General features: G+C 31.4%; 3 protein-coding genes and 1 long non-coding RNA gene across 5 annotated transcripts; 1 reads left to right on the forward strand and 3 right to left on the reverse strand.

Moving 5' to 3' along the window:
• Nucleotides 1–14,926: 14,926 nt before the first annotated feature.
• Nucleotides 14,927–17,857, reverse strand: LOC112719552 (uncharacterized). 2 transcript variants are annotated; one of them, XR_011869482.1, is made up of 4 exons: nucleotides 17,734–17,857; nucleotides 17,486–17,581; nucleotides 15,182–15,265; nucleotides 14,927–15,105 (listed from the first exon to the last, which is right to left on the reverse strand). It is a non-coding gene; the product is annotated as an uncharacterized lncRNA (long non-coding RNA). The 2 variants fall into 2 exon arrangements; XR_003161855.3 differs by lacking the exon at nucleotides 17,734–17,857 and having other exon boundaries at nucleotides 17,486–17,713.
• A 438-nt stretch (nucleotides 17,858–18,295) lies between these two features.
• On the reverse strand, nucleotides 18,296–22,027 carry LOC112747216 (BTB/POZ domain-containing protein At5g48800). Its single transcript, XM_025795190.3, has 4 exons — nucleotides 21,597–22,027; nucleotides 20,612–20,678; nucleotides 19,352–20,518; nucleotides 18,296–18,957 (listed from the first exon to the last, which is right to left on the reverse strand). The coding sequence occupies exons 1-4, from the start codon at nucleotides 21,671–21,673 to the stop codon at nucleotides 18,424–18,426; spliced, it is 1,845 nt and encodes a 614-aa protein (XP_025650975.1). The 5' UTR covers nucleotides 21,674–22,027; the 3' UTR covers nucleotides 18,296–18,423.
• A 24,024-nt stretch (nucleotides 22,028–46,051) lies between these two features.
• Nucleotides 46,052–50,290, forward strand: LOC112747237 (uncharacterized). The gene is made up of 5 exons (XM_025795204.3): nucleotides 46,052–46,687; nucleotides 47,007–47,119; nucleotides 49,357–49,454; nucleotides 49,714–49,891; nucleotides 50,052–50,290. Exons 1-4 carry the CDS (start codon nucleotides 46,498–46,500, stop codon nucleotides 49,853–49,855), a joined length of 543 nt encoding a protein of 180 aa, XP_025650989.1. The 5' UTR covers nucleotides 46,052–46,497; the 3' UTR covers nucleotides 49,856–49,891; nucleotides 50,052–50,290.
• A 1,223-nt stretch (nucleotides 50,291–51,513) lies between these two features.
• On the reverse strand, nucleotides 51,514–54,636 carry LOC112747228 (cyclin-dependent kinase inhibitor 3). The gene is made up of 3 exons (XM_025795197.2): nucleotides 53,985–54,636; nucleotides 52,023–52,229; nucleotides 51,514–51,901 (listed from the first exon to the last, which is right to left on the reverse strand). Exons 1-3 carry the CDS (start codon nucleotides 54,362–54,364, stop codon nucleotides 51,832–51,834), a joined length of 657 nt encoding a protein of 218 aa, XP_025650982.1. The 5' UTR covers nucleotides 54,365–54,636; the 3' UTR covers nucleotides 51,514–51,831.
• Nucleotides 54,637–72,089: the final 17,453 nt, after the last annotated feature.

Below are 72,089 nucleotides of genomic sequence, written 5' to 3' on the forward strand. Positions count from 1 at the left end.
GGCAAGTACACTTAGGCACACCCAGTTAATGCACAACAGGTATTCAAATAGAATGCATATGATGCATGCCTGTCCTATGGCTGATGAGACTCATCTGTCGGTTATCCAGCCAACCCGACAAGTCTGAATAGAACTTAGACTGTCCCCCAACGTCCATCCTCAAGAGTCTATGCATAGTTTTTCACAAATAATTAATATTGCTCAATGGGGATAACGTTCCCGGAAATTTATATAGTGCCTGGTCACACTTACGTCGTAGGATCAATACAGTATCAAGTTTTCAACCCGGTACACGTGGTGGCAAGCCACAGCACTTTATCCAGGGAACCCCGTATCTCAGATCATTTAATCATTCAAGCCAAGTTTCTTACATAATCTTTCATCAGAATATCCAGTCAATTGTCATATATGACTTATCCGTAACATCTCATAATAAATTCATCACTTTTCAACTTTACTTTATCTTCAATCTATTCTTTTTCCCTAACTTCATCCGATTTTTGGGTTTAACACTATTATTTATGACCAATGGAATGAAAATAGAGGTTTAGAAGTTTGAAACACTGTTTTAAAACATTAAAAATTAAGTTTGCTGAAATAGGGTCCACGCGTGTGCATGGAAAAGTAAAATTGTAATTCGCGCATGCATCCCTTTGTCATGCGTACGCACTGGTGTAAACCCCATGTCACGTGTACGCGCGAGTCATGCGTACGCGTGGACATGCTCGTTTACCCCTTAGGCGCATGCATGGAACTCGTCGCATACGCATCGACAAGATTCCACTCCACGCATACGTGTGGGCGTACGTTCTTTAAAAAAATAAGGCAGATGCATGAACGAAGTAGCAGCAGTTTGTAAACAATTTTAAACCTTATTTTCATTCCATTCCATTCTTTTCCAATTCTAACAGTACCAACTCAAATACCAACATCAATACTCAATACATTCTACATTATTTCATCAATCTCCAATCCATAATGTTACACAATTTCTTTTTCATCAAACCACCAAGCTTTCCTGTATAATAATTATAACCATGCATTCAATAATTCAACAATATATCCTCCTATCAATCATATAGTAACCATTGCCACCATGTATCTCAATCACCAAACCAAACCAATTATATTCACCAATCAAATTACTAAACATTATATATACACCTGCATTTCAGCTTATCATATGGTTGTTTAGCCTATGTTTTCACAGAACATTATATATTAAATGCAAGAAACCTAAATCATACCTTGGCCGATTCTCACGTAGCGACCAAAATAATTCACTCACAACAAACACAGCTCGAAAGCCCAACAAAATTCTAATGCCCAGCCTCCACCAAAAATTCCAACGTCCACAATTTCAAGCTCCAATTATTTATTCACAACCTAATACACATTTATAACACATATATACCCATTTTAATTTCCAAAACATAAATTCAACAAATTAAATAGGATTTATACTGTCCTCACCTTACCCAAGCTTCACATAAGTAAGAGTGAACGCTTTTCTCAAGTTAATTGGATCTTAAAACATCAAAGAACAAAGAAATTCAATACCTCCACTCAAATTTCCAAAAATTAGGGAAGAAGAGGCTGAGAATAAAAGAACGAGTTACTTATGAAATTGTTCCGATAGAAACATAGAGCTCGACGCGGTGGTCGCGTGGTTGCAAACGGTGCGGCAATCTGAGCTCGGACGGAGGAGCTACGTGAGTCGGAAATCACTGTAGGGTTTTGACATTCTTCTCCTTCCATGAAGCTTTTAGCTTCGTTCCAGCAAAAATGAGGATAAAAGAAGAGCGTGGGTCCATTTAAAGGTTGGCCCAGTTGGGCCCACGGGTCCGGTTTGGGCCCGGTCTAATCGGTTCAGTCTGTTCAGTCCAATCTTGGACCGATTTCTTTGAAATTAGTGTCAAAATTCTTGTTTTGATGAGCTCTATCCTAATTTGATATTATTTTCACATTTCTAATCTTCTTTATTAAAAACTAATTTATTAACTAATTATCTACTAATTTAACCGGGGTTTACATCCTACCCACCTAATAATGAATTTTGTCCTCAAAATTCAAATTCAGTTACCTGAAAAGAGTTGTGGGTAGTCCTTTCATATATCTGATTCGAGTTTCCAAGTGTGTTCTTCGATACCAGCTCGACTCCAAGCTACTTTTACCAATGATACTTTCTTCCCGTGCAATCGTTTAACACTGGTGTCATCAATTCTCACCAAAATTACTGGAAGTGTTAGATCTTCTCTTACTTGAATTGGTTCTGGTTCCAAAACATGACTTATGTCAGGAGTATACTTCCAAAGTTGTGATCCATGAAACATGTCATGCAAATTCGAAAGGTACGGCGGTAAGGCAATTCTATAAGCCAGTGGCCCAATTCTTTTCAGGATTTCAAACGGTCCAATATAACGGGGATTCAGTTTCTTAGTCTTAATAGCTCTTCCCACTTCAGTGGTTGGTGTAACCTTCAGAAAGACATACTCCCCGTTTTCAAACTCCAAAGGCTTTCGCTTTAGATCAGCATAGCTCTTTTGACGGCTTTAGGCTATAAACATTCGGTTACGAATCTTCTTTATCTGCTTAATAGTTTCAACTATTATCTCAGGCTCTAAAAAACTTTTCTTTTTTTTTTCTAGTTTCATACCAACATAGGCGAAGATTGACATTTTCTGCCATACAAAGCCTCATACAGAGTCATTCTGATGCTCGCATGGTAGCTATTGTTACAAGTAAATTCCGTTAACGGCATATATATCAATTTCAGCTCGCCAGCTGGTCCAGAACACAAGCCTTTAGCATATCCTCCAAGATTTGGATAGTTCTCTCTGATTGTCCATCTGTCTGAAGGGGATATGCGGTACTTAAAACTCAACTGAGTTCTAAATTCACGTTGAAAAGTTCTCCAAAATCTTAATGTGAAATGAGGATCCCTGTCAGATATAATGGTAGAAGGCACGCCATGCAACCTAACAATCTCTTTGATGTACATCCGAGCCAATTCTTCCATTATGCAACTTATTCGAATGGGAAGAAAGTGAGCTGATTTTGTCAATCGATCCACGATCACCCAAATAGTGTTACAACCAGTACGAGTTCTAGGCAAACCTGTCACGAAATCTGTTGCACTACTTTTCCCATTTCTATTGTGGAATTTCTAAAGGCTGGAGGGTTCTTGATGGTCTCTATTGCTCGATCTTAATCTTCTGACACGTTAAATATTTAGATACATGGAATGCCACATCATTCTTCACTTATGACCACCAGAACATCGTTTTCGGATCTTGGTATATTTTGGTACTTCACGGGTGAATTGAAAACCCGCTCTTATAAGCTTCCTTCAAGATGCTTTGTCATAGGTCTCCGACAACTGGCACAATAATCCGGTTCTTAAACCTCCACAAACCATCCTTACCTTCTGACATTTTCCATTGTCTTCCCTGTTCAATTGCTAGTAATATCTTACACAATGCTTCACCATCTTGATGAGCCTTCAGAAGTTCTGATTTAAAATCACATGAAATTTTGCAAGTGACTCAAACATAGAATTCTAGATTCTTCCCAATCTCCCAAATTCAAACCTTGAAATGCCTTTAGTAATTCTTCTTCTCACAACATCATCCAAGCTGCATATAAAAACTTTCGATTCAAGGCGTCTGCCACAACGTTCGCTTTTTCTGGATGATAGTTCAATTTAGAATCATAATCTTTCAGAAACTCCATCCATCTCCTCCGATGCATATTCAACTCTTTTTACTCAAGAGATACTTCAAAGTCTTATGGTCCGAAAAGATATGAAACTTAGCGCCATAGAGATAATGCCTCCAGATTTTCAGATTAAGCACAACAGCAACAAGTTCCAAATTATGTGTCGGGTAGTTCATCTCATGCGTCCTTAATTGCCGTGAGGCGTATGCTACAACATTCCGGTGCTGCATCAGAACGCACCATAAACCCTTTAATGATGCATTACAGTACACTTCAAACGGTTCACTTAGCTTAAGCAACATGGGCGCAGAAGTCAACCTCTGCTTTAATGCTTGAAAACTCTCTTTGCACTTTGATATCCAGACAAAAGGCGTATTCTTCTTAGTCAACTTAGTTAAAGATAAGGCGAGCTATGAAAGTCCCTTAATGAATCTCCGACAATATCCTGCCAAGCTTAGGAAACTCCTCATCTCTGTCACTGAAGTTGGTCGCTCCTAATTTATCACTGCTTCCACCATGGCAGGATCCATAGTTATTCCCTGCCTACTCACCACATGACCAAGAAACTTCACATCACTCTTCCAAGATTCGCTTTTAGATAACTTAGCATACAACTTCCTGTCTCTCAGAATTTGTGACACAGTTCACAAATGATCAGCATGCTCTTCACCAGTCTTAGAATAAACAAAATATCATCAGTGAAGACAGTAACAAAATTATCCAGGTATGGCTGGAAAATCCTGTTCATATAATCTATGAATACTGCTGGAGCATTAGTCAATCCAAAAGGCATCACAATATACTCATAATGACCATAACGTGTCCTGAACGCAATTTTCGGAATATCTTCATCTCAATCCCTTGTCTATTTTTAAACCCAACATCACTCCAAACTGATTCACCTTTCCAGGTTAACTAAATGTTACTCCGTCTTAAAAACTAATAGCCTTCAACCAGTCATTGACTTGGACTTTACAATTATCAACACATGTCATATATTACGAATGAATATCACATATTAATGATATGCAAGGGAGTTCAAAATTCAACTGCTAATTTATGATTACCTTGGGTCTGAGAATCGGATTCAATTGCACCCTGGCGTTTCCTATGTGGACAGTCTCGAGTCATATGCCCCGACTTCCCGCACTTACAGCATTCACCTAGTCCGGCTCTATACGGCTCATCTGGAGCAATCTCCCCATAGCCTTCCTGTAGCATCGCCCATTTCATGAAGTAATTCTCTGCAAATTGACTCTTCTTAACCAATTTAGTGAAATTCGTTAACCTTTGTGGATACACATAGTTAAAGATGTCTCTCCTAAGTCCTTTCTCATACTGAGCACACTTCCACTCCTTATAGTCGGCTGGATTTTCTTGACAAACTCTTGAGAGGCGGCACAGGTTGTTGAATTCAAGGGTATAGTCAGCAACAGGCATATTCTTTTGCTTTAGCTGGATTAACTCCAACTCCTTTACAGTGTGAAGTGCATGCAAGAAATATTTCCCATAAAATTCTGTCTTGAATCTATTCCAAAAAATATCTGTAAGGTATGATATAACTCCTGCCACCACTTCTGAGCTTCTCCCTCCAACATATAGGTCACTATTTCTACTGGCTGTACTTTAGGAACATGCTGAATGTACAAAAATCTCTCCACGTCTCGAAACCACCGATCAGCCTCCAACACATTGGCATTTCCATTAAATTGAGATGGACCATTCTGAAGGAAATCAGTAAGGGTCATAGACCTGTAATATTAACCTAAATTGCTTGTAAAAGCATCCAAGCTTCCATCTCGAGGTCTTTGCATCAGTTCGGTTCTAAGATTTTCCCTCTGGGCACCTCGTTCAGATCCGTGAGATGACATTTGGTCCCTATTCACACCAAACAATTGATATTAAGGTGATCAATCTCAATATTTCAAGTTTAATGTTTTAAGGTTCCAAATGCATGCTCACAAATACGTATGCTACACATACTAGTCTGATATCCTAAGTAGCACATAATCACACACAGAGTATGCTCAGAAGCATAATCAGTTTGTCTCTCAGGCTCTACAGGAATGAACTGCTCTGTTACCACAATGTAACACCCTACCACACAGAGCATTACACCTAGGATGTAATACAGAGGTGGTGAGGAGCTATGACTTCTAAAATAAAATATGTACATATAATAGTAGAAAGAATATAATAAACTAGGAGCCTTAAAAAATGGGTAAAACAAAAATCGTGAAATAAAAACGTAACGCTCTGGAAACGGAGTGACTTGTGTGTGAAGAAAACTGTAATTATCAATCATAAAATAATAAAAGTAGGAATATAGAGCCAAAGATACAAAATAACATGCTCCTAACTCAGTCTGCAAAGTCAAGGCTGGCCGGAGAATATTTACATATATATATATATATATATAAAAACCAAATGTACATAAGCAAAACCCTGCCTCTCCATAAACCTCTAAGAGGATCAAAAAGACTAGGTTATGCAGAGAGAAAGCTAGTACATACATATACATCATTGTGCAACAAAAAAATCCAGTAACCACTTCGCTTCAGGAGCTCAGACGCCTAACAAGACGTCTCTCGACCTGCATCTGAAAAATAACAACATAGTATGGAACAAGAACTAGAGGTTCTTTGTAAGGTAAAGGTGTCACACACATAGTATATAAGGCCCTGGGAACGCCAGAGGCAATCCTAGAACGCCGACACTCAGATTATAGAGCTTAAAGTATTAAATAGAAGCCATAAAAGATGGTTTTCTCAGAGTATCTAAGCCTAACTTAACTTAATCTTAAATCTAAGTCCTATACTACCATTCCTCCATACCTCCATCTCCGTCAGCATTTCATAGACAAATAAACAGATAAAGGCATACACAAGAAGGTTACAAATACTGCAAGTAACAAATACACATTTAGCATGGCAAGTACACTTAGGCACACCTAGTTAATGCACAACAGGTATTCAAATAGAATGCATATGATGCATGCCTGTTCTATGGCTGATGAGGCTCATCTGTCGGTTATCCAACCAACCCGACAAGTCTGAATAGAACTTAGACTGTCCCCCAACGTGCATCACCAAGAGTCTATGCATAGCTTTTCTCAAATAATCAATATTGCTCAATGGGGGTAACATTCCCGGAAATTTATATAGTGCCCGGTCAGACTTACGTCGTAGGGTCAACAGAGTATCGAGTTTTTAAACCGGTACACGTGGTGGCAAGCCACGGCACTTTATCCAGGGAACCTCGTATCTCAGATCATTTAGTCATTCAAGCCAAGTTTCTTACATAATCTTTCATCAGAATATCCAGTCAATTGTCATATATGACTTATCCGTAACATCTCAAAATAAATTCATCCCTTTTCAACTTTACTTCACCTTCAAGCTATTCTTATTCCCTAACTTCATCTAATTTTCGGGTTTAACACTATTATTTATGACCAATGGAATGAAAATAGAGGTTTAGAATTTTGAAACACTGTTTTAAAACATTAAAAATCAAGTTTGCTGAAATAGGGTCCATGCATACGCGTGGCTCACGCATGCGCGTGGAAAAGTAAAATTGCAATTCGCGCACCCGTCCCTTTGTCATGCGTACGCACTGGTGTAAACCGCATGTCACGCGTGCGCATGAGTCACGCGTACGCGTGGACATGCTCGTTTACCCCTTATGCGCACGCATGGAACTCGTCGCATACGCATCGCCAAGATTCCACTCCACGCGTACGCGTGGACGTACGTTCTTTAAAAAAAATAAGGCAGATGCATGAACAAAGTTGCAGCAGCAGAGTTGAAGAAGCCATGCAATAAAAACATGTTTATAGCACCATTTATAGATTCAATCTTCCAACATACATAACTCAATCATTTTAAATCATTTTTCTTCTGTTCTTCGAACGGCATAAACTTCACGAGTCCAATTTTCATTTAAAATAAGTTGAAATCAATATAGGATTCCAGAAGCCAAGTTATAGCCCGCCGAAGTTCAGCCCAAAACCAAAAGTTTGTAGACAATTTTAAACCTCATTTTCATTCCATTCCGTTCTTTTCCAATTCTAACAGTACCAACTCAAATACCAACATCAATACTCAATACATTCTGCATCATTTCCTCAATCTCCAATCCATAATGTTACACAATTTCTTTTTCGTCAAACCACCAAACTTTCCTGTATAATAATTATAACCATGCATTCAATAATTCAACAATATATCCTCCTATCAATTATATAGTAACCATTGCCATCATGTATCTCAATCACCAAACCAAACCAATTATATTCATCAATCAAATTACTAAACATTATATATACACCTGTATTTCAGCTTATCCTGTGGTCGTCTAGCCTATGTTTTCACAGAACATTATATATTAAATGCAAGAAACCTAAACCATACCATGGGTTTGAGTCTTGAGCGATTGATGGTATTGGAAAAGAGATGGATCCAATAAAGAAATCAGTCTGAAATTGCCTTAACTCTTCTTGTATTGTTCTGGTTATTCTCGAGGAACTCGAACCATCCTCTTCTTGGCAGAAAAAGTCCTTCAATAATTTCTGATAGCGTATAGATATCAGGGTTATTGCAAAAAGTAAGATGTTTGGCAAGATTGTTGAGACAAATATTTTCATCTATGAGCCACATCTTTGAGTATCCTACTATGTTGATGTTGCATCTTGTATAGAGAATTTTTTTGCTTGTAATGGAACTGTCTCCTCAAGACAAAAGAGCAATAGAGTTTCTGCTTCTTTTTATGAGGGATATTTCATATTTCTTGAGTCTCCAGTGTATTATAAAGTTTTTCTTGCCAGGATGGGATAGGGACAAACATAGTTAGAAGTTATTCAAGGAGTGATCCCGATAATTACCTATCACAAAAAAGGTGATACATGGCAAGAGCGAGAACAATTATGGCACAATCATATTAAGCGGAAAGTGCCCATATAAACCATAACATTTCTTCTGGAATTGATCCCTTGATGATGGGAATGATGCAGTAGGGAATCTTGATATCAAAATATCGAGGGTTGACTGTTATCTGTGTAACAAGGAGGAATTTATGTAGCCAATAAAACAGACATTGTCGAGTTAGAATTTTGACATCAGTGGGACTTATTGCCTTGGCTGAGAAAAGAAATGGCTCTGCTGGTCTTATATAAAAATGATTATTTTGAGGACAGTCTAGAAGAGAAAATGTTGGTGGATAGATGATGTTCATCATTAGGAGGTGGAGGATTTTTGGTGGAGGTTCTTTATTAGGACGAGAGAGAAAATCAGCTATTATGTTGTGGTTTCCCTTGATGTGTTTAGCTGTGAATTTGTAACGAGAAAATTAGTCTTTCCATCTCAAAAGTTGTGAATCTGGAAGTATCTTTCCTTTAGCATCCAACATTGATGGAAATGATGTATTGTCTATTTTCACGGTAAAATGGTAAGGACTTAAATGAAAACTGAACTTCTCTATTCCTCTTTTGACGGTAAAAATCACTTTGTATGTGGCATGTAGTGCTTTTCATATTCTTTGAATTGTCTACTAATATGTACTCTTTAGCATCCAACATTGATGGAAATGATGTATTGTCCATTTTCACGGTAAAATAGTAAGGACTTAAATGAAAATTAAACTTCTCTATTCCTCTTTTGACGGTAAAAATCACTTTGTATGTGGCATGTAGTGCTTTTTAGATTCTTTGAATTGTCTACTAGTATGTACACTGTCGTTCCATCAATCTTTTAAAATAAAACAGCTTCCCAATAATTATCACTAGCATCAGTTTGCAGAATGTGTTGTCTTTTGTTTTCTCTTTAATATGTAATAATTTGGATATTTAAATTTAATAAATTAAATTAATATAAAAGACATATTGTGCCCGTTGGGATGCCAGTTTATTCTATTATATAAAAATCGGATGTCTACACTTAATGATGGAGCTGACGTGGCATGCTCCGAAGAGTGTTTTTCGATTTAATTATTTTAACTCATTCAATACAATTTATTACCATAACTTAATTATATCAGCTAATTGATTTCATTAGATATTTTAAATATTAATATAATTTATTATAATATATATTACTTAATTAATTTTACTACATTAATTATAAGTTGTTATATTAGTTAATTAATTTATTCATTTATAAAGTCTGAAATAAAATAAATAATTTATTATTTATTCTAATTAAATTCATTAAATTTAATTATACATTATATACGAATTAATAATAATTTATAAATCATTTTATATTATATATATATTAACAAAATATTATATATGTCTTAATGTGTTAATTAAATATTATATACGCACAGAAAAATAAATACAAAGTTGATTTATATAATATTTATAATATTATATTAGCACGGTAATTTTTTTTTGTTTTGATATCATATAGTATTGATAATGATAATATTATTATATAGTATTATATAAACTTTCTAATATTAGTATAGAAAATTAGAAAATTATTCTTTATGGCAATCATTCTTAGTGGAATAGTGTGTCCCTTATAAAGTATTGATAATTGTTGCTTAATTTAAAGTAATTGTATGTTGGTATCTTAAATTTATTTTTTAATAATGACCTAAATAGATAAATCTAATTGAATTGAATGATTATATAAAATATTTTATATTATTAATATATTAAAATTAAATTCATTTTTCAGTATAGAATTTTATAGGTAAATTTTATACAAGATTAAGTTATTTTTTATTTTTTAATTTGTTTTATCTCTGTTACTTTATTTAATTTTAAGTAGCGTCATATTTATAATTACCGCTAGCATGATATTTTATAAAATATGAAAATCAATTTTTTGATAATTTAAATATCAATGTTTGAGTTAATTTTAATTTAACTTTTTTAAATTAATGTTATCTTTTATTTAGATCTTAATTAATTTAAAATACAAAAATACTAATATATTTACTGTCTCTTTAAATAATAATAACTTTAATTTATTTACTGTCTTTTTTTTCTTTTATATTTTGTTAAGCAAAGATAATATATGGATTTGGATGGAGTTAAAAAATACTCTATGCAATGCATGTTTGGCACTTATAAATTCATATGAAATAGAAGAGAAGAAAACAAAAAGCTAAAAAACACTTAGTTGAATGGTGTAAACAGATTCATTGAAGCCAAGTGTCCGTGGATTCTCATATCTCATCTCATTTTTTGAAATTCAAATACATTTTAAATGTATGAATTTTAATTATATTTATTTTTTTCCTCTTCAATAAATACTACAATCTCTTCCTGTTTTTGCTATAGGCTTGTCTTTTATTTAAAAAAATACACAAAAAAATATAAAAAGAAAAATCAAAGAAATTAAAACTGTTATTATATTTTAAAAAAATTAAATGCTCTTTTAATTAAATATCTATGTAATTCTTATCTAGATATATAAATTGTATTTTAATATATAATAACGAATAATGAGATATCTATCTATTCTATTTATTCTATTATATAAAAATCAAATTTTTGCACTTAATGATAAAGTTGACGTGGCATGTTTCTTAGAATGTTTCCTGATTTATTTCTTTTAACTCATTAAATACAATTCATTACGGTGGATTAATTATATCAACTAATTGAGATATTTAAGTATCACACAATTTAATATTATGTATATCAATTAATTGAATATAATTGTTAGAGTATAATTAGGATCAATTAGATCAATTAGCATTATTTAACATATCTAAATATTTATTATAGGATATTACGTCTTTATTATTTCGATTCTCTTAGCACCTATAAATACCCTTCTATATTGTATCATTTTAGACAACTTGAATACACATAAACCTTTTCTCTACTGCTCTCTCTTACCCTTTCTTATAATAATAAGTACAGTTTAATTTAGTTAGAAGTTTATTATTTTATAGTCTTCTATAAAATAATCTTTTTATCACTTTGGATATTTTAACTCTTTTTTTTTCTCTTTACATGTAATTTTGTTGTGCATTAACTTTGTTTATTTAATTATTTAATGATGAAATATACTCAAGTTAATTCTATCATATAATAGTTTATTTTCTCCTATATATTTTGATTTGTATAGTTACTATTGATCTTACTATTTTCGATCTTGCTATTTTTGTTTTCTTGAATTGTTCTTTATTTTTTTATGACTTGATAATTTAAAAAAAAAGCAAAGAACGGAAAAAAAGATGGCCAAAGACGAAGGTTAGAAGCCTAAAGCAGCAACATCATTCCTCAGCATTATTATTATTAATATGAACTTTATTATTTCTTTTCTTAACATTCTTTAATACAAGCTTCGTTTCTTTTTATTAATTATTATTAATACTTTTATTCTTTTCTTCTCTAATTATAAATCTCCTTATAATAATTTTTTGATCGGATATTTTTTTGGTCTAATAAATTTTTTCAAAAATAATTTATATTAGAAAAAAAAAGATAAAAGTAAAATTTAAGATTCAAATTTAAATAAGATGTGTAAAGAATAACTATTGAATTCATTTGGTTGATTTAAACACTTTGTATTATCGTCATTGAAAATTTCAAATACTATTATAAAATTCTAGATATTTTTATTTTATTGTTCTTAAATTACATATTATCCCGTGTATTTGAAGAGTTTCATCTTTTGAAAATAAACTGTGACATTATATACTTTTTAGATACAATAAATGAATAATAAAGTTAAAGTGAGTAACAAAATTGATTATAAATAAGATACAAATTTTTAGAATTTCTAGCACAATTAACAAATTTTTAGTTTCAAAATAATTGTTTACTCTATTTTTTATCTTTTATTTGATTTTTTATAACTTTTTCTTGATTTTTTTAATTAATTATGATTGTAATAACTCATCATAAATTTGTGTTTTGTAAAAAAAATTTATCAATCATAAAACACAGAATACTTAACCAAAAAATTTAAAAAATATTAATTAATCACAAAATAAAAAATTATGAAAATGGTGCTTTAATTATGTTGTAAAATACAAATTGGGACTATTTAAAATTAATTTTTTACCATTAATGTTAACTTCAATCATAATAAGGTAAAAAGTAAAAATTGTATATAATAATTTAATTTTATTATTTACACTACCAAAATTATTCTTTAATGTATTATATCCTATTTATTTTTATTCATTGATAATCTTTAGTTTTCTATTTTTAATAAAAATTTAAATTGATTAAATAGATTATTTTTCAATTAGTAATATAATTATTGTGATATTTACTTTGTTCAGTAATTTTTTTAATTTATTTAATCTGATTAATCATCTCTTTCTTATTTTATGCTAATTTAATTAATTAAAGTTAATAAATTTCAGTTATTTTAATTCTTGCAACTTTTTATTATAATAATATATGTCTATTAATGTATTAATATAATTTTAATATTTATATGTCACTAATAATAATAATATATAATATATCTAATTGTAAAAAATTTACTATTTTTTATACGATTAGATTAGACATATTTATATTCAATTTATTTAATTATTTAATTAAAATTAATTATATTAAAATATTATATTAATATTATGGTAGACTAATTATATTATTATTCATTAATTATATTAAGAGATTAAGATTATGATAGATTATTATTATTTTATTATTTTTTATTTTTTGACATTAATTCAGATGTTTAGCTTCTTTTATTATCATTTTTTATTCTCTTATTCTATGTGTTTATTCCCATAATTCTTGCTAAATTAAATAAAGTACTGTATATCTTTTTTTATTTTTCTTTTATATACACATAAAATTTATTAAATTATTTCTCTTCCATCTAATAATTTTGTTTCTCTTCTATTTATATTTCTTTCCTTTAATATTTTATTGGTTCTTATTTTTTAAATTTTATTTTAATTTATGTATTTGTTCTTACTTTACCCAATTTTTTTATTTATGTGTAATATACATTCTTATATATGTTATAGAAATATGATTTGATTCCATTAACTTACCAATTTTTTTTTGAAAAATCTAAAGCTAAAGCACAAAAATATATTTATAGATATTTTGCTTTAATTTTTTAACTAAAAAATATAATTTTTTGTCATATTAGTTGGAATTCAAAGTTAAATATGAATATTAATTTTTGAAATAGAATAAATATATTTTAAATTTTTTGCATCTAAAAATAATATTCTATCAATGTTAGAATTATTTAGATGGATAAGTAATAGTGAATATAGAATTATTTAGGATGGATAGAACTAAGTACATCTTTTTATTGAAAATACAAATTTAAAAATATTATATTCAATTCTCAATAGTCAACCTCTCATTGAACCATTATATTTTCAAAAGATTTTTGAAAAAATGAAATAATTTTAGGTGTATAAATTTTGTAAAAATTTAATTAATTTAAGATATTTATTATCGTTGATTAAAAAAGTAAATTGAAATGATAATTTAATATTTCTATACTCTTAAAATATTATTTATTTTATTTTTCATGCATTCTTTATCATCCAATGATCACATTAATATAATTTAATTCAATAAAATTATTTATTATCATTTGATTGAATAAGATTTTTATTTTAGCTGAAAATTTTAGGATTTCTCAACCTCAAGATCATCCATGTTAAATCATTAAAAAATATAACTAAGAGCGCGGAAACGTCTCTTCATTCGAGAGTATGATTAAGATAAGAGAGTTTGGCTCTTGTGGTTCTTTGATCTTCGTCAACCAAAAGGGCTGAATCACAATTTTACTCTGGGAAAAGAGCTATGAAGGTGAGTTTGATGTGTTGGAAACCAAAATTCTAAAGTCATTATTTATATTTGAGTGTGACACTCATTAAACCCTAAAATTCAAATAAAATAGTATCTATAATTTTAATCTCATTTATCCAAATCAAAAGTAATAATGACTTATTTAATTTAACATTTATGACAATAAATGAGATCACCGTTATATAAGTCATTTAATGTAAAATTACTTAATTTACAATTATAATTAATATATATATTATCATAAATATATTAAGAAATAATAATTTCCTAACAATCTTCTACTTGGGTTATAAATATATATTTTCCTGAGATAACCTCTTATAAATTTTACGCGTAAATCTGAATGTTATTTTTCTTATTACTTTAATAATCTGGTCTATCTCATATATTAGTTATGAAATTACCGAAACTTTTATCACATTAGTGTCACAACAAAATTACGATGATCCCATACTAAAATACTCAACCACATAAATCAAATTTGAATGAGAAAATTCAGAAATTACATGCAAAAATGATCTCATGCATGTCTATTTTTAACTTGAATAAAAATTCTATTTTATTCGGTGACAGACTCAGATGAAACTGCAACGGCAATATCCGGGCATAGCGAAGGTGACTAAGTGATGAGTCTGTAGAAGAAGAAGAGAAGAACTTAACCGACTCACAATGAGAGAGAGAAAGAGAGAGAGAGAGGGGGAAATTTACCTAGAGAAAAGAAACTCGGCAGGAGAATGGTGGCGACGGGCTCAACAACAACGGTAACGGGATGAGCCGCGATGATGACATAAGCTGTGAACAGTGATGTACCCAAAAAAATTTAGTAATAGGGACAAAAATATAATAAAATTTAGGTGCAATGAGTTGCTATACATACGAGAGAATTCGAACCCTCAATACTTATTTAAACGGACGACTAAGTTGATCACTTAATCAATCTAAATTGGTTTAAAGATATATTCAAAATTTAAAATTAGAACTATATAATACATATTGATATTTAAAATAACAAAAAAAATATTTATAAGGACCTTTTTTATTTTTAACATGATTAAATATTTTATATATATATTTTTAAATAATTATTTTACTTATTTGTCAAATCTACTTATTATAATTTTTATACTATAAATAAATTTTTTAACCAAAATAATTACAGTATATTAATACATAGATAATATATTTTTTTATCTTAAACAATTTTTAAAAAATCACTAATAATTTAAGTTGTATTTAATTAGAAAACTAAGTTTTAATTTAATTATTAATTAATTAACTAATATAATATAATTAATTATCACTAATTTTTGAGTGTATTTATTTATTTTTCATACTAAATCAAATTTAACAATATAATTATTATTATGTGTTAAGTTTAACAAAATATTTTTTAACATAAAATACAAAAGAACTATTTATATTTTATTTTGAGATAAATATAATATAATAAGTGGTATATATGTATATAAGTATTACTTTTTTAAAAAAAAAATTGTGGGGGCAAATGCTCCCTCTATATTAAACGTGGGTCCGTCTCTGGCTGTGAAGGAAGATGAGAGTTGTGAATAGGTAAGCGGCAATGGACTCAGCAACAACATGACAAGAGCTATGCGGTTTTTTTGTGAAGAAGTCGAGAAGAAAAAGATTTTAGCCGAGGATGATTGAGTTTATCTTGTATGGCTATAAAGTATAGACGGAAGCTATGAATCATGTGTGATGTGAGGCAAATTCTAATTCCTAAAAAGTATTTATATGTATATATTCGGGACGGGTACACTCTAAACCCGTCCATATCCTGTCTTGCTCCGACTCGGGTCAAGTTATTACCCTTTTCATCCGGGTATGGACGGGTCGGGTACCTGCGTATTCGAAAACTCTTGCCAAGTCTAACCACGTATTGATACTCTATTTATTAAGGGTTTATCGCTAAACAATGGATTGCTATATACACAAGGCGAGATTCTAAATCTAAATAGTTGTTTAAGCGGACGAGTGAGATGATCACTTAACAAAGTCAAATTGATTAAGACAAATACTAATTATTTTTAATATTTTAATATTAAAACTTTTGAGAATTTGATTTTAATTATAACTTTATAAAATATTTATAATAATAATTATATATATATATATATATATTTAATTTTTTAATAAAATTTTTAATATAATTTTATGTATTATCCCATAGTTACAAAAACATACACTAGTAATAAATAAAAATAGAGATGGAAGTAGAGTTTCAGCATTTCTTTAGAGGGAGGAGTGAGTTTTTCTTATAATAAATAGTGTTGATAGGCAGTAATAGATTGTAAATCGGCTCAATATTAATTATATTGGTGGAGGATAAATATATGCGATAAATATTTGCGCTTACAGAGTTACAGTCAATTGTTTATAGAAGTAAAAGCGCTATTTTTGGTGCAATATAAGATAAAATTCAAAAAAAAAGTCAGACTTAGAAAAAAATCTCATCATCCGAAGGTCGACATGTTTTGGGTTAAAGCAGTCGGAAAAATAATAACAATTTACACTCTCTGTGACTTTAAACTGTCAGAACTATTGCGAGACGAAATACATGAAATTCTTTACCGGGTTTGGTGGAGTCAAAGAGGGACTGCACAGAAAATAGACTGGTTGAATTAGGACAAGATGACTAAACCAAATAAAGAAAATGGGCTGGGACTCAAGGATATTATAGCTCAGAATTTGGCTATATTTAGAAATCAATTTTAACAAATAAGTACTAAACCGAATCCACTGTTAGCTACTATGCTCAAAAGTAAATACTATCGCTATTCCTCTCCTCTCACCGCAGATAAGGGCCAACAACTATCATGATGTTAGCAGAACATCTTAGAAGAGAGAAAGGTAGTAGAAAAGGGGTTGAGATAGAATATTGGTTCGGATACTGAAGTGAGAATATGGTAGGATCCCCCTCCTCCCGTTACTCATTTCATATCAGTCCAAACAGCACAACAACCACAGACATTTATTACTAATAGAAAGTAATACCTGAAATCAAGTACTAATAGATGAGACATTTCCTCCAGACATAGGAGCGAGAATCCTCGATATTCCACTGAATGAAGATGGTACTTAAAGATTAATCTGGTCATGAAATAAAAGTAAGCAATATGATCTTGCATTAGGGTACCGTATAACATATGAGGAGTGCACATCTCTGAAAACAGATTTGGAGTTTAAAAATTCCATCAAAAATTAAAATTTTTCTATGAAGATCGATGCACACGAGAGTTTACCTGTTATGCTGAATAATTCCAAATATGTTACCGTTATTAAACGTCATTATTCAATTTGGATTCGACTACTGTATTAAAACAGGGGGTTGAGTGTTGACCTGCTGACATTGCCGACTATGTTGACCTCGTCGAGGAGAAACGTTAAATATCAACAAAAAAATTCTCATTCTTTTAACACATGCATTTAAATAACTAGTGACTAGTATCTATGGGTTATGTTGGAATCGAACTCATGACTTAGTTCTGCTACAAACCAGGTGACTCAACTCAATTAAAATTATCATTGTATGTTGGATTTAAAGAATTTACAGGTTGTCAGATTTAGAAGGGATCAACTTCAATTGGAGATGGGAAGAAAAAGTAAAGCCCGTATAACAATACAAATTTCAAAACGCTACATATAGTTAAACAAAACTAATGCCTTAAAAATATTGAGTGTGCGGGTGTGTAATGTGATATAATATCTAGAATTTGAAGTTGTCCAATCCATTTAGAAAAATTAATGCAGCAACTACCTAAAAACTGAACCTGCAAGCAAAAGGTGGCCAAAAAGGGACAAAGATAAACAAAATGAAATGAATATGTCAACATAGCCATAACTTACATTTACATAAAATGAGCATAACTTGCATTAGCCCAATATCACAGTGAAAAATGAGCAAAGAGAAAAAAAAAAATTTACATTTTGATCTATTCATGGCTGGCACAGGTTCTCTCAATCACCTTTGAATCTGTTCTTTGAGAATTCCTTGAAGGAGAACTTGATCCTCTTGAAGAAATATGTCCAAAGAAGCTAAGCTTACCAATCTTTTTAGAGAATGAAGTCATAAATTTTCTAGATCCGGACTTGGCCATGTCCCTCTTCATGCAAACATGCTCCCTCTCAAGATCATTCAGTCTCATTCGCAGCCGCGCTAACTCAAGCTTTAGCTCGCGATTCTCTCGCCTCAACGACGCATAATTGTCTCGTGGAGACATAGCGGCGCTCAGAGCGCCACTACTAATTCGCCACGACTGGTGCATCGGCTTGGGGTCATCTTCCCCATAAGAACAGGACAAAGAATTTCTGAGTCTTAGTTGTTCAAAATACAGAACTTGCACAATTGATTGCAGAGGAAGCCGCTCGTTTTGAGCGGCGTGAGCTCCGGCTTCTTGAGAAAGTTTCTGAAAGTCAATCAGTTTGCATAGTTTCTTCTTGTCCATATCTGTCAAACCTTGATGCGCCTGAAAATTCATATCAAAGCTTTAGATGTAGCATAAATAATAATTTGATGATTTTTTATCATTATTCATCAATAATACATTATTACTCATGTATAGCTAATTAGCTTCTCTTCTTATAATTTTGTACTTTGGAAAATTTTCTGCAGATCTTGAAGCAAAGATAGCAAAAGAATTTATTATTTCTAACCAATTCTGACTATAAAAATTATAATATGAAAACTCACATGCAGTCTTCATGTAAAGTTGATAGTTGACAACTATTAGATAATAATTTAGTCACACTTGTTAAATCATTTAACGGTTCTCAAATATCAACTTCACATCAAGATAGCTGTACATGAGTTTTTACCTATTTCATAGTTATATATGATATGATGTTTATAACATAACATACTTTCAAGTAAATATCGATGGCCCGATATAATCCGTCATGGACCGTCCGAGCATGCGCCGGCAAGGTTTCTGCAATGACCATGAACTTAGGCAGCTTCAGGTTTGCATCAGGGGCGATTTCGGCCAGGTAGTTATCAACTAATTTCGCAACCTTAACCAACGCAGTTTGCGAAGGCGAACGTGGGCTATCAGATTCAAAAACCGAGGCGTCTTCTAGATCATCTTCACTATCATCTTGCTGACAAAAATTCACCAGAATCCTATGAACCGTGTCAACATCAAACAATGTGTCGCCGGCGTGCCGGAAAGACGGAATCAGGATATCATCAAGAGTGGCAATATCTAGCTGCGATCCGATCCTTCTTTCAAGATCGAGCCGCGAGGCGATCGCGCAATCGAGCATCACGGCGCTTCGAAGAAGGCCGAAGAGGAAGTTTATTGGAACTGCAAGCTTCTCAACAGGCAAAAGACTAACGATTGCTTCAACCACAAGCTTCTCGTGCTCGCTCGAATTCGCATCCACTTTAGTCTCCCTAGAAGGATTCCACAAGCTTGATTTCTTAGTCAACTCCTTCTGAGCATAATTCACTAGCGAAGCGCCGATACTCTCCGGCCGAACGCCGCGGCATTTCATCGCCGTTATGACTCTCTGAAACATGTCAATTCTAAGAACAGAGAGATCTTCGATCCACCAATCGCCGTCGCATTTCGCCTGCCGGCTCATATGTAACCTCCCTGAACTGCTGTACTCCAATCTTGAGAAGCTAGAAGCTATCTGTTCGGCGCAGGCTTTCGAGGCGATGGCGTCGATGCACCGGCTAACAATCTTCAGCTCATCCGCCAGAGGCAGCAGGCTTTCGCACTGCTGCAAGACTTGCACACAAATTTCAAGATTCTTGCAGACAATGCTGTCCAGATACTCCTCGGCTCGCGAGCCGAGGTTGTCCTTGGAGAAGTCCTCCGACATTTCTAGATAGTCCGAAACACAGCATAGCTGAGCAACGTTTGTGGAAGTGATCTCGAAGTTTATCCCGTAGCAGAATTTTGCTGCTAGCTCAAAGCATTCTGCTCCTCCTGGTAGATTAAGAAGCTCCACTCTTGAGATGTCGGAATCTCTGTGCTCCGCGACTAGCCTCCTTATCCGGCCGCTTCGCGAGACCAGAGGAAACTTCATACACGAGTAAAAGAAAATGCAACGATTATAGATGGAAATTTTGTAGAAGCATTATTGAAGTAATGAGTAAAGTTGGTAGACACTTACCTTGTGTAATGAAAATGTTCCTCCACCAACTTCTATAGTTATATCACTTGGTACATCCCGGAAAATCCTACAACAGATTAAATGTGTTAATTTTTCAAAATAAAAAGTATGAGCATGTCAAGTTCAAGAATGAGATTATCACTGTTGAGTGTAGGTTGAGGAAAATTTTTTAGCAACAAAATAAAATCATAGAAGCGTGTAGGGAATTTGATCTTTCATTTTCCATTCTTTTCTTTTCATAGGATACAAAGACACCTAATTAGTCAGTGTGAATTGCCACTTGCTGTGGACTTAAAAAGATAAGAATAAAGAATAAAGAAAATTATAAAATCATACATTTATATAACGAGAAATAGAACAAAATATTTTAACCATAGATACCATATGTCCATATACTATGCAAACTACAACAAAATTGAAATCACAAACTCTTTTCTCTAACTAGCACCAAACAAAGAACACAATTCACAGCAATAATTTAGATTGAATTGCAGGACAATTTAGATGTCCAGATCAGCAACTTTGCAGGGGAGTGAGTTCATTGAAAGCATAGTATATCATTCTTTTCGAACAGATCTTTGATCATGTTATTCAACCAACAAAAAGAACAGAAGAACCATGGAAGAAGAATTTGAACAACAACAACAACAAATTTTTTTAAGAAAAAGAAAAAATTTGAAGATTTTCAAGTGAATTAGCACAAGGCTAATCAATAAATCACACAATACAGCAAAGACTAAACAATTCTGTTTTTGAAAAAACCAGTAATCCCAGTTAGTTAAGAAAGTGCCACAAGTCACAACAAAAACAGAATTTGCATAAACAGAAACTCACCTTTTATAGCAACAAACTTATTAATATATTTTTCCCCTATGAAGGAAAACAAAAAACAGGTAAAACCGAGCAACCCTTTTAAGTAAAAGAAGAAGTCTTTTTATTTTATATCTGTTTTTTTCAAAAAAAAAATGAAAACAGTGAAACAAACCATTCACTGCATCTTTGCCTGGCACACTTTGCCAGAGGCAACTGCTGCTGGTGCTGCTGTTTGTCAGTACGGTCCATAGAGAAAAAAGAGTGATGAAGAGAATGTGAAGTGAAAGAGAGAAAAAGTGTTGCAGTGGTAGTTTTAGATTTAGTTTTAGTGGGTCTAAGGAAGTAGCAGAAGTGATTGTTGTGAAGTGAGGAAAGAGACTGAGTTGGAAGAAGTGTAGATGTTGCTGTTGTTGTGTGAGTTCTTCGGCCATTGTGGGTTTTTTTTTTTTTTTTTCTTGAAGATGTGGGTTCTCAATGCATAGATTGCTATTGTCCAAAGCAAATGGGTCCTGTGTTGTGGGACATGCTTTGCTTTTTAATAAGTTGTTATTATTGTTAGCTTCTCTCTCACTCATAAATGACTCAATGTAGTGGAGCAGTGACACAAATGAATGCAAATTCTACTGTTATTTAAGCAATAATTCTGTTTTTTGCATCCTCCCAATATATCATAAGATATAAAATCATGTATATGTTTTTACGGTAATATTAGAAAGACAAAAGAAACGGTCAGAATTTATTTTATTTAATATTTATTAATTATTGTAATAATTAATAAATATTAAATAAGATAAATTATAACTATTTTTTATTAATTTTTTTGTTATCAAATATTTTTGATATTTTTATTGTCTAACAATTTAGTAAGAGTAGTTCGTTTACAAACACTCTGTATTAACACAAGATTATTTAAAAAGAAGTTGCATTTAAAGAGTATAATACACGCAGTTTAGCTTTATAATTATACTAGTAACTATTTTTACAGTTTAAACTCATGATTTAAAAGTTACACGGAGATAACTCAACCATTATTTTAAAAAAAAATTTTATTGCCTAACAATTTAGTATGAGATAAAACTTTTTATGACTATTATTAGATCTTGAATTTGTTGATTGATCATTTTTTCTAAATAAAAGATAAAAAAAATTTAGTATAAAATAAAATAAAATAAACATATAAGTTGTTTAAATTTATATAAATTCTTGTGTAAGTAGATATATTAGATATGAAATTATTTATATATATTAATCTAATGAATTAAATTTTAAAAGATGATTTGGTTGTAACAATTAGGCTTCCAATGTGATTAGATATCTAAAGTGATAATATTTTTGAAGCAATGCATTAAAAAATAATCATCGTTGAATTTGTAATTTTTATCATGGGTGAGTTTTATTATTTTGATTTAAAAGTGATTAAATTTTCACTTTATTACTTTATCAACTTTTTTAATTTAAAAGAACTTGATCCAACACAACAAATTATCAGATGAAATTGTTAAAATAAATTGTAAAAACAGTAAAACTCTTAAAAATTAAGAGCTGTATAAAAAATAAAAAATAATGAACTAAAAACACTATAAAATTTCAATTCAAAATAATCTTTTAGTATAACTAATATGTTTTCTCAAAAGACACATAATAAAATTATTATTAATATAAATTTTTAAATTTGTTCTTTAAATAAATAAAAAAGAATTGTATTATAAATTTAAATTTTTTATATTTAAAAAAAATTTAATATGTGTCTTAAAAATAGAAGATAGCTAAATCCTTTTTTTTCTTACCAAGATTTCTTGCATTTGCTCTTTTGCCTAATTTTAACCCTTTATATATTTTTACAATTCTACACACAAAATAAATGGGTAAAAGCATTTCGGTAAATAAATATGCGTAAGATACTAAAATAGTGAGCATTAAAAATAAGTCATTAACCCAGCATTTACGGTTTCAATTCCTTAAATTATGTAAAGGGAGTCAATGATTGTGCGTGAATAAGGTACTCCTATTTCTATTGTTCGGTGCTTTCTTAATTATTTTATTTTATTTAATTTTCTATGGTTTCTTTAAGCAGTTAAAGAGGCGCGAAAGAAGGGAAAGGAAGGAGGGTTTTGTTCACAAAAAGTCAAAAAATGTAAACTCACTGAAACAGGAATGAAAGGAGGGAACAAAGTTGTTAAAACAGGTTCTTTGACAATTTTGTCCCCTTTCTCTTTTTGTCCCCTTTCACTCCTAACTTAATCATTTTAATTTAGGTTTTGCTAATATGTATTGGCTAATTCTATGGTGTCTATGAATTTTTGTCTAAATTTTGTCTAATTTATTTTTATTTTTTATAGTAAGTTTTAATTTTTTAAAAATTATTTATTTTTATATCTTTTAAATTAAATAATAATTTTTAACTCTTTTTAATAAATAGGTACCACCTTTTAAGCATCTATGTATTTACTAAGAATACATATTAAGATTAGTAATTGATTTTTTTTTATATATAAAATCCATACAAAACTTAAAATTTTAATATATCTATTATGTATTTATTAAAGTAAAAATTTTAAAAAATTTTACTAAAGTAATCTGTACATATAAAATGTTTAGTAACAAAAAGAGATGATAGCCAAAATAGTTAAAATTTATTTTATTTAATATTTATTAATTATAATAATAATTTTTTTATTTTTCATTGTATTTTTCAACCCGACAAGTTAAAGACTAATTCGTCGCAGATTTGAGCTCCATTAAAAGGTCTATTGTTGGTCCATGAGTTACTGCATAACAAAACGGGATTCAAACTCGCGACACTTACTTAAGCGGACGAGTGAATATCAAATAAGACAATTTCTGTCTTTTTTTTTTTATCTCGCTAATATTATTAATACATATTAACTAAACATGCCCTTTTAATATTCATACTTATAATATTGCTTTGCACCGTTAATTGAATCCTCTTGTCAAGCCATATACATATTGGTGGTCTCACCTTACTTTTAAAACCAGCAAATTAGATATCAATTACTTTTGTCACAGAATTTGTGGACTCCATTGAGAACCCTGTGGGTCTATATCACAAATATTTTAAATGAAAAATAATAGAGACTCAATTATTTTATATGATTCTGATATATTATTTTTTCTAATCAATACCTTAATTTTAATGTACGGTTAAGAAACCTTTCTAAATAAGACAGGATACAATATATCAGGTTACATGTTACATGTTTCATATGTGTAAAAGTTCCTTATTTTAATTTGTTTGTTAGAAGGTGCTTTCAATACTAAGCTCAAAAAGTCTAATAAATAAACTATTAAAAAAATTTCTAAATTATGAATTCAATAAATCCTCGTTTCACAAGTTTTAGGGTATGTTTGTTAGGATGATGAACGGAGAAAATGGCAAAGAAAAGAATGATAGCAGGATGATAGTAGGGCTACTTAATGGAGCACTAAAGGAATTATTTTATAAAAAATATTATATATACATACAAAATCAATCATTAAATTAACTACTAATTTTTAATATATATTTTATATTTTAACATATATTCTATTTAAATATGATGAAAATGATTTTTGCAAAAATTGGTAAATATCTTCGGTTATATTTGATTTTATAATAGAATAAAACACGATACTGATAATATATGATATAAAGAATAAAACACAGAAATTAATATTTTATATTTTATTTAATGATAAATTAAATATAATATAAAAAAATTATGAAAAGTCTAATTTATTTTTTCACACAAATATAAAAAAATATATAATAATAAAAACTATAAATATAAAAATTATAACGAAAACAAAAAAATATATATATCTCTTATTATTAGTATCTCTATACTGCTCTTATTAAAAATATAAAATATACTAATTTAATATCTTAAAATATAATATTGTGTTTATATTTCACTTATCAAATATAATTTTGTATTTTGTAGATTTTTATCTCAGTGTTTTATATTTATAAATAAATAGTAACGTTAATAAAGAATTAGGCCAAGAAAGGTCAAATAAAGAGATTGTGATTGATTTGCATTTATTTTGGAGTTTTTTGCAATTAAATGTGACGTGGGTAATAATGTTAAACTTCTAAGGCTGATACACCGAAGGAAATTTCTGATTGTACACCAATAAGGGCGTTGGGTTTATAAATAAGGTGGTGGCAAATATATAAAACTGGTTCGTTGGAGATTCACACACAAAATAAGAAACACAAATACATGATGAGATCCTTATAGCAAACGAGGAAGTGCATTGGCTTAGAAAAGAAGATAGTTTTGCTAATTAATAAAGTGGAGTTTCATGAAGTCTATGATTCAGATGGAAGTTTGTGGTCGATCAAGTAATTTGTGGGTCTCAAACTTCCAACAGCGGAGAGTAAAACCAGCTTGAGAGAGTGTTAAGTTAGACTAACCAAAGAGAGTGAAAATAGCATTGTGTAAAGATTTGAGTAAAAAAATTGGATAAAAAATATTTTTTAAAAAACTTTTTAAAAATTTTAAAAATATTTTTTAATTTTATTTTATTTTAATTTTTTTACAAAATATTTTATTTCTATCAATCCAACAATAATATTTAGGACAAATCCAACAATAATATTTAGGTTAAGTTATATTAAAGGTTATTTTTGTAAAATTATTGTTGAATTGGTTCTAAATTTTTTGAAAAATTAGCTATCAGAAATATATTTGATACAAATTAAAATTTTATAAAACAAAATTAACATAAAATAAAACTTCAATATATTTTTAAAATTTTTGACAAATTTAAAAAACAGAAAATATACTTTATATTACCCAAAATGATTACATATATTACAAAGTCAAAATCTTCTGTGAAGGTGTTGCAAGCAGAGAGATTATGGAAGGATATTGTGATGATTTATACTTTTACTAGAAGTGTTTGGAAGGTAAGGACTTGGTTCCACCCCAAGTTGAATTGTTCCCTAGGTTTGGTCTTATTGGTCGATCAACTTTAGTGACGAGTTGAGTAGATTGATAGCAGAAATAATATTTTTTTTTATAGAAAATATGTAGAAGAGGAAAAATAGACGAAGTAATTAAACAATCTTAAAGAAGTTGTTAAAAGTAGTATGACTTTATTATTGGTTGTTGCTGATAGGAATGGCAGAAATAATTTTGTGGAGTTGATATAATTGATGATTTGCTCTTCTAATTTTATGGTTCTTGATCTTCTAACTTTATGCTGTATATATTGAGCACTTCTTTTATAGATTATAATTTTTTTAAAGAGAAAAAAACTTTTGAATGTTATAGGCCTATGAAAAGATTAAATTGTTTTTTTCTAATTCTAAACTAAGATACAATTGCAATTTGAAAGGTCAAATTAAACTTTTTGGTTCTTTTTAGTTTTGGTCCCCTTCTATGCATTATTATGAGTAGTGTTATAAACATGATTCATCATGGGCTAAGAATATTGGTATCTGTTTATATTGTTTTATTATTTCAAAAGTATAAGGAGAGTATAATAATTAACAATAACATTATGCTAATTTTGAGCAGAACATGAACCAACGGGGTACATTCAGAGAAACCAACTTGAAATAATGCATTGCATATATATCTGCAAAAAAGGAATTCAAAGTTGTATGGCTTTGGATTCGCAAATTAGAAAATCGTGTTCGAAAAAATAAAACCAAAAAGAAAAAGCCTGCTAACCCTTTTTGCAAGCGCATTTGATTTCCTTTTCCACGTGAAAGAAAGCAAAACATAAAGGTTTTCAAAAGAAAAGGGAAAAGGAACACTAAAACACTACTTGCATTAAGATGTGGTTCTAGGCTTCTAGCCATCTAATTGTGATATGTGGTTACGTGGCTCATCAACTTATCTTTTAATATAAAAAAGGTGGAAATCTAAATCTTATTTTGAATATAAATATTATATCTATTGTCAATCATTTGTCTTTAACTATTACACTACGTCTCATATTTATTAAGAATTAAATCTCTAAATAATTTATAAATATAAAATATTTTTTATCTATAAGTTAATTTTTGAATTTCAATTAGATCTACTTAATTTCAGTTCTAATTTAATATTAAAACTGTTCTCATGTAAATGAACTTTTGAGGTATAATTCGTCTCTATCGTTGTTATAATACGACTTTTTTTTAATAGAGTAAAAATAATTCGGACGTCAAAAAATATAGTGAATGGATACTTACAAAAAACATTCCAACAAACAAGTCAATAAATGTTTAAGAGGTATAAAAATTCGATGATTATAGAATATTAAAAATAAAATGAAATTTATCATGTTCGTCCCTAAGATTAGTCATTAAGATGAAAATGATGGTTATTAAGTTGGTAACGAAGATGTTAGTTACAAGCAAAAAATTAATGATAATTAAAGCCAAATTATGACTAATAATACACAATAAAAATCGAATTATAAAGTGATGAATCAAAAACTTATATAATCTAATAGTGCTGGGTCATTTATTGTAAATACTAACGTTTTAGAGGATATTTTTTAACATAAAAATAATTAAAAGAACTGTTAAATATGTTTTTATCACTTTAATTAATTTTAGAATAATAACTAGACAAATTAATTTCTAAAAAAGTTTAAATTAGATGGTTTAATTTGGTCTTTCAATCAAATTTTATTACATATAATTACCCACCACCTAAAGTGGGACACCTCTTAGAGTAGTAATTGAATTTGAAGTGTGGTCTCATTTGATATCCTAGATGACCATAATCGCGTTGATATGATAATATATGTTGATGATGATATAATATGATATGATATCTTCCACCGCTATGGTTCCATTTCCTTTCATGTAGATGGAAACAACAAAGTATTGAGGGTCAATTAAGTCAAAGTGTTTAGCAGGCATGTGTATGTGGTAAACATGACTGTATGCATGGTGGGCAGGATCCCTAAAGTCATGGACATGTGAGAGAGAAGAGGGAAAACAAAGTAGTATCAGAGCCGATGATTAATCGGTCTGGTGGTTTTAAGGGGTATTCAAGGTGAAGCATCGAAAGTCTTCCTGGCAAAGGTGGTCCGGGCGGCGTGTCCCGCGGTGTTTTGCGGCGGTGTGATGGACGAATACTCGTAGTGGTGGAGGAGCTAGAGGGGAGTTGATGCTTGATGTGGAGGCTCACACTTGAGGGGGAGATTGTTAGTGTTGCAAGTGTGAGGAGTGTTGAAGTTAGTCCCACATCAAAGAAAGCATGGAAGAGTGAGGAGTTTATAAGATGAGAGACCCATTAACTTGACACCTTAAGGTTTTGAGTTAGATGTGGTGTCTTCTCATTTTATATTCTCTCGCTTGATTCCTCCTCGAAATCTCTCCGGTTGTCGAGAGCTCTTCACGTTCGGCCCAACACATTGGTAGTTAATTTTTATGTACCAACTTTTCATCGTCAACTCATTGTATTCGAACAAATGGGACAATTTCTCATACTCATTTATTTACCCACCTTTTTTGCAAAAAATACCTCCCCTCCAACACTCTTTTGCTACTCGCATTTTATCTATATCACATGAAGGATACATTGTTAAAATCAAATTAAGTTGAGTTACTTAAGTACTTAGTCTATTGATCTATATTTATGATAAATTAATCTTTAATCTGTTTGAAAAAATATCTATCAAAAAAATTATAGAATCAAATCTTATTATTTTTTATTAGCACCCACTTGAGAGGATAAAAAAAATTACAAAATTAAACTTAATCTAAACAATCATAAATACCTCCATCCTGATATATATATATATTATTATATAAACCTCATTTTCAGTAAAATTAAGTCCACTACAAAAATATTTATAAACTGCTATACTCTACTGTAATTTTTGGTGGATAACTCCAATTTTGGTTTAATAATACTTATTTAATTTATTTCGTTCAACTTGAATGCCATGAGGCTGATCTTGACAAGTTTTCATATAAAAAATAGGAATTTGCAAACATTGCTGTATGAAAAAAATTATAAACAACATAAACATGCTAAAAAAATACCATAGCACACACATATCAATTTGAACTTGCCTCCTTCCAAAAGGCAACGCTATCTTAGCTTATATCTCCTTTGCTTTTGATCATTTCTTCATTTCCAAATTTAGAATTATTATCCTTCCTATAAGAGCCTCTTGTTTTATTTATATCACTTCTTATATATATACACTTCTTTTTCTTTATTTTTTTCACATCGCACTTGGATATATGGCCAAATTACATATTAATAAGTATTCTAAGCATGTACATACCTAAATTACTTATTTTCACTCTAAAACAATATCTACATTATTTCCGTAGTGCTTACAATGCACCCTTGGAACATACACTTGGAACTAACAAATAACAACTCACTTTAACGCATTTTTAATTAAAAAAAATAAAATAAAATAAAGCAACAACATACAACACAACTATATTTATATCTCAACCAAAAGGAAGAAGCGAGAAAGGAATAAATGAAGTTAGATTATAAAAAAAAATACTCCATATGTAAATTCTAAAAATTAGCATATATATATATATATATATATATATATATATATATATATATATATATATTACATAAATTTTTTAATAAAATAATCAACTATAAAAATAATCGATGCAAATTTAATTTGTCATATTCGATTTTTTTTAATATCATAATGAAAACTATTTATAAAACACCAAATACATATTAATGATGATTTATCGAGACCTAATCTTTTATGTGCATGAAACATGATTAATTTCTAAAAGATCCTTTTCACAAATAAGTTCAATCATCTTTTAAGAGAAAAAAATGCAAATGTAGATATATCAATAGGTAGGCGAACTATTTTTTTTTTAATATTGGATTAGCTGAGTGAATTTTTTAAAAATGATGTAAATTATGTGTTATACATTGTTATGAGTTTTTAGTTTTTTACAAAATGTTAATCTTTTTATAATTAAAAAATATTATTTTTACAAAATATCAATGATGTCATTTTTTATAATTAAAAATTTATTTTTATTATAAAACGCCAATAATATTTTGTGCTGTTACTACAAACCGTGTAAACCACTAAAATAATTAAATATTTTTGTATTTCACGTTAAAACATCCATGTTTAAAAAAAGAAAATTAGCCACAGGGAGGCATAGCATTTGGTCAGATAAAAAAGCAAATATATAACAATTGTAAAATTAAATGCATGCGCATAAGCTGCTTTTCAAACTAAGTTGGAGAGAGGCTTTTAGGCAGCAGCAGAGTAAAACTATCAGACCAAAAAGAAAAAAGAGTATAATAACTAAAGTAATAATCATTCTTTGTTATGGGGAGATGTCAAATACTAGCTAAGAACAATCATCATATCAAATGAGTGATGCTACATTGTTAAAAAATGCTACAACTTTTACCGAAAATTAGGGATAGTGTTTTTTGGATAACATAAAATAGTGCTGCCACTTATATATATAGACATGACGATATGCACGATAAATGGCTCCAAAATCTGAAAATAATGCTTGGACGAAGTTAAATACCATACTTTGAGAATATCTGAAGATATATTGAAACAGCCTCTGAAAATAGTTCAAAAGCAAATTCATCTGTTGTGCTTATTGTCATAATAAAACGAACCATTGATTGATTTAAAGAAAGCATGCCTTAGAAAATATGGTCTAAACGGAAACGTTGACCACCATTGAAGTGTTTGGATGGGTTGAGAAGGAGTTGAATCAAGAATCCTTCCTGAATTTATAACTTTAAACATTTTTGCTGTTAAGTTTGTAAAATTTGTCTCATCTCGAGTTATGCTAAAGGAAAAAGAGATGACGTCACTATGTATTCTGATTTAGTGTTTTTTTTATGCAATGAATCTACATTTAGTCTTTGTTATATTATTAATAAAATTTTTACTATAATTAATCAGATTACAAATATTAATATTAATAAATTGCAACCCTAATTTATTTAGTATTCCAAAGGTTACACTAAATTCGTAACCACTAAACTTCTACCAAAATCAAGTCAATTCTAAGTGCTAACACAATTTAAAAAAAAAAAATTGCATAAATTTCATTTGAGTTTATATCTCCAAATCACCACTAAACTTCAACTAATCCTAGCTAAATCTCTAAGTGCTAAACCAACTTAAAAATTAAAAACTAATCTTAGTTCAAGCTATCAAAAAATTTCATTAACAAATTAAAAATGAATATTATAACTTTTTTTCAAACTTATCTCTCTTATCTTTTTTTCTCTTATGATTTTTATTGATTCCTCATATAATCAAACTTTTTCCCAAACCTTTACCCTTCAAATTTTAGATTCCAAAGTCTTCTTCTATCTCCTTCTACCTTCATCCCAAGCATTGTCTCATCACTATCACCGTTGTAACCCTCATGTTCACCCAAATACCTCCCTCTCTCTCCCCCCCCCCCCCTCTCTCTCTCTCTTTCCTACGTCCATCAACTATTACCGTTATGTTATTTTTCTATGTGTTCGTCGCTCACAGTCTCTGCCATAAATACAAACACACTTGCCTCCTTTTTTAAACTCCTGCCTTCTTCAATTTGTGTAATTCCTGTGTAATTTGATTTAAGATTTTAAGGTTTATTTTTTATTAAATTGTTCTAATTTAGATTTTTTTCTTTATAGTTTTAGTTTAGGGTTTAATAATTTTTTAAATTTTATATAATTTTATGTTATATAATTGGATTTATATAATTGTTTTGTGTTAATTTGTGCAATCTTCTTCACTAATCTATTCCTACCTCACGCAACTTGTACTTTCCTTGTCTCTCCTACTATAAGTGCATTTTTAATTTATTGATGTAGAAAATGAGTTTCTAAATTTAGATGTTTTATATGGTATATAATTTGAATTTTTCATTTGCTGTTGTTTTTAATTTGAGTTGGGTAGGTTAGAGATAATTTTATTTTCTATTGGTAAGAAAGAGGAACTCTTACTTTGCAAGGGCCAATTTCGCTAAGTACCAAATACCTGTCATTAATTTTGGTATATATATATATATATATATATATATATATATATATATATATATATATATATATATATATATATATATATCCATTTTAGTTCTCAAAATATTTTAGATCAGACACTTTAGTTCTCAATTAAAATTAATTACTCGATCGGTTCCTAACAATCAATTCTGTCAATCACTTAGGTCCTTGACTCCGTCAACTATAACGGAAGACAAAATAGTCCCTGACAACTCTGACAGGGGACAAAATGATCCTTGACAACTCTAACAAGGAACAAAATAATCTCTGACCCCTTTATTCGAAAACGATACTGTTCTTATCCAATTTTTATCATATCTTGCATAATCCTAACATTCATACTCTCCTTATTCTCCTTTACAGTCTTCTTTTCCATCTTTTTCTTCATTCTCTTTAACTCCAAGATTAAGCCATGGTGTAATTGCCACACGTGTCGCACCTACCTTAACATGTCATAGACCACACACTTTCTAAATCTCTGTGACTGGTACATCACCTCTTTTGCACTTCACCCACCAGAAGCATCTACTTCCATGTCTTCAATAACATCACCTCCAACCCCAACAACATCCACGACATCCTCAATACCAAGTTTCACAACTATTCCAAGGACACGCCTTTCTCCACTCTCCAGCAAGTAATATGGATTGTAGGATATTAGAACATCATGAGAAGATTCTCCTTCGATATCATATGCAAATTCTCACTTGAAATAGACATCGAGTGCTTCATTCCTTATTTCCCGGAGTTCAAGTTGGCAGACAGCTTCGACTTCGCATCCAAGCTATCAATACAACGAGCAATGTCGCCGTTGCCGCTCATATGAAAACTGAAGCGATTACTAAACATTAGTTCAGAGAAGAAGCTGAAGGAAGCGATCGGAGTGATGGATAATATGGTCATGGAGATGATAGGGCAGAGGAGGAAGGAGATAGCAACGACGACGATGAGTCTTAACGAATCAGACTTGCTGTCTAGATTCATGGGATCCATCGAAGACGACAAGTAGTTGAGAGACATAGTTATTAATTTCCTGAGTATGAATTGGTTGAGAACAAGTTGAGGACTTTTTTTTCTTGTGAACATTAAAGTTATAGAGTGTGCATTGTGTAGCTTGAAGTTATAGTGTTAGACTGTTAGTGTTATGTGAGATATGATGAAAATTGGGAGAGAACAATGTCGTTTTCGAATAAAGGAGATCAGGGACCATTTTGTCCCCTATTATAATTGTCAGGGACTATTTTGTCCTCTGTTAGAGTTGACGGAATAAAGGACCTAAGTAACTGACGGAGTTAATTGTTAGGACCAATCGAGTAATTAATTTTAGTTGAAGATTAAAGTGTCTAGTCTAAAATTCTTTGAGGATCAAAATGGGTATATACTCTTAATTTTGAAAACTTCTTAAATTTTTTGCAAGTAGCCTCTTTAAGAACAATGCTTTATTGTTTGCAAATTTTTTATTAGTTTTGAAATTATAAAAAAGTAAATTAGATAATTTTGAATTATTAACAATTTTTTATTTAGATTAGTTTATTTTTAGTAAATGTGATGAATTAGTTTATGTTAATTTGGTTTAATTAGAGATTAAGACTTGTTAGGTATATATAGAATAACTAGTTAGTTAGTTAGTTAGAGTGATTAGGTTAATTAGATTAAATTATTTAGGTAATTTAGTTAGTTAGGTTAATTAGTTAATTACATTATTTTAATTTTCACATTAGGTTAACTTTGGTTATTTTAGTTTCAATTGGGGTAAACAAGTCTCCTTTTTGAAAAAATTTGGCCCGATTCTAAAGTGGCTCAAGTCAGATTCAGAAAATAATATCACTTAGGAAGAATTCAACTGAGTCTAGGCCACGGCCCGAATCACCCGGCACGATCCGATGAGGGATGCCAAACAAAAGAATAACCAATCAATCTGTAGTGTCATTCCATTTTTAGTATTCTCATTCTCCAGACCTCTAACTAGGGTAGACCTCTTAGCCATCTTTTAGTCTCAATTCCTATCTTTTTCGTACTATCTACCATCACTAATCTCATTTAATCTTTTTCCCTGCGTCAGTTTTGGTTTGCTCTACTTCTGTTTCTCCATGCAGTCGCTACTTTGCTATACTTCTTCTATACTACACTACTTTTGTTCTTCTCGCGTCGATGTGTTGTATAGCGAAGTGTAAACTTTTTCGTGCTGTTCGAGACTCAATTCTGCCAACACCATCTCTTGCGAGGGTTAGTCCCATCACCACCACCATGCCTTACGAATCTCAATGATGCCACCACCAACAGTTCTTACAAAGTTCGGTCCCACAACCACCTCAACTCAGTCACACCTTTTTCTTTATTTTTAAGCTTATTTCAATTAAACTATTATTTTTTCAAAAAAAAATTAAGATTAGATTATAATTAAGTTCAATCATGCCACTACTTCAGATAATTTGTTTTAAGGGATAAGTACTATTTTGATCCACATCGTTTAGGATAAAAATCGAAATTATCCTTAATATTTTTGTTATTCAAAATTATCTTTAACGTTAAATTATTTTTAAAATTATCATTTTATTAAAAAAAATAAATTTTAGACCATTTTACCCTCATCTCTCTAATCTCTCTATCCTCGTATAAGTGCATGATGCTTATTCTTCGTGAATTTCGATAAAATATTCAATTTTTTCACACAGAATCCTCAATCAACACCACCTTGAACAGATAATCCTAATATTCATCAGCGCTATATGCTTTCATTTTTGCCTCAATCACAGAGCCAAAGAAAAAGAGAGAAAAATCAACAAAAAAAATCAACCACTCCTAAAAACTTCACATTTACATTAATCAATGGTGTCCCCAAAACACCTCCATCTTCTCCACTTCTCAAATTTTTCTTCACCATCAATACATTCAACAATAATAACAATAATTAATATATTTAATTTAAAAATAAAAAATAAAAATAAAGAACAAAATTATTTTGTTTGGTCTATATTGGTAGTAGATTAGATGATAGCTTAGATAATGAAAAATTGGTTTGGGTGTGTTTTACTCTTTTGTGATATATAGTTGGTTGTTTATGTTTCTACGACACTTTGGCCAATTGCTGATTTTGGTATTAGAGAGAGAGGGGGGAAAGAAGGGAGGGAGGGAGAGAGGGAGAGGAAATAAGTTGAGATTAATAATATATCTTTGCAACTCAGTTCAATTATCCAGTGTAACTCAGTTTAATCCATAAGACTCTCATAATTACCAAAAAATATCTTTGCATCAATATCGATTTATAACAATTCTTGAAAATAAAATGAGTTTACGGAAAGTGCCCCTACCTCAATTGTGACTCAATACGCAACAAAACTTCATTTTCTCTCGACCTGCAAGGGTGGCAGCCGCAACCTCAATTCCAAACCACTTTCGCAGCAACCACAGCAACTCTATTCGCAACATATAATAATCAAAACTTAATCTTATAATAATTAACGCCAAAAAATCTTAGCGTAAAATAACAGAATAGTGACTAAAGAGCTTTTCAAAATAAAAATGCTTACCAAAACTAAGAAGAAACGATTAAACCAAGTAGTGGCAGCCTCCAGCAGTGGCTCCGGCGGCTGAAGACCCCAACAACTTGCAAAACCCAAAGGTAGTGGCAGAACAGAGCCATTTTCCCCAAATCCTCCAATAGAAGCCTCCCTATTTTCTTTTCCATTCGCATTCCTCTCCACGACGGATTTTGGTGACGGCGACTCCACCCACAGCGACGGCGACGGTGTGAAGCAGTGCCCCTTCCTTCTCTTATTCACGGTGGCTCTGATAGCAATGACAAGGCATAGCGGCGGCGGTAAAGCCTAGTGGCAGCAGCGATGGGTCAGAGGCGCTCCTTGGTCGATGACGCGCGTGACGAGTCCAACGGCGGTGGGAACAGCCGCGAGGCTATGGTGACGCAGGCTCCTCTGTTGGCGAGTTCGCAGCAGACCTCTCTCTCTCTCTCTCTCTCTCTCTCTATCACAACTCTCCCTCTCTTCTCTGATCTCGCGTTGTGTGTGTGTTTGCGTTGAAGCTGGGGTTTGGGAAGAAAAAAGATGGCGGCTGCTGTTAGTATTAGGGGTTAGGGTTAGAGAAAATTAAGGTATATTGTATTGATTTGAAATCCAATTTAATCCCTTAAAATTATTTTAAAAATATTACTTAATTATCAATTAACTAATTAGCTTTTAATTAAGTATTTTAATTTAAAATTAGAGATAATATAATTTATTTTCTTTGTTTATAAAATTAAAGTATTAAATTCTAAAATCTCAATTATTGAAATTAAATCATATAAAATTCTTATTCTTTTAAACTACTAAAATTTATAATTTAAATATAGAAAATTGCTCAATAATTATAAAATTAAATAAAATTTCTAGCTTAATTATCAAAACTTGGTTTAGTTGCTTTTAATAGAAGAATTTTTGAAAATAAAATCTTTAATAAATAAATAAATTAAAATTAACTCATAATAAGATTTTCTAAAAATTTTGGGTCTTACACTTTCCACCTCAAGAGTACTGGCAGTAGCTGACATCCTCTCTTGAGCAGATGAGAATGAGCTAAGATAGTCACAACGTCCTTCTCCATCAGATTGTGGTTGAGCAAGAGACTGAGTGCTATGAACTTCTTCAGATGAGACAAGATATAGGGCGACTAAGAGGATTGTACGGAGTACACCTGAGGAGAAAGACACTCACCATGATGACTGAGGTGGTTCAGTTTCTTTTTCAATTCCTATTTTTCTTTTGCTATTATTATGTTATTTTTCTTTCCTATTTTCTGTTGCTTATTTTCTATCTTTTGCATGATTTTCAGTATTTTTAATCTTCTAGCTTTAGTTAGTTGTTTAGTTGTTTTTTATTTCTATCTTTTAAAAGATGTCTCATGTACCGCTCACTGAGTTTGAATCCAAAAAGAAAAGAAAAGAAAAGGTGTAATGCATGAGAAATTGAGTTATATTCGAGAGTTGTCTTATTTAATTAGATGTGGTGGTATTTATCTGTGACCTTGAATGCATAATAAGAACAGTGCATATTTGAATTTGAATCAAAGGACGTTGATATATGAGAGACATAAATTTAGATAAGTATTATGAATTCTCTAATTTAAGCAAAAAATTAATCCTTGAAGAAAAAAAACAACAAAAGAAAAATAAAATAAAAGGCAAGGCCCAAGACTCTGAGCATCAATGACTACGAAAGTTAAGAATGATCAAAAGATCAAAGAGTTATTTTCCTAGCTATATGCTTATGGTGTGACTGTGCAAGGAACTCTTGAGACAGAGTACTTAAAGTCAAAGCCAAGTGTAGGAAAGAGTATACCAAAGGCTCTAAGTACCGCTGACTGAAAAAGTTCAATAAAAAATATCAGAACTCAAAGCGTTTTCCAGTTAAGTGCTTGTAGTATTTCTGTGTCAAGCAAAACTTGAGATAAAATATTTAGAGTCACGGCTAGGCTCAAGGTGCAAATCACCAAAGAAAAGACAAGAAAATGATGTGTTCAAGGATTAATCAAAAGCTAAAAGAAAGAGAACTCATAATACTATCCGGATTCTAGTTTCGAAGGACATCAGCACTCTTGAGCTTCAAGGGATAGTGAGGTGCCGAGACAATTCATTATCACAGTGTTGTTAGCCCCACTCAGAAGATACATATGAGCTAAATTGAAAACTCAACTCTCGTGCAAACCCACATCTCAGGTTCATATTGTTTTCAGTTGCTTGAGGACAAGTGTAACACCCTTACTATTAGAATGTCACGCTTCTGGCTATGCCACTCTGATAGTGAGAAGTATTACGATAACTTCATATATTTAATAATAAAATATGAGTATTTAACTCGAAATCATATCGCTGTTTTCTTTTTAATAAAAACGGAAATACTTTTTAACTGAAAATAAATAAGTATATACATATATACAAAACCTCTTACTCAAGTAACTTACAAATATTATATACATACATGTTTTTATAGTCACGACTCCTATCTATCTTACAAGAAAGTAATAATAAAGGCGAGGAAAATTCTATAACATATATATACAAACAAAAATAATATATCAAGGGACTTAACAAAAACTCCGCAAGCTTCCTCGTCCGTCCTAAAAAGATAAAATTATAGGGGGTGAGAACATCGTTCTCGAAAGGGTTCTCAGTAGAGGGTTTAAGAATTGTCATAAGAAGATACGTTCAAAGAGAAGAATTGATTTCAAGATAGTGACTATCATTCATCTTATGAATCTTTTTTAAAATCCAATGGCTAATTATCCAAAGATCGTTTCAAAACCAATATTTAATTATTCAGAAATTCAAAACCTTTCTTTTCTTATAGAAAAATTTTAATCAATTTTCTAAACTGTATGAATGACCAACCTGTTCCAAGTATAGGTTCATTAAGTCTATGCTGAACCAGCTTAATTTTTCATACTTTACTAAAATCTCAATCAAAACCAATCACGGCCCCAACTCAAGCAACTCAATCAAATCAACAATCAAATAATCATATCATGAAAACAATCCTTAGCTTTACCACCACCAACATTAGGGATCTATCAGTTGCACATACAATACAAACAAGGAAAACACAAATAAGATGCAAATACAGCAAGTAAGCCAAATAGAAGATAAGCATAGTTAAACAAATAGGCAAACCAAAACAATGCACACCCAAGCAAAACATACAAACGCATATGATATATGCATGTCCTATGGCTGATGATATTATCTGTCGGTTATATAGCCAACTCGACATGTCCTAGTAGCTAATTATTGGACAGTCCCTCTGTATGCGCATTCCCAAGCTCAATAATATCCATGGAAAAAAATCCCAAGCTCATCCATGGGGGAGACAAACCCCAAGCTCAAATTCATATATACATGCATGTCCATGGAGAAACTCGAGGAGTTAAAGTGCCCGATCACATCTTACGTACAAAGGGTCAACAATTTGTCTCAATTTTGGAAGTCTCATATCCCATTGAATCTCAAATTTTTCATTCCTCATTATCACACCTCCTATTCCGTTCATCAACAAGTCAAACTTAGAACATAATTCATTCTTTTCTAAATAAATCAAACTTAAAACATATAATCTTTAAAACCAAATCTTTCTAAATAATCACTTCAAACGAAGCTTCCAATTTTTTCAATAAAAGTTTTGACAACATCTCCTCTAAAACTCGGACTCTGCCACCCTTCTCGGGTCCCATCCAAACATTCCACAAATCCTTCTCAGTCATTTCTAAATAGCAAATCATTTTCAATAATCAAACTGTTTTCAATATCAAATCCTTTTCAAATTTGTTTTAAACCAAATTCCAATATCAAATCAGGTTCACTATCAAACCAAATTTCAATATTAAATCTCTTCCAATCCAAACCAATTCCAATATTAAATCCTTTCAAAAATCAAATCATTTTCAAAATTAAACTAAATTCCAATATTAAATCTTTTCAAAAGTCAACTCATTTTTAATAACAAAACATTTCCAAATCTCAAGAAAACTAATTCGCCAACTGCCGATTTAACAAAATCAATAACTCTAAATATTCAACATTTTCAAATAGTCAATAATTTCACCAGACAAACAACTACAATCATCCAGGGCAACTCAATTGAATTCATAAGATTTACAAAATCATAAAAATATACTTTTCGCATTAATATCGACTTGTAACAATTCTTGAAAGTAAAATAAGTTTAAGGAAAGCGTCCCTACCTCAAATAATCGAAACCTATAAACCAACCACGTCAAAGAAACCCTTTTTTTCTCAGCTCGCACACAGCGACAACTGCATCTACAGCTTCGTTTACTTCTGCAACAATAAAAATAACTTTTATTTCAACCATGAAATTACTGGAACTTGACTCTAGAACGTTAACATCGTGAAATTCTCAATAATCTATAGCAGAATAATAGCGGTAAGGATATCAAGGCTAGAATAACTTACTACAGCTAAAGAGAAATAAGACAAGCAAGTGGCAGAAGCTCCGGGGACCTTTACTGATGCAGAGTAACTCGCGATAATCAAAATCCAAGAAAACAGAGGCTTCTGCTGCAGTTTTTGGTAACCACAACCGCGGTAGGGCAGCTTTGAACAGCAGTGGCGGTGAAGCACAAACGGTGGCGACACTCCTCCTCTCCCTTTATCCCGCGTGTCTCTCTCTTTCTTCGCCATCAGCGGCGTCAACAGATTTGGTGGCGACAAGACAGCTCGACGGCGACATCCATGGGAGCTCTGCACAAAGCTGATGACGACGGGAGGCACGAACGACGGTGATCCCTTCGCGAACCCTCTCTCTCTCTGTCGCATCTCTCTTCCCCGATGGTTCTACCTTCGATAGTAATGGCAACTAGCGCAGCGACAGCCCCTCTACCTTTGCGGTTCTTGCTTCCTGACGGCACGGCGATGCGATGGTGGCGGGCTTCCTCTCAGCGACAGCGGCAAGTTCGATGGTGACGCGGCTCCAACAGCAGCGATGGCTGGCTCCTTCCTCTCTTCCCTCTCCTTCTTCTCTATTCCCCTCTCACTTCTCTTTTCTTTCTCCGTTTTGCCCTCTTCTTTCTCCATTTTCTTTCTTTCTTTTTTTCTGAAGGGATGGGGCTGGGTTAGGGGAGTGGCAGTGAGGCGGTGGCTAAGTTAGGTTAGGGTTAGGGTGCGTTTTGAATTTTAGGGTTAGGGATTAATTTGGATTTGATTAATTTTAATGAAATTAGGGTATAGAGTATTAATTTGAAATCCAATTTAATTCTTTAAAATTACTTTAAAAATATTATTTGTTGTATCAAATTACTAATTATTTTTCAATCAAATACTCTAATTGAAAATATGAGATAATATAATTAGTTTCCTTTGTTCATAAAGCTTAAAATATTAAATTACAAAAATATTAATTATTTAAATTAAATCATTTAAAATTCTTATTATTTTACAACTGTTAAGCTTTATAAATTTAAATATAAAAAATTATTCAATTATTATAAAATTAGATAAAATTCTAATTTAAATAATCAAAACCTCATTATTTTCAAATTTTTAAAACTTTAAATTGTAAATAGAAAAATACTCAATATTTATAAAGTTAGACAAAACAATTAATTTATTTCAAATTTAATTTATCAAAACTTTCCTTAATTATCTTTAATAAAATAAATTCTGAAATTTAAGCTGTTAATGAATAAATAATTTGGAATTAGCTCATAATAAAACTTTCTAAAAATTCTAGGCCTTACAACAAGCAATAATTCAAGTTTGGTGTTATGATGCACGAGCATCTTTCTTATCTTTTCTTAGTGAATTGCATGCGGATTTGTTGAATTATTTTAAGATTTAGGTGTTTAAGCCACCATGAATACTACTTTGGGTTATTTTGCAATTTGGTTGATTACAGGTAGCATTCGAGAAAGTTTGGCAGAGTTCAGAGAGAGAAAAAGGCTTCAATATGCTGCCAAGGTGGCGTCAAATACCACCTCACCAGCGTTTGATGCCGGGACACAGAAAGCTCCCATTCTCCTCTCCCATGGTTGCGCCAATGCCATAACCCAGCGTTTGGCACCAGGGACCTCGTTTTGCATGAAAAGTTGCTGCCCAAGTGATGCCAAATGCCACCAACCCAGTGTTTGGTGCCAAAAGCGCGAATCAGAGTGGTCCCCACATGATTCAGCACCAAATCCTTTGCTTTAATTTGATTTTTAAATAAGTTTTGAATTAAGAAAAGATATTTTTAGGTTTTAGAATTTAAATTTTGTATCAATTAGGATTAGATATAAAAGGAGAAGATATTTTAGCCTAGGGCTTCTTCTTCTTCTTCTTCTCTCTTCTCCGCACTTTTACGCTTTTCTCTGCTAGGGTTTTTCCGCACCATGAGCAACTAAACTTTCATTGTTAAGGTTAGGAGCTCTATTATTTTAATGGATTAATATTATTGTCATTCTTCTCTTAATCAATGCATTGGTTTATTTTCAAAGATTGATTTCGTTCTTCATCTTAGGAATTAGAGTATATTGAAAAATAACTCTCTTTCTAATTGAATTCTTGTTGAATCTTGGAAAAGTTAAATCACTTGAATAACATCTTGAAATCAATTCCTCACAATTCTCTAATTACCTAGACTTAACGTGAAACATGACATATAATCATCTTATCTTTGAGTACCTAGGATTATGTGGCTCATAAACTAGTATTGGACTTAAACTTCTAATCTAGATTGAGTGACCAAGGAATTGGCAGTTGGTTTGGTTAGAAGAGATTAAATTACTAAGGAATTAGAGTTTAATCAATTAAGGTTTTCCATGAATTGAACCTTTACATGATTAAAGTGAGTGATAAGAACCATTAATCTAGAAATTTAACATCTCCAAAACCTTAGATGTTTTCTCATACTATTTTCACTAACCGTTCATTACTTGCCTTCTTAAATTCTCTTATTCATTGCTTTATGATACTTGGAACACAAAATACTCAGATTGGCTTATCTGACTATTATAATCATCCAATTATAGTTGCTCAATTCATTAATCCTTGTGGGATCGACACTCACTCACCTGAGTTATTAGTTAGCACGACCCAATGCACTTGCTGGTTAGTTTGTGATATTCGAAATTCACATCATGGTGACACTGAGGGCTGTTCCTAATGAGATGTGGTAATTAGGGATTTTTGTGAAATTAAGATAAAGAGATAGACTATAATCCCTTAGGCGAGTTGCCATGTTATGGTTCGTACGAACTCTAGGCTTGAACCTTGTGGGACTAGAGATTAGGATTGGCTAGCGGGTTCTTTATTGTCCTACTGAGAATCCTGTAAAGGATGATGTTCTCACCCATTGTGAAAATTATTTCTGTTTTTTAAATGCAGGTCACAGCACTCCTCTGTAAGCGGAAGTCTTATCTGGAAGATGACGAAGAAGACTTTTGTTTCTGTTTAAGTTTTAGAATCTCTCCTTCTTTTGAAAAAAATTATATGATGTATTTATTTTAAAGACTTGCCTTTAGAAGTTTATGATGTATGTTTGGAGCGATAGGTTTTATATATATATATATATATATATATATATATATATATATATATATATATATATTATTAAGTATGAACGATTGGCGAATTGTCTTTTATCCGAGATTTAAATTCTCTTACAGACTTTTAGTTTAATATATTTTCTATACATAAGTATTTATATCTCAGCTTTGTGTCATAATATTATAACACCAAACTCTCATTGATTTATGACTCAAGCATAAGATTTTGAGGGGTAAAGTGTTACAACTACAAAAGGTCTAGTGATAATGATTTAATCATTCTACTGTTGTATGTGGATGACATATTAGTGGTTGGCCCCAACAAAAATTAAATCCAAGAATTGAAAGCACAGTTGGTTAGGGAGTTTAATATAAAAGACCTGGGACCAGCAAACAAGACTTTAGGGATACAAATTCACCGAGACAAAAGAAATAGGAAGATTTGGCTATCGCAAAAAAATTATTTAAAGATCTTATAACGCTTCAACATGTAAGAATATAAGTCAATTTCAACCCAACCTCCTATGAATTTTAAATTATCCTCAAGTATGTGCCCTAGAAGTGAAGTAGAAAGGATGAAAATATCTCGAGTACCGTATGCGTCAACGGTAGGAAGCCTTATGTATGCCATGATCTGTACAAGGCCAGATATTACTCAAGCAATTGCGGTGATAAGTCAATTTATAGCATATCCGAATAAAGAGCATTGGAACGCTGTTAAGAGGATCCTAAGATGCATCTAAGGGACCTCGAATGTTGCATTATATTTTGGAGAATCAAAATTCATTGTAAATGAATATGTCAATTTAGACTTTGCAGGTAATCTTGATAAACAAAAATCTATTACAGAATATGTATTTATATTTGCAGGAGAAGCTGTGAGCTAGCTATCTAAATTACAAATATAATTCTATCTACTACAGAAACTGAATATATGGCAGCTACACTAGCATGCAAAGAAGCTATTTAGATCTAAAGGTTGATGGAGAAACTTATGCACAAACAGAAGATTTATATGTATTGTATTGTGACAGTCAAGGTGCCTTGCATATTGCAAGAAATCCTGCCTTTCATTCAAGGACAAAATACACATTGGAATATAATATCACTTTGTTCGAAAAGTAGTAGAGGAAAGGAGTGTGGGTATGCAAAAAATTCATACTAAAAATAACCTAACAGATACCATGACAAAGTTAATTAATATTGATAAGTTTGAATGGTACAGATTTTTCTATGGCCTATTAAATACATGAGCAATATGAAATTGTGAAACTTTTAATATCAAAATTAATTTTAAGTAGGAGATTGTAAAAAATAATAAAATTAATTTTTTTATAAAAATAAAAAAGAAAACAAAAGTCAAACAAAATGAAAGAAGAAAAATTCTCCTATTTATAAGTCATTGAATATTAATGATGGAAAGTAATATCTATTATCCACTTTTTGTTGTTGTATAATTAAAGTGAGAAAAATTTTAATATAAATAGATAATTTCATTAGATAACAAAAACATTGAATAAAAGAGAAGTCATCTAAAAAGAAAAATATAAAAATTTTTTTGAGAAGTTTTTTTATATATTTAGAGGTATATTTTTTTTATAAAAGAAAGTGTTATTATAATCTCTTTGTTATAGAAAAAAATTATTTTATACAAATTTTTATTTTTTTCTAATTTTTTTAGTGTTTAACAGAATTAGTTTTTACTAATACTTAACAGAAATAGTTTTTAACTTGGCAAATTAAAAATTACTATAAAAAGATCCCAAAAAAAATTCTAAAATTGACAACAATAAATAACTAAACTGAAAGCTTACGTTTTTGTGATTGTGACAGAATACCAGTATGACAGTGTAAGTGAATGCGAGGAGTTGCCTTCATATTGTAGGGTATGACTGTAGTCTATACTCTCTATAGACAAGCTTTCCAATCATTAGCCTATTGCACGCGCTAGGCGGTGTGCATTATAAGAATGATTGCGACGATGCCATTTATGAAAAAGCATCCCTACATTATCTATCAATGATGGAAAAGGAAATATATAATAAATATTAATCATATCATATCATATTCAATACATTATTGAGTTCTCACGGACATTGCTATTTCTAATTTCCTATGTACGTAGACAACTCATGTAAGAGAGTTAAAATAGTCAACTACTGAACAACTATCATAAAGGCCCAAAAAGGTCATGCTCTCATTGAACTTAGTTGGTAAAGAAAAAGAGAGTATTACAATCCATATTGAAATAACGGCAAGTGGTGTATATGGTTTGAATTACCTGACTAAATTTTTTTTTCTCAATCCAATGGATATGGTTTTGATATTTTTGGTCTGAGAGGGAGCATTTTAAAAACGGTGGCCTGCTAAGGAAGCTTAGAAGGCGCCTAGAACTACAATACTTTTTTTTTTCTCGCCACAGAGAATTACAAGATATTTTTATGGTCAATATGAAATTATGAATAAGAGAATAACTAGTTCCTTTCGGACAGTATTAAGGTTTGGGCCGCTGTAATGAAATTAACAACCCATGATTCCCAAAACAAACTAAGAAGCTGCCATGACCAAAACCCAAAATTGGTTAAATAGATCACAGCATTCACCCCAAGATGAGGAGATATATTACTATTCCTTAATTGATAATATTATTCTATTATATATTACTCTCAAATTACTATTACCATAAAAATTTTCTCGTATTATTTCATTATTTGCCCTCACTACATAGTAACGATTCACCATTTCTTTAAACAGTTTTTTTTTTTCTTTATATCAGTAGCATATTAAAAAAAAGAAAAAGAAAATTCTATTGAGTTTTTTAGTTTTTTACACTATAATTTGAGATAACTATTCAACTATTTTTGTATATTTTATGGTGATAAATTAAGGAGAAATAAGTAAGTAATTTGGAGAATTCAACTGAGTTCATCATTTTCTTCATTCACAATCGTCCAATCATATTGTCTCACTTACTCACTCTCTCCACTGAAACTTTAAACCGTAAAAATTCGTAAGCTTCCAGCTCCTCCTGTTGATGAAGAAAAATCAACGATTCAAATGGAGTGGTTCAGACGCAACCTTTCTCGGAGCTCAACTAACAATAGCGCAGTCTCAAATCCCAGTTCACAATCCAACTCCAAAGAATCTCAACAAGAATCAGAAGAACAAATTTATGGAATCACTCAAGATTTGATAAACCACCTCAAGTCCTTCACCATTGACACCTTTAAGAATTTCCCTCTCCAAGGTTAGACCCTTTTTTCCTATTTATTTACTTCCTTTTTTCCCTGTTTGATTCCGATATTGAAGAAATGGAGGAGGAAAAAAAAATGAGGGTTTAATAATTGAACATTCACTTCGATGAAGGTTATCAATCTTCATAGTTTTGGAACCCCAGGCTACATAAATTTCCTTAATTTTAGCGTTCAAGTGAAATGAAATGAGAGGTTATGGTGCTTATGACAAAAAAAAAAAAAAATCTTGTTACTGTGTTTGTAGTGTTGTGTTGGGTTATTTCTTTCACTTTCTTCTATTGATTGTCATTTTATTTGTTTGTTTGGGTGTAGATGAAGATGATTCCGCCAATGGCGAAGAGCCTCGATCGACTTCAACCAAAGTTAGAAAGGATCTATCTCAGTGGCAGGAAAGACATGCAGTTTTGATACTCTCAAGAGTCAAGGTTAGTTTTTTCCACTTCATCCTTGGAATTTCAAGATTTTCTTCCCATTGTTCTTGTGAACTGTGATGATGAACTATTTTGAATCCTAAAACTTTAAACTAGCAGTCCTTTTCGCCTGTACAGCTTATAGAAGTAGAGGACTTTGGTATCTGATAACTGATTTATTATATCTCCTTACAATTGCTTGAGCTTTCTTGTTCATTTTTGAAGCACTTTATATCAAGAGAAAGCAAATTATTTTGGCAATGTTTTAGTACCTAACTCTAACTTGTGGCATTTTCTGGCCTTAACTCTGCGTTTGTTTCCTAGGCTGGGACTAAGACTGAGGGACTAGGACTGAGTATTGTCTATTGTGTTTGGTGACTAGAGACTGAAACTAAAATTTCAATTCCGAGACACAAAATTTCAGTCCTTCAGTAGAAAGTGGGGACAGAGAAACTGAAATTTCTAGGGTTGGAGATTGAAATATTAATAACATTTTTTTTTGAAGATATTTTCATTTAACTTTTCGAATTTCAAATCTACCCCTTAGTCTCTATATTTATCTTAAACCAAACATGATATTAAGACATAACTCAGTCTTGTATATTTTATACCAAATACAATACAGAGGCTTAATTTAGTCTCTGTCTCTCAGCTCTATCTCCCTTTAAATGCAGCCTAAATGTTTGTCCAAATGACTGATTGGGTAAGTTTTGAATGCTTTGTTACCTTTTGACCTAGTGTGGTCATGAGCTCAAATCCTCAAAATAGTCTATCTAGTTGTGGGAGTATGATTGGGTACATCTCCTTCCTATATGTATCTCTCTAGGTGTGGGAGTCTCATGCACACACTAGACTAATTTGTGAAATGAACTGTTTTCTTGATTTTTGCTATATTTAGGTTTTAGATTCTGACTTGATACCCATCTCAATTGTCCGTGAATGAATGAAGTATTTTCTGTTTTTACGAGTTTGGATGAGAATTAGGATATTAAGGGCTTTGTGAAGGTGAGCTATGCTAGCACAAGCATCAGGCATTTGGTTGGAGTGTATCACTAGAAACTTTAGCTATAGATTTTTCCTTGTTAAAGTTTTGGGAAAAATTTGGTGTGACGTTGTTAGATATTTGAACGGATTGCATAGTTATTATGAGCGAGCAACTACCATGTGCTTTCCCCAATTTGGGCTTGTTCTAGGAAAATGTAATATCCTCTTTAAGTGATATTTGCTAACCTGATTTTACTCTAGAGTCTAGATGCATTAACCTTTTCTAATAGAATAAATGCTTAGACAAATACTCCTCTCTGAAGTGATTGATGAATGAACTGGCACTGTACACACACTTTTACTCTGTAATTTATGCCTATTTCAAAGTGCACATCCAGCAAAATTACATCAAATCCCATTTGGCTCCTTTTAGATCATATCTCTTTATACTTCATAGCAGAGCACAGCTATTTAGTTCATGTGGCAGTTAGGTCCTGGGAAGCCTGCTGTTTGGGGTATTTGTTCTACTATTGCAGAAGTTACAACAGTGCTCAAATGTTTCTCAAACCCCTCCCACCGGTTCCCAGGACCTAAATAAGAATGACTTTCTGGGCTGTCTCTGGCAGTTAAATTTGTCCCTTTCTTTTTTCTTTAGAATTTGGTTCATTTTTCCAATTGTCCTCTTTTTTGACCCCTTTGTGTCCCCCAATCGAAAGTTGGCACAAGTAAAAGAATAGGCATTTTTTGAGTTTTGACAAATCTAGTTTGAGATTGCAAGGGCAAATAAGAACTTTTTCACCATTCTGTACAAATGTTTAGTCATCTATGATTTGATTACTGAGTTCATACTGGTTTTCTGAATCGACAGCAATGATTGATATTCAATTTTATATTAATAATTTTTATCTGTGCTGTGACGGCTTTAACATAAGTTTGAATCATTATTGTCATAAGCTGTATGCGCTGCATAGAGTTATCAGAGAACTTTATCTGATAAACTATTTTTCTCCCGATATATTTATCCAAATTTATGAACACTTGGTGGTTAGGCTAAATTCACAACTAATGGTTGCATTCGTCTGTTAGGCCAGTGTGGGTATGCATGTTACTTATATTATTAACAGCTTCACAATTTGACTTCATTCTAAAAGCTATGAATAACTATATAATCTTATAGTAGGGTGGAAAAAAGCAAAAAAAAAAAAAAATAATGCAAATGAAGCAATTATTAGTAACATCTTAAATAATTCTAGTTTGATATATTTCAGGAAATTTCTCAACTAAGATATTCACTGTGTCCCCGCCATTTGAAAGAAGAGCAATTTTGGAAAATATACTTTAAGCTTGCCAGGAGTTATGTTGTCGAGTAAGTTATGCACGTTCTTGTTAATTTCATGACACATTTACAAGTTATGAAAACTGAAGTTCCTTTGAATTTCTTGCCAAAATTTTTCTCTTGTGCATAAAGCATACGCTTTCGAAATTTTCATTCTTTTTCCACAAATCATATTTTGTGCATGCATACAATCACAATGCTTACACATATACATATAGCCTATAGGAGAGAAGTTACTAAGACATACTGTAACAAACTATCACCCCTTCCCCATTTCATTGCTAATCAGATATGAGCTGCGTGCCATTCAACGGGAAAAGCTGAAAAAGATGGCAATGGAGGATGAGAAATCTTCAGACAACAGTCCATACGAGGTTGAAATGTCTGAAACAAAGCCTGGGAACTTTCTAGAGCCTCAACCACCATCATAGTTTGAAAGCACATCTATTGTTTAGTAGTTAAAAAAGGTTAGGTATTAACTTTTTTTTGGTGATAAACGGACTAATATATTTCAAGTCTTGAAAAGCTATTCAATGGTATTATCATATTGGTTTTAAGTTGATTTCTAGTATTTTCTGTCAATTTTACTTGCTGACCAAGATCTTTGATTCTTGAGGTAATTTGCAGATGGTGAAATAGTGCTGAATCCTTGAAAAATTCTGAAGATAGATTTGGGAAGGAGGTATGCTACTTCTGTAAATGAAATGTTTAGGTTCCATGAAAAAAATCAAAACCACAGATCCACAAGTAACAGCTGAACCACTGTGGCAGATGACTTGCCGTGCCTTGATTTTTATCAAACATGCTTCTTTTATGTGATTAACACCAATGAATGAAGGATGAAATTTATCTTTGTTTGGTTTCTAGTATTTGTCTTCCCTCTTTATATCTTTTGGTAGAACAAGAAATAGTGGACTAACATACAAACTCTATTTGGACTTGTGGATTTAACTAGGATGGGGGCATGGGGCATCAATACTAGATAGATAGTTACCGACTAAGTCTTAGATGCATGCTGCACTAAGATCATCTTTTTATTTTTTTGTTGCCCTCGGTATCCCCTAATCCGGTAGGCCAATGAGTTGTTGTATACATAAGGTGATATTCGAACCCCCGATATTTATTTAAGAAGACGAAGGAACTAACCACTCGACCAACCCAAGTGGGTTGCTGTCCTAAGATAATTTAGCAGCATAGATTTAATGGAAATAATTTATGTAAAATCATGCTAAAATTGGTACCATTGGATTATTTTGGCGCATATGCACCAATTTACATTATCGCATTGTCCATTCCAGATTTACCTTTTTATTTCCCCCAAAGTTTACTTGGTAGGTTGTTCAATTTTATTTTTAATTTGTTTGCATGAAATTGTTTCCGATAATATAATGACACAGCATATTTCAAGTTTTGACATTGGCTTTCCATATCGTCAATATGAATAATATTTGGCCAGTCTTGTAGTGTCTAACCCTACCACAGATTTCAAGTGTTGTAGTTTTAAAAGCATTCCTCTTTCTAGTATGAGGTTCTTTGCATTTTGGAATAGTCAGGCTTTTGCCAGATAGATAGAGCAATACTCTTGGAAAAAGGAGGAGAAACTTTTGCGGAGCCATTTCACCAAAGGAAAATTAACTAAGCCATTTAACTAACGAAATGTTTGGAATATGATGGTCATTTGAAATGCACATAAATATTACGTTTCTCAAGACATTTTGCCTCAATTTGAACTCGATGATAATTAAGTCATAAAAATGATTGGTTTAGATTAGTTTGTGGTTCCATGGCCGTTATTTACCAACATTTTGCCTTCCATCATATTAGCAAAACAAAAAGACACATTTCATATGGACAAAATTATTAAAGCCAAATAAATTTCAATATTCAAATATACCGATTACTTCCATGGTAAATTGGTAACTAAGCTTTGCATTTTTTTTATTTAAAGAAAAGAAAAAAGAAATAAAAAAGATTTAGTCTTCGATGCATTTATCGCCATTAGATTCCAAGTACTTTGATAATCTTGTATAGGTTCTGAGTTCACAATTTTCAAGCCACTCTTCTTTGAGGTAACTAGAATAGAGCTAAATTTTGAGACTGTGACAAAGGATAAGTACTCTACATTAATTCTCCACATGATGGTCCATAGCAACCAAGTTACAGACATAATGAAATTACATAAAAGCTAACCTAGCAACTACCAACTAGATATACCCCACTTCCCCCAAATACAAAAACACTAGACACGTTACTAACCCTTTTTTCTTGTTGTAAAAGAGCATCAAGTAAATCCTAATTGGTTAGTTAAAAGCTACTAGCTAGTTGTTAAATTACAAGTCATAATAAGTTCTTGAAATCAATTGAAGTTGAAGGCCACAGAACCTCATATGACTATGAAAGCTTGAGGCTAGTGATGTACTTGGACCCATTCATACCGTCCTGAGAGAGGTACATCATTGACAATGTCATAATTGTACCTGCAAAAATCAAAATTGGAAACATAAGATTACACATTTATGAAAGTATAATTACAATTATTTATTATGCAAGAAATAAATAAATTAAATTAAAATAAGAGAGCCGTGAGCATATATATACTTGTCCATAAATATTTTTTGTTGCTGCTTCTCTGCACAAGCAAAGAACTCCTCCATCTCATAAGTAGTTGGAATATTTCTTTGAATGTGTTCAAGGATCATTGGGCTTGTGAAAGTTGATGATGTCCTTTGCCTTGTGGTTGAACCAGGTGTCTCAATGGCATTTGAATCCCTTATTAAACTGCATGGTGTGCTTTCCCTTGTGCTCCTGAATCATCCAAACAAAAACACTAATCAAAATATCGTTGGCAGGAAAAAAATAATAATAATAACCACCATCATGCACAAATACAAGCAGCATTGGCTAAAAACATAAAAAATCATTAAAAGTTTCTGCAGTACCAGCTGCATGCATGCTAACTGCTGACAGCATAACATGTTATTTTGTAGTGGAAAAAAAAAATACAGAACACAACAAGGGCAAAAACAAATTTTCCACAATCTCCCCTGTTCAGATGCATTGCATAGAATTAGAGACAAGTTGATAATTCGAAAAGATCTGGCATTTTTACAGGACAACCTCTGACCCAGTGGGCTCAAGCACTTAAAATTAAGAATCTTTTCTCCACACACTGCAAAACCCAAATACAGGGGTTCCATAAACACTTATTCAGACTGCAGCAAAGGGCCATTAACATTTTACAATTTAAGATGACAGTGACACAAGGCATAAGAGTTATTGCTGCTAGTACTACACACTATTGATAAAGTCAAATTTTGGGTTTTCAACAATGGCAATTATGGAGCACTAAACTCCATGAGGCATCTTTGCAGATCAGAGGACAATCAAAGTGGGAAGAGAAACAAGAACAAAGAAATACATGATGGATTCACAGGCTCATTGCAGTAAACATTTTCAAATTTCATGAATACTATCTTGAAGAATTTATTTTATAGTGAAAATCTAAAAATAAGAAAAGGACTCAAAATAATAACCGAGTCTTGAATCTAGAATCAAAATTAGCTAACAGATAATTTTAATCATTAGTTACAGTTTTCAACTTGAGCGGTTTCCATTTGCGGAGGAATTAAATTAAACGACTTATAAAATGATAATAAAAAAATGATTGAAACAGCATCAACACTGTAACAAAGGCGAAAATGAATAAATATATAATAGCACATCAACAACACTAGCTTCATTATTGGTTTGTTCGTTTGAGCATATTATTTAATTTAAGTAAAACAACAGCAACAACAAATTGGGTTTAAGAACAATAAACCATATTTTGAGAGATTATGCGCTATTCCAATTTTTTTAACGGTTCGCAAATATCAAAACACCGAAACAACAAAACTTAAAATTTTTATATATATTTATTTATAAACAAAAGAAGAAAAAACCATTCGAAAAGTGCGGTAGACAAAACTGTAGAACCCATAAAAAGTCACCCAATTTACATATATACTAGCAACCTAAAAGACCTTCCACGTTCTTCAGTACTCAGTTCTGAAAGAGTATAAAAATCATAGTCACCACAAATTAAAAAAAAAAAAAAGACCTCAATGAAAGAGACTACTCATGGTAGTTAGATTTCTTTAATTATTTTGCGAGTTGTGACTTCTTCAACAAAATAAACAAAACTAATTTCTAAAAAAATGCAAATTGGCAGCGGCAAGTAATAACACCGAAATTCTTTCCCTTCCTTAATAATACACTTTGAACCGGAAAAAAAAAAGAAATTACAAAAAAAATTCCAAAAACAAACACAAAACATACATGCAAATACACAGGAAATTAAAACTTCAAAAGAAAAAAATAAAAATAATGTCTTCTTTTCCTTCCAACCCTCGTTAATTTGAATTCCAAGTAAAATGTGCTAAATTTTCAGCATATACACAAATAAAACTAAAAAATCAAAGAAATAAGAATAAAAAAACAGAAAAATTAAAACAAAATAGAATAAAAACAAACAACTTCCATGAGAGAATGAAAAGATTAATTTCTTTTTTATATATGTACCTATCTCTTGCTTCAGCTTCCAAAGTGTTTTCCCCAAACGAAAACTCAGCGTTCTCCTCAGCGTCAATGGAAATCCTCTTCTGCTCGGTCAGCATCCGAGAGGTGACTCCCGCCGCGCCGCCGCAAAAGCCGGACTGCTTGGCCGGCGGCTGGTTCTTAGGGCGGACAAGAACCTTCTGGAGACGGCGGCTTCGTAACTGAATGTAGTCGAACGACGGAGCAGCTGCGGAAGACGGCGGCGGAGAAGGAGGAGATTTCTGAAGCGCGAGGGTTTTGGCTCGTGTGCGAACTCCCATTGGAGAAGGAGCAGAAGAAGATGATGACACCTCCATGACTGCAACTTCGCCTCCCATCTTCGATTTCTTCATGTACTTCCCCATTTGGTTCAGGTTTTGTTCGGGTATGAAAATTTGGGGATTTTGAAGAATTTGGTACCAAAATTAAAAAATGTCGAGTTTTGTGAGAGAGATAGAGAGAGAGATTGTACACCTGAGAAAAGTGGGGGGAAAGATTGGAGTTTTTAGGGTTTGGAGAGAGAGAGAGAGAGAGAGAGAGAGAGAGAGAGAGAGAAGGGGGGGGTTTGGTAGTGTGGGCACTGCACTGGTCAGTGCTCTCTCTTCGTTTTATATATAAATACGAAAAATAAAAAGATTTTTTTTAGTGGTTTTTTTTTTTGTTTCTTTTGCTTTTAAATGACAATGATGTGACTTTTTTTTTACCTTTGATTTTTCCATTTTTATTCTTTGGTTTTTGGTTTTAAAAAGGAATACGAGGGGAAGCTTTCGTTCTAGCCATTCAGATTTTAATAATTGGATGTTAAAAAAGAAAACTCTCTTTTACTTATTTAAATTAGCCACATGATTAGTTCATAAATAAATAAACAAGATATAATATAAAATAAAATGTAAGTAGAAGACTCTAGTTTTGATATTCATTAATATAATTATCTCACTATAATAATAGAAATAATTTATATATTCACTATTATTATATATCAACGTATGAAAAAGAGAAGACAATACAGAGAAAGGGGAAAGATTGTTATTAATGTTGTATTATTAACGGAGGCTTAACCTCCTATTTATACACATAAGGGGATTTCATTTTCAACTTTTAATTAATATGAATTCATCTTTGGAAATATGATTCCTTCAATTAACCGTCCAAGTCATAAATGGACATTCACACATTTGTTCTTATCACAACACTCCCCTTTGGATGACCATTTAGAATTATTCCTCATTAAAATCTTACTAAACAAAAACCTAATAGGAAAAAACTTTAGTGAAGGAAAAAAATACAATATCTTTTGATGGGGACTGCCTCGTTAAAAACCTTGTCAAGAAAAATCCAATGGGAAAAAACCTAACCAAGGAAAAAAGAGTACAGCCTCCCCCTCTTGTCGACATCATTTAATGTCTTGAAATCGGCGCATCCCAATCTCATGTACCAATCTTTTAAAGGAGGATTTTGTGAGTGACTTTGTGAATAAATCTGTCAGATTGTCACTTGAGCGGATCTGTTGGATATCAATTGTCCCTTGATTTTGAAGATCATGAGTGAAGAAGAATTTGGGAGAAATATGCTTTGTTCTATCGCCTTTGATATATCCGCCCTTAAGTTGAGCAATGCATGTTGTATTATCTTCAAACAGGACAGTTGGAGCTATCTTATGATCAATCAGTCCACATGATAACAGAATATATTGGATCAAACTCCTGAGCCAAAAACACTCGCGACTTGCTTCATGTATCGCTAGTATTTCAGCATGATTAGAAGATGTTGTTGCAATTGTCTATTTCGTGAACGTCCATGATATAGTTGTTCTACCATATGTAAACAAGTATCCTGTTTGAGATCTCCCTTTATGTGGATCAGACAAGTAGCCAGCATCTGCATAGCCAACTAGTTGTGACTTGGATCCATAGGGATAAAACAATCCCATATCAACCGTCCCATGAAGATATCGAAAGATTTGTTTGATTCCGTTCCAATGTCTTCTGGTTGGAGAAGAACTATACCTTGCTAATAAATTCACAGCAAATGATATATCGGGTCGTGTATTATTTGCAAGATACATTAGCGCTCCAATGGCACTAAGATATGGTACTTCAGGACCAATGATATTTTCATTCTCTTCTTTAGGACGGAATTGATCCTTTTCCATATCCAAAGATCTTACGATCATTGGGGTACTTAATGGATGTGACTTATTCATATAAAATCTCTTCAAGATCTTTTCTGTGTATATCGTTTGAGGAATAAAGATCCCATTTTTTGTATGCTCGGTCTGCAGGCCGAGACAAAATTTAATCTTTCCAAGATCTTTCATCTCAAACTCTTCTTTTAGAGTTTTTATAATTGTTGGAATCTCTTCAGGAGTTCCAATGATATTTAAATCAACGTACACAGCAATTATAATGAATCCAAATGCAGATTTCTTTATGAAAACACACGGACAGATATCATCATTCTTGAATCCATTTTTGGCCAGATACTCAGTAAGACGATTATACCACATTTGTTCAGATTGCTTTAGACCATATAAAGATCTTTGCAATTTGATTGAGTATAACCCTTGCAAATATTCATTGGATGGTTTAGATATCTTTAGTCCTTCAGGGACTTTCATATAGATATCCCGATCTAATGAGCCGTATAAATAGGCTGTTACCACATCCATTAAATGCATATGTAGTTTATGATATGCAGATAAACTGACCAAATAATGCAATGTTATCGCATCCACTACAGGGGAATACATTTTTTCATAATCTATACCGGGTCTCTGTGAAAAACCTTGTGCTACAAGTCGAGCTTTGTAGCGTACAACTTCATTTTTCTCATTTTGTTTTCTCATAAATACCCATCAGTATCCAACAGGTTTTACATCTTCTGGTGTACGGACTACAGGTCCAAAGACTTCACGTTTTGCAAGTGAGTCTAACTCAACCTTCATGGCTTTTTTCCATTTTGGCCAATCATTCCTTTGTCGACATTTTTCGACTGATCTTGGATCAAGATCCTTACTTTCATGCATGATATTTAATACCACATTATATGCAAATATTTCATTGACAATTGTCTTATTTCGGTCCCATTGCTCTCCTGTAAAGACATAATTTATCAAGATCTCGTCATTTTCACAATTTTCAGGTACCTAAACGTCTTCTGGCGTTAAAACTATATCGGAATTTTGGACAATTGCAGGCGTCTTTACTATGTCTTTTTCAACAGGAATCGCATTTACCTCTTTTCTCTTTCGAGAATTTTTGTCATTAGAACCGACAGGCCTGCTACGCTTCTAGCGTGAATTTGCTTTAGTGGCTACTTGTCCTACTGGGACATCAATTTGAATTGGGGCATTTTTCGCTGGTATATAAGATTTGGTTATCCTCTTTGTATTGGAAAATGCATCAGGCAATTCATTTGTTATTCTTTGCAAATGTATAATCTTTTGAACTTCTAGTTCACATTGCACTGATTGAGGATCTAAATGCATCAACGATGATGTATTCCAATTAAGTTCCTTTTAAGGAAGTTTATTATCTCCCTCTAATGTTGAAAATTTTAATTCATCAAAATGACAATCCGCAAACCGGGCTTTAAATACATCTCCAGTTTGTATCTCAAGATACCTCACTATAGAGGGAGAATCATATCCAACATATATCCTCAATTTTCTTTGGAGTCCCATTTTGGTGTGATTAGGTGGTGCAATAGAAACATATATCGCACACCCAAATATTCTTAAATGGGAAACATTTGGCTACTGGCCAAAGGCTAATTGCGTAGGAGAGAACTGATGATAACTCGTTGGCTTCAAACGAATAAGTGCTGCGGCGTGTAAAATAGCATGCTCCAAATCGAGGTTGGAAGATTTGTTCTCATAAGTAAGGATCTAGCAATTAATTGGAGGCGTTTAATAAGTGATTTTGCTAACCTATTTTGTGTGTGAACATGAGCTACTGGATGTTCAACACTTATACCATTAGCCATACAACAAGCATCAAAGGCTTGGAAAGTAAATTCACCAGCATTATCAAGACGAATTGCTTTGATTGGATTTTCTGGAAATTGTGCTTTTAATCGAATAATTTAAGATAGTAATCTCGCAAACGCCATATTGCGAGAAGACAATCAGCACACATGTGACCATCTCGAAGATGCGTCTATCAGGACCATAAAATATCTAAAAGATCCACATGGTGGATGAATAGGTCCACATATATCACCTTGAATCCTTTTTAAGAATTAAGGGGACTCAAATCCAATCTTTACTGGTGATGGCCTTAAAATTAACTTCCCTAATTGAGAACATGTAGCACAACAAAATTCACTAGCTTTAAGAATCTTTTGGTTCTTTAGTGAATGTCCATGGGAGTTTTCAATAATTATTCTCATCATGATTATTCACGGATGACCCAATCTATCATACCAAGTTATGAATTCATTTGGGCTAGTAAACTTCTGGTTTACAATGGCATGTGATTCAATTGCACTAATTTTGGTATAATACAACCCAGATGAAAGTGACGGTAATTTTTCTAATATAACTTTCTTATTTGAATCATGAGTTGTGATATATAAATACTCATGATTTTCCTCATTCATTGTCTCAACATGATATCCATTTCGGCGAATATCTTTGAAACTCAACAAGTTCCTCAGGGACTTGGTAGATAATAGTGCATTATTTATTATAAATTTTGTTCCTCTAGAAAAAAAAATTATAGCTCTTCCGAAGCCTTCTATCACATTGCCTGAGCCAATAATAGTATTAACATATTCCTCTTTTGGCACAAGATGGGTAAAATATATATCACTTTTGAGAATAGTGTACAAACTTGCACTATTCGCAAGGCATACATCTTCATTATATATCATTGCCATTTTCTTCAAAGACAAATAATAATAAAATGAGTAGTATGCACAGTTAAATTGAATACTTGATCGAAATTATTTTTCTAAGAAACACTGTACATAAAAATAATGTCATATACTTGAAATTTTATTTTAAAACTTGACACATTTAATGATTTCAAAACTCATGAACATTAATATTTCATTATTTATATACATCATATTTGAAACTTAAATACATAGTGAATAAAACTTAACAATAAGTTCTTTACATTATTTATTTACATAAATACTTAACAATCTCACATATTAAACTATTCCATCATTGATCAAATGACTAATATTTTCTTCATAATCCTCAAAGAAATCAGATACATCATAATGAGTGGTGAAATTTTCAGCATCATTTGAAACAAAATTTGTTTCCTTTCCTTTGTCATCCTTTTTCAAATATGCATGGTAAAGATCAACTAGGTGCCTTGGGGTACGACAGGTACGTGACCAATGGCCCTTTCCACCACAACGGAAACACTTATCCTCTGTTGATTTATTTTGCCCAATATTTCTTTCTTTATCCCACTTTTGGTGAGATCATTTCTTGTGAACATAATTCATTTTCCTTCCATAATTTTTCTTGCTACCAAAAACCTTGCCGTTTACCTCTTCTGGAGTTATGATTTGCCATATTTATTTCAGAAAATGGGGCGGCGCCAGCTGGGTGCGATTCATGATTTCTTAAAAGTAACTCATTGTTGCGCTCAGCAACAAGAAGGCAAGAAATTAGCTCAGAATATTTTTAAATCTTTTTTCTCGATACTGCTGCTACAGGAGCACATTTGAGGCATGGAAGGTCAAGAAAGTTTTTTCTAACATATCGAGCTTGAGGAAGTATCACATGATTGTACCTTTCTTCAAGGTCTTTCCACAGATCTGCAGGATCTTTTAATGTGAGATATTCATTTTTCTATCATATGTCACGATGACAACGAAGGAAAATCATGGCTTTGGCTTTATCCTTCAAGGATGTATTATTTTCAGCCTTAATGGTATCTCCAAGATCCATTGAATCAAGATGGATTTTAGCATAAAATATCCATGATAAATAATTGTTCCCAAATATATCAAAAGCATTAAATTCAAGATGAGAGAGCTTTGACATAATGAAAATTTGTTACCTAGAGTCTTTCTAAAATTTCGTTAGAGCTTCGTGCTGATAACGTGTTATAGAATAAATAAATAAGAAAGATATAATATAAAATAAAATGTAAATAGAAGACTCTAATTTTGATATTCACTAATATAATTATCTCACTATAATAATAGAAGTAATTTATATATTCACTATTATTATATATCAACGTATGAAAAAGAGAAGACAATATAGAGAGAGAGGGAAGATTATTGTTGATGTTGTATTATTAACGGAGGCTTAACCTCCTATTTATACACATAAAGGGACTTTATTTTCAACTTTCAATTAATATTAATTCATCTTTGGAAAGATGATTCCTTCAATTAACCGCCCAAGTCATAAATGGGCATCCACACATTTGTTTTTATCACAATAATTCTTTCATTTTTCTTAACAATTATTTCTCTTCTACCATCATTTTTGTTGAGACCATATTTCTTTTTCATTCTCATGGAGGGATCCTTTTTTATTGGCTTGCAAGAAAGACAAATATTCGCAAATATCGATTAAGAAAAATGAACAAAATGTACACAAAGAATTACACATTGAATAAAATTATACACGAATCATTTAGGTAGCGTTTATTTTGAGATATTGAGACAAAAACTGGAAGATTGATATTCAGTATCATATTTGTTAGGGGTGAGCACGAGTCAATTTGGTTCGGGTTTATGGTAAAATTAGAACCGAACCGATCAAAATGTAATTGGTTCAGTTTGGTTCGGATTTGCGATTTTTTGTACACGTACCCGAACCAAACCAAACCGATTAAGAACGGATTTCTTCGGTTCGGGTAATTGGGTACCCGATGACTTTGAAATTCATAAAAAAAACAAACTAAAATTTTATCTTAAAAATTCAACAAGTACAATAAACATGTAACATCAATAGAAATAATCCAAACATGTTAAATACCAAATACATTAAAAACTAAAGTCATTAAAATCCAAACATATTAATAGTGAATAATCATTATCTAATAGAAAAGCCATATATATTTTTAATTTTTTTATTTAATTAATATATGATCGAGTTTGCGGGTTGGTTCGGATTCCGCACCTCTAGAATCGATATCTGAACCAATTACTAACAAAGGCCATCGGTTTGGTTCGGGTTGGACCCGATTACCCCTTGGTTCCAAAACCAATTTAATTTGTTCGGTTCGGGTTCGGACGAGTAATCGGATACCCGCTACCCGTGCTCACCCCTAATATTTGTTAGTCCAAAGATTGGTATTAAAATTTCAGTCTTTGTTTCCAAAATTTCAGTATTTCAGTACCTCTAAAAAATGGGAATACAGGAAACTAAACTTTTTTGGGACAGAAACTGAAAATTTAATAACAATTTATACCTAAAAAATATCCTATTTCAATTAATTAATTCCAACTTTACTCTTTGTGTAAATTAAATTAGAGTTTCATTTTTATTTTAATTTTTGTCTCTCACTTTACACCAAATACAATACTTATTTCAATCTCTATCTCTCAGTCTTTATCTCTCAATCTCATCTCTCAATCTCTGTCTCTCTTCCAAATGCTACCTTAATGAATTAAGTATATATATGAATTATATATTCAATTAATCACATCTATCATTTTGCCAATGAAAATGTGTCTTCATTAGTAAAATTATATAGGTATTATTACATTTTCTTCCACCTTAACACTGTACGGTGAATGATATGATTATTTATGATTAGGTAGATATTTAATTAATATTTTTAAATTATAATTGAGATTAAAAATTCTTTTACTTTTATCCTCTTTCCTTCATTCTATAACTAAAAATTGAAAAATCCTAACGAAGACAAAATGGCTATAATTCAATAGAAGAAGAGTCTTATAATCCTTAGTTACACCAGTATTTCTAATGGCTCCTTTGTATTACTGAGGAACAAGAAGGAGTAGTTTGGCTACAATAATAGAAAGTGTTTGTATAGCTTGATGCAGTAATGTTGGAGTTTAGAACGGAATAAAATTCTAGAAAATTGTTTCTTCGATATCCGCTGTAGTAAGTATGTTGTGGCGTTGCATTGCTATTATAATTTATTTTTGTTTCATGACTTTCTTTCTCTTCTACTCCTTTTCTAAATTGCGGTAGAGGATTGAAGAAAGTTCATAGAAAGATTCATGTTCCAAAAAAACAGAACTAATTGTTGATGCACCAAAGGAGGACTACAACAAATAAGGATTTTCGCAATGGTAAAAAACTGTTGCCATGAATTAAAAAACCGTTCCTAAAACCTTAGACAACGCTTTGGTAACTGGTTTTGCCCTATGGTATATGCGGCTGTTACCAATGCTCATTGACAACGATTTTTTACCTAAGGTAACGGTAACAAAAAAAACCGTTGCCATAGTTACTGGCATAGACAATGGTTTGAAAGAAATTTTTAAAGAACAGTTTAGAATCATTACTAAATAAGCAACAGTTTAAAACCGTTCTCTTTCATGATGTAACGGTTTAAAACCATAACTAGATAGGCAACGGTTTTAAACTGTTGTAGTTTTATTATTCATAAAGTCAACGGTTTTAAAGCGTTACCATTGGTGTCATTTTTTTGCAACGATTTTAATACCATTGCCATTTTGTAGTCGCCTAAGACAACGGTTTTAAAGTGTTACCGTTGGTGTCATTTTTTGGCAATGATTTTAATACCATTGCCATTTTGTAATCAACTTTGATAACAGTTTTAACACCATTGCCTTATGTGACTTTTGACAACGGGATGTTACAAGTTGGTGTGGGTTAGGGTTGATGGTATAGGGAGCAAGGAGGAAGATCGCGCACGCTGATGTTGTTTTGTTCTGAAGAGAGTTCTTTGGTTATGTTAGGATTTAATTTAAAGGGGGATTTTTTAATAAATATATAATATTTATTCTAAATTTATTTTAATTTTATTTTTTCTATAATAATATTTGTTATATATTTATAACAAAAATATATAATATTTATTATAAATTTATTTTAATTTTATTTTTTCTAAAAGCAATATTTGTTATATATTTATAATAATAGTTTTTTAGTATTTTATAAATTTAGTATTTATAGAAAAAATTGTTTAAATTCATATAATTATTTACAATTATTTTTATATGTGTCTTTTAACTTGTATAATTATTTAAATAATATTTGAAAATTGTTGTTTGATAAACAATTGTTGTAATGGTTATAAAACCGTTCTTTAAAATAGTCATATAGAACGGTTTTATTTTGTTGTTATAACGTAATGAAAAATTGAACTTTAGCAGCAACACTGTAAAAATCGTTGTCTAAGACCATCTAATAGAACAGTTTTAAAGTGTAGCATTTTGACAACGGTTTTTATGCGTTTCTTTTGTACAATTATTTAAACAACAATAAAAAACTGTTGCTTAAAAACAAATCATGGTAACGGTTATAAAACCGTTCTTTAAAATAGTTAAAGAGGACGATTTTAATTTGTTGCTATAAAATAATGAAAAATTGAATTCAACAGTAACACTACAAAAAATCGTTATCTCAAATTATCTAAGAGAATGGTTTTAAGGCGTTATAAAATTTAGCGTTGGTAAAGGCCATATTTATTGTAGTAGAGGATGAATTTGTACGTGAATAAATTGCTATCCACAATTACCCAGATTTAATGAAGAATTAAAGTACATCAGAAAAACGATACAGGATATTTGCTTAGGGTTAAAAATGTATGATTTATTGTTGTTTATGGTAATTGTTCAAAAGTAAAGTTTAAATTGTAATATCTCTGTAAGGCCATTCTTCTTTGTTAGGATTTCACAATTTTTCAATTTCTGATTAGGGTAAGATGGAGGGAGGAATGGAGGATGAAGGTAAAAGAATTTTTAATATCAATTTTAATTTAAAAATATTAGTCAAATATCCACCTAATCACTAATTAACTATATCACTCACTATATAGTGTTAGGGTGGAAGAAAACGTAATATTTGTAGTACAGTTTTACTAATGGAAACACATTTTTATTGACGAAATAATAGATGTGACCAATAAAGTATAGAAGTCATGTGTACACTTGAATCATGAAATAATTTGTGAATAATTTTATCTACCATATGATCTTTTATATGCATATTTATTTATTCATCAATAAAAAAATTAATAAAATAATAATAATATAATCCAACACCATGAAAGTTAAAATAGAAAGATACATAATTCACTTATTAGAAAATACAAGACAAAGTTTAAAATTAACATAAAAATCTGTTATTCTAAAACCAAGTCATTTTTAACATATAAAATTCTTTATGTATTTTCAATGACACGTCTATGATAGTATTTCCTAGATACCATACATATTATGCATATTACAAAACCAACAATAGCTAACTAGATTTATATTATAATTTCTCATTGAGAAATTAATAGGTCTCCATAGAAATAATATACCTCCTTTTCTATTATTGTCTCAATTCATTAGCCAATGTGAATCTCTATCTTTACGAGGTTTTAACAAATTTTTAATTTAGTTTATACTATAAGTAATTTGTATGGATATCTATATATTTTCATCCATGCTAATCTCCTCTTTTTATTTTGGTCTGCTTTGATTATTAGGTTAGACTCCCTTCCATAAAATACACATACATTATGTGCATTATGTAAAATCTAAAAAATTAGTTGGTTATTAAGTTGGGGTTGGTAAGTAAATAATTTGGTAAGAATTAATTTAAGTTGAGGCTTTCGGGTTTAATTAACAAAAGATGCAAAAGTTATGGATCCAAAGCAAGTGTTCATAAAACTTTGAGCCTTGGATGTGACTCAAGAGTCCGCTCACACTCACTAAATACTCCAAAAACACTTATCTAAACCTAGTCTCTCTTCATACAATAAAATTAAATACAATTTCTCTCCAAGAGAGAGTGACAAGCATGAATAAAGAAGAGACAGAGAACGGAAAGAGGAACTTAAGTCTCATAATCCTCTATCTTTCATTTGTTGGGGCCATCCTCTATTTCTACTTCTTTCAAGCTTTCTTAATAAAATTAGTATGTACGTGGAATTGGATGAAAAGAAATGGGCTGAAAAAAGTGGAATTAAAATGAGAAGTGATATGTTGGGGAGTACGCAGAAAATCTTGCATAAAACTAGCTATGTTTGATCTCTTTTCATTTGAATTATGAAATTTGAATTTATTTGTGATAATTCCATTATACAGGCTGTTAAATCTTGTTTTAAACATTCAAAGAATAGAGATTATCTGAATTTTGTAGAATTATGTATGAAATTTTAAAATTAGGTGTTTAAAACGAAAAAATATAGAGTTTTGGGAGGTAGGACAATGGCGCATATGTTGTGTACGTGATGCACCATGTGCACAGAGATAACACACGTCCACAAAAAGAAAAGTTTTAGTTTTAAAGTGGTCGCATAGGGTCCATACGTGAGGGTATGCCGCATGCGCAATGAAAAGTGACATCTGTGAGACATCAGAATTTTCAGAACCCAATCCATATGTCTATAGAATCGTGTCAAAAATCGTAAAAACACAAACCGTATAGAATGTCCCAAACCAAACTAGTGGATGAATAATTATGGGAAGGTAAAGAGAAATAGATGAAATTGTAGAGTTAGTGATTAATCAGGTTCTTTAGAATTGTGATGGATCTTGTGTGACTATCGGAGGAACTATGAATGATTGAGACATATGACTATGCTTATGAATTTTAATGATAAGGTGAGGACATGAATTTCTGTCCCACTTGCACTTTTGAATTTATTTCTGAACATGGCAAAAATATCCGCTAGAATGGATATCTACGGGATTATCCACAAAATTTTTGTGATCTGTCCCTACAAATAAATATAGACAAGGACGAAGGCATAGGCCCTCATTCTCTGGAGACCCGTTTAATCTCCATAGATTTTTTTATGCTTTTTTCTTTTAAATTGATATCTATTACTATAATGAATACGTTATGTGTTTTTAGTTTGTAAGTTGGATTATGTTGATTGTATTGGATTATATTGAATTGGTTTAGATTATGTTGGATGTGATTTATTTTATAATTATGATGTTATTTTTTAATTTTTTTTAAATAAAAAGTAATATCCATTGACATTCACCTTCCCGCGCATAAATAATTAACAAGGATTCGTGATGAAGATGAAAAGGAAATGAAAAGCATTTTTTAAATGAAAATGGAGGAGGAACGAGGGTTATTGTCTCCAAAGGTACACATTGTCTTTCCTATCATGTTATCATGTTATGAAACATTTGATGAGAGGTAAATGGTTTCCATTCCATTCATTTATTTTGTCTACGTTATTGTGTCCCAATATGACTATATTGCTATCTACTACATATGATGAATGATTCTAGTATGCATATGTTATGGTGGTTATGGCGGCTATAATGTTTCAAATAGTGTTGCTCAAATTAAAGTAACGCTTTTTTATCATTAAGAAACACTTTTTAAAAAGTGTTGCTAAAAAAACGTGTTACCAAAATAAAAAAAATGACTTTAATTTTTAAAACATTTGCATAGTCACCATAGCCACCTAAACATAGGCATATTAACGCTACTAGAAAAATCACTTTTAGCAACCATTTATTTTACTTTTAGCGGCAATAAAAATAGACACTAATACATTTACCGACAATTAGACATTAGCCACCTTATGTTTTGTCACTAAAAGGTTTCAGCGGCAATTATACAATTGCCGATAAAGTCCATTTCAAAGACCACTAAAAGTTATAACTTTTTATGGCCATTTTTTCGGCAATTTATATAGCCACTAAAAATAATTATAAGATTATAATGTTATTCATTTTTAGTTGCCATTGTTATTGCCACTAAAACCTTACGTCAATTTTTTAATTATATTATACTCATTTTATTAGAGCTAACAACCTATCTTTTTTTTTCTAAAATCTCAAATTATTTGTTAAGACAATTTTTACTATTTGCACATAATATAAATATACTAAAATTAATTATTACAGAATAAAATATTTTATCAAACATAATATCAATAATAAGTCTACATATATATACTAAAAAGTAGGTTTGAAAATGCAAAAAATTGAAATAGTAACATCCAAAAAAATAAATTTGTGATTATAAAGTTACAATTAAATGTTTACAAATAATATTTGATTTCTAAGTACTAGCATTTACAATGATAATAAAATATATCACAAAACTTCAAGAAAGAATAACGATAGAAAAGCATGTTGTCTTCGCTCTTCAAGCTTTCTTGTGGAGAAGTCTTTGATCAAAGTGTCACATACCTGTAAGAAATTTCTTGTTATCAATATGCCAATAATGACTTAAGAATTTACTAGATAAAAAAATATAATATTAATATGCCAATATGTTGTGAAGGCTCGATTCCATTCTTGGCCTAATAGAATAACAAAGTCAAATAACTTTTACAACTAAATTGAATAGCAATCCTACATAGAAAAAAATGGAGGACAGGAAACAAAAAAAAGAGAATAACAAAATCAAATAACTTTACCAATTCATTCATCAATGTTGTAATATTTTTAGATCCTATAGTGTGAGGCATCTTTTACTTTGCCCTATTAATCCTATTTGCTTGGATATATTTATACCATAACAACACAAAAAATTTATAGACCCTCTGATAGGAAGTCCATGGTAACTCTCTTTTGTAATGAGTTTACTTGAGGCAGAAGATAGATATGAATCTAGTAAGTTCTTAATAAACACAATAAAACTTTAAAGGCATGCTCAACAAAAATTTTAGCGGGTTATGTATTGAGATCAATTGATAAAAAAGACTCTCACAATTAACAGCAGTCAACGATGATGCCAAAGAAGCCACTCGCTTAACTCGTAAATTTTTTATACATAATAATTACAATTAAAATTCTCATATAAATCAACTATTGTTTTTGTCAAATGATGTTTTATTACAAGTTAATTTGGAGTCTAAATTAACTAATATTTTTTGAAATACTAACATCAGAGATGAAAAGTATTCTAAATGGTCAAACACTATACTAAGAAAAATCCATCAACTAATCAATAGGTTTAAATTGCTACTATAGAACCACATGACAATATTATTTCCCTTAAAAGATTGTCCACCTTGTCAAGAAAATTGACAATCTTCTGAACCTCCCCTGAAATATTGAGTCCTGAATTCTTTAGAGTAGCCGCCTCAAATCCAGTAAGAGCCCTATTATAATTTTCTAGATATCTATTAACCTGTAAAAAGAACTATTTAGACAAGGAGAAAAATTTAGCAAGTAAAAAGCAAGGCTCATTCAGGTATGTCAAACACTCAAACCAAGTTAAAATGATTATAGAAATCAGGAGCAAAACCTCAAGCAATAAGAAAGTACAAAGAAATCCATTATCTTGAGACATTCTTCTTTTAAGCATTGACAATTGACAAAGATTTTTTTGTCAGGACCCTACTTAAATAACCATTATCTATCATCATCTCACTAAATAGAATATTTTTCAACTCAAAGAGAAACTGAAATTGAATAAAGAAAGGTTACAGCCACCAAGTAGAGGTTTATTCTTGAAAAAACAACATACTCAAATTCAAAACTCCGAGTTGATAAAAATATTCCATTCTTATAAGAACCAATATGACCCTTGGCTCTACAACTAATGGTAAGTTTCAAAAGTATTAGTTTACAGCAGCATAACTCATGTAAAGTTAGTAGTAAATCACCTTGTTTAATGCAAGACTAAGGCAGTTCTTTGTAGCAGATAAATCTCCTTTCTTTCAAATGCAGTTACCTAAACATAGCCAAGCATCTGTAAGAAAAGGGTTTAACTTAACTTGGTGTAACAAATATTCAATTGTTGAATCAACCATACAAACATTCATATTTATATCACTATAATAAATGAATCCCTAACAATAGAGTGTTTGTACTTACAACTTTAGAAGATGATCCTCAACTTCTTTCCTATAGTCAAGAAACACATTCAATATGTTGCCTCTAAGATACTCAAAATTAAAAATATATAAGCATCAAACCTTAAAGACTAGGAAATAAAATAAACAAATCTAATGTAGGTAAAAATAGAGTAGTTAATTATCACTGATCTTAAAGATGGCAAAAATCAGTGCATGAGTAAAGCATAAGTTGTAGGAATCAACGTGTCATGGATGCTGTGCAAATCAAAATTAAAAATAGAATAAAATTCACTAAGACTAAGAGGACTTGGTAATAGACCAGCAGGACATTACAAGGGCAAATTACATGAGAAAGTGATAAAAACAAATGCATTCATAATAGTTTCAACTTCATACCCTATATATAATAATATGTCATATTTTAAATGTAAATCTTATACTAAATTAGTTTAAAATAAACACATAAAATTCGATATAGATAAATTTATTTTATATGTTTATGTTCGCTTCAATATATATTTGCAATAGAAAAAAAAATATCAAGTGGTGTCGAAACCTCAAATCCTTTTCTAATAGCACCTAAATGTTTCAAGTATAATAACCTACACCAAATTTCTCTATAATGGAGAATAAAAGAATATGACCAAATAGTGTAAAGACCTTTTTTTGTAAAACAATTATTAGAGCATTAAATCTATCACTTTTTCTACAACGACCAAACTAAAAGTAGTAGAAAATATAAAATGAAAAAACACAAGAGTAGGTAGTAAGTACTAGGTAACATGTGAACAAAGGGTGCTCCTGATCTGCACTCCACATTTACAAATCATCAAGATAAAATATGGTTTAACAAAAGACAAATGAAAAATAGGCTAATAAAGGTGGCTAAAAATTATTGCTCCAACAAACTCAAATAATTACTTTAGAGGATTGCTATTCTAGCTGGAGTTTACAAAGCTGGTGGGAATCATCTTTCAAGAGAAGGGTGTTTGACGATCTGATTTCTATCAGTAAAGAAATTTAAAAATATAATCGCGTTGTAAGTATAGTTCCTAAACCAACAGAAAATTTTTTCGTACAAAAATTTTGTTTGTCACTTAAGCAAACCCAATAAAAATAAATAACTAAAGTATTCAAACCTCGGGTCGTCTTCTCAAGGAATTGCAGGGAAGTATGATTTATTATTGGTTATAGAAAAAGTATCTTTTTGGAGTTTTTAAATAGGTTGAATAAGAAAAGTAAATTGCAAGAAATTCAATTAATAACTAATAAACCTCTTAGCAAGGTATGAGAACTGAAAGTCCTATCCTAGTTATCCTTATCAATTGTGATGAGCATTGGCTTTTCCTCCCACTTGGTCAACCTCTAACTATGAAAGTATGTTAAGTGGATAAATCAATTTGATTCCTCAAGTCCTGGTCAATTCCTAAGAAAAGACTAGAGTTTGGAGAATTTAAATCAATCAGCAAAGAATTCCAATTTTCAATCATCAGCTGAGTTTGATAACTCAAGTATCACCAAATACTCAACCAAAGCTAAGAGTGTAAAAAGCTAAATTAAAATCATAAATATGAAATACCTCAAATTGTATTAAATAGAAAATCAATCTAAACATAAAGAGTTCATAAACCAAATTGAGAAAATAAAAAAAGGAACATTGAACCTGTAATTTGAAAAGAAGTAACCTAAACATAATAGAAATCCTAAATCCTAATCCTAAGAGAGAGGAGAGAACCTCTCTCTCTAAAAACTACATCTAAAAACCTAGAATTATGAATGATGAATGTTGTGTATGAATTGTTAAATGAATGGATGGATTCTCCCACTTTATAGCCTCTAATCTGTGTTTCTGGGCTTAGATCTGGACCGAAAAGGGTCCAAAAATCGCTGGGGCCGACTTCTGCAATTTTCTGCACGTGGGGTCCGTCACGCGTTCGCATGGGTCACACGTCTGCATCATCTGGAGTTTTTCTCTTCCACACTTCTGCGTAAGTCACGCATTCGCGTCAGTTGTGTTTTGCGCTAGTCACGCTTCCGCGTCATTCACGCGTTCGCGTCGATGCCATTTTGCGCAAGGCACGCGGTCGCGTCGTCCATGCGTTTGCGTCGCTGCCGATTCTTCCAAAACTCCATTTTGTGCATTCCTTCCATTTTTGCGTGTTTCTTTTCTGTCCTCTAAGTCATTCCTGTCCTATGAAACCTGAAAATACTTAACACACAAATCACGGCATCGAATGGTAATAAAGGATAATTAAATTTAATATTTTTAAAGCATAGGAAACATGTTTTCTCATATATCATAAAATAAGGAAGGAATAATAAAACCATGCCATTTACATGAATAAGTGGGTGAAGATTTGATAAAAACACTCAATTTAAGCACAAGATAAGTCATAAAATAGGGATTTATCAACCTCCCCACACTTAAACAATAGCATGTCCTCATGCTAAATTCAAGAGAAAAGAGTAAAGGTAAAATGGTGGAATCTTATGCAATGCAATCTATTCTAAATGCAATCTACCTAAATGAATCATGCAATTCTAATTATTATCCACCTATATATATAAAGCTTACATGTGGTTAATTTGCTTCATATTTTCAAGGAATCATATATGTACAATTAAGGCCAAACCATATTAAAACATGTTCACAATTGAGTTGGGTTAAGATATTTCACAATCTTGCAAGACAATTAACAATTTAAACATGGATATATGGGAATGAGCTATTTAACCCTCACTGGATTTTGTGTTTACTCTCTAGTCACTCAGTGTTTGGGGTTAATCACTCTATTATTTTATATCATGCTTTCTAAAACTTTGTTCTTCATCTAACCAATCAACAAATATATAATGTGTACATACAAACATCATGAGGTCTTTTTGAAGGTTGTAATGGGGCCAAGGTAAAGGTAAGAGTATATATATAAGGCTAAGTTAACTATAAATTGAATCCTTGATTAGTCTAAGATCTCACCTAACATATACATACTCTATAAAAAATTTAAAATTATCTTAGTCTTCCCAATTTTCCCACTTTTGTTTTGCATACCTATGTACCAATTTTTATTTTTGATTTTATTTCCATGTGCATTGATTTCTCTACTAAACTCATTATTGGGGTAATTTTGTCCCCTTATTTATTTATTTAATTAAAAAGATTTTTTTAAAGCAAAAATAACAT

This window comes from Arachis hypogaea, chromosome 2 (genome assembly GCF_003086295.3).
Source record: "Arachis hypogaea cultivar Tifrunner chromosome 2, arahy.Tifrunner.gnm2.J5K5, whole genome shotgun sequence".
Lineage (NCBI taxonomy): Eukaryota > Viridiplantae > Streptophyta > Magnoliopsida > Fabales > Fabaceae > Arachis > Arachis hypogaea.

Excerpts from the sequence above, each read along its gene's own strand:
- LOC112747237 (XM_025795204.3), top strand. The coding sequence starts at position 46,498 with ATGGAGTGGTTCAGACGCAACCTTTCTCGGAGCTCAACTAACAATAGC. Across the intron at positions 46,688-47,006 it reads TAAGAATTTCCCTCTCCAAG|ATGAAGATGATTCCGCCAAT; the intron begins GTTAGACCCTTT and ends GTTTGGGTGTAG. Across the intron at positions 49,455-49,713 it reads GCCAGGAGTTATGTTGTCGA|ATATGAGCTGCGTGCCATTC; the intron begins GTAAGTTATGCA and ends ATTGCTAATCAG.
- LOC112747228 (XM_025795197.2), bottom strand. The coding sequence starts at position 54,364 with ATGGGGAAGTACATGAAGAAATCGAAGATGGGAGGCGAAGTTGCAGTC. Across the intron at positions 52,230-53,984 it reads GAAGCTGAAGCAAGAGATAG|GAGCACAAGGGAAAGCACAC; the intron begins GTACATATATAA and ends TGGATGATTCAG. Across the intron at positions 51,902-52,022 it reads CAAAAAATATTTATGGACAA|GTACAATTATGACATTGTCA; the intron begins GTATATATATGC and ends TGATTTTTGCAG.
- LOC112747216 (XM_025795190.3), bottom strand. The coding sequence starts at position 21,673 with ATGGACCGTACTGACAAACAGCAGCACCAGCAGCAGTTGCCTCTGGCA. Across the intron at positions 20,679-21,596 it reads AGGCAAAGATGCAGTGAATG|GATTTTCCGGGATGTACCAA; the intron begins GTTTGTTTCACT and ends AATCTGTTGTAG. Across the intron at positions 18,958-19,351 it reads CCATCGATATTTACTTGAAA|GCGCATCAAGGTTTGACAGA; the intron begins GTATGTTATGTT and ends ATGAATTTTCAG.